Here is a 70,014-nt window from a genome sequence, read left to right as displayed (position 1 = left end):
ACAATGAATTCCTTCACTCTATCTTTTACCTCAACCGGGTCATCACACCACTGGTCACCGACCCTAAGACCGCTAATCCCGTTTTGCATCCTCCTCCACTTAATACTTGAGTGAAAGAACTTTGTATTCAAATCGGCCTGACTTAACCAGCTCATCCTTGCTTTTTGTTGTAAGATAGCTTCTTGTTTAACTCTAACTTGCCCTAAGTTGGCTAAGAGTTATTTCCTTTCTTCTCTTTCTTCCACACTCAACTCCCCCTCGTCATCTTTTCCATCCAGAACTTGGATTCTATTTTCCAACTCCTCTTTTTGTTTATTAACATCTCCAAATACAGATTTTTTTCCAACACCTTATGTCAAACTTTAATCTTTTCAATTTCTCCTTCAAAACATATAAACCATTTCCATTAATGATATAGCTTTCCCATTTAGTCCTTACCAGCTCCTTAAAACGAGTGTCTTTTTGCCATACATCAAGACACCTAAACGGTTTTGGACCCCAGTCAATATTTACGTCCTTCAAAATTAGAGCACAATGATCTGAAACCGATCTCCCTTCCGCGTACTTTTTACTTCTCGACCACTTCTTTAACCATTCAAGGGAAACTAGAATTCTATCTATTCTGCTTTTAACTGTCCCATTAGGTTTATACCAAGTAAACTTCTTACCACCAATGGAATATCAATCAGCCTAGAGTCTTCAATAAAATTATTAAAACTTCGTATTTCACTACTATAATTGACATTAGAGCTTTGACCTCTTCTCTCCCCTACAGACCTAATGGAATTAAAGTCCCCAGCTACGCACCACAATTTTATAGGGTGACTCTTTCTTACCTCACTTATCTCATCCCACAGACTTCTTTTTCTCTTAAGTTACCACCACAGTAAACATTGACTACCGTTATTTCTATTGGCGTTCCTATCTTCCATACTCCTTCAATGATTGAGAAAAATTTCTCGCTTCTATACCTTTTCATTTCAAAGCAATCTTTCTTCCACATAGTGATTATCCCTCCCCCGTTATTAACTGCCCCGATCTCAATCCACTCCACTTCATTTGACCCCCCAAATTTGATAACACCTCTCCTTACTAATTTTTTCACACTTTGTTTCTTGAAGACAGATATATCCAACTTGTTCTTTTCTAATGAGATTGCTGATATACTTCCTTTTTATCTTCCCCCCCAAACCCCTAATATTCATACTAATCAATTTCATCTTCTAACTAAATTATCCCACCCCTACTTAGAACCTCCTTCTCGTTATCCTTTCTTTCCAAACCTCTTAAACTGACCAAGACTTCTTCCTCATTTCCAAAACGAGAAAACCCTAGTTCCTTTCCTGCAATCCAAGTTCTATCTGCTTCTAATTTCTTGTTCTTTAACCAAACCAGATGATTGTAATTTTTAGCATCAAAATCAGTAATATCAATAACATTAGAAACTAACCTTACATCCGACTTACGAGACACTTTCGTGGTTTCGTCGAGACATGCGTACCCCACCTCTTGTGAATTGCTACTGCTACATTCCCCAACCTCCAACACCCTTTGTCCAACACCGGAAAGCGGTGTTGGATGGTGTTGAGAGCGGACAAGCGCAACACGGCTCGCAGTAAGGCTCTTCTGGTGACCTGCAACGACGTTCAAATGTCTACGGACCACCAAAGAGTAAGTTGTATCACTTCCGCATTCTGGAGGAGTTTTTGCCACCACCAAGCCTTCAACTTGAACCGCCGAAACAGGCGAAGCAGGCACAACAAGGCGACAGACCGAGGGGAGTGCTTCGTCACCTGCGGTGGCAAACACGTCCGGTCTTGCATCAACGTTAAAACTGGACCGTGAAGAGGCCTCATGCACGGAAATTCCGCTATCTCCGGTGAACATAAGCAGCGGGACAAAGGGACAAGCCAAAAATGACGTAACATCGCATGCGGCAACGTCGCGTGGACCAGCTTTGCGTGGGGCAGCTTCGGGTGCGGCGGTGGCATCCAACGCCACAGTTTGTGCGGCGAAATCTGAGCTTAGCTTATGGTTGTGGCAGTAGAAAATTCCGAAAGGCAGGAGGGTAGTCCACGCAATTCTTGATTGGCAGGCATCCTCCATTTGTTCCCTTGCTTGACCACTTGTAGTCCCTTCTCACTAATTGCATCACTTGCTCCCAAAAGAGTTATGCAACACAAAAGGAACTGGATAATTATGCATAAAAAGGTCTTAGCTTCTGGCACATCATTTTTTCGCATGATTCCTCCCTCCCTTACAGTGACACCTATCCAATGCCACCTACATGAGTCCTCACTATACCTTCTTCACCTGCCAGCAAAAGTGGATGTAAATATCTCCTTTATAATTGTTATGTCTCCTTAACATTTGTCTTAAATTAGGTTTGTTTTGAAAGTGATGGTTTCTTTCACTTCCGTGTTCTTATCAAAGTAGAATCTTATTTTTCCTCTCTATCTTACTTAACTGGGTTTTCTGATAAAAAAGGATGGCATACGAATTCTATGGCAAAGGTCGCAGGCCCCAACACTCCTCAAACAGTCACACAATGTTTTTCTTCTCTAACTTCCCAAACAATTATGGTGAATATGACATAATTAAGATCTTTTGTGGACTAGGTTGAAAGAAGTGTTTATCTCATGGAAATTAAACAGGTAGGGAAGAAGATTTGGGTTTGTAAAGTGTTTAACGTGGGTCGGTTTGAGAGAGAGTTAGACTAAATTCATATTGAAAATATGAAACTCTTTTTTCAATGTGTCGAGGTATAGAAGAGAAGAGAAAGCTGGCCTAAATAGAGAGGGTTATAAACAGTACAAAATGTAGCTGGGTTGAGGAAATCTGAAGTTGTGACGAAAGAAGTTGAATCTGCGAAGATGAAGGGGAAGGAGGTTTGGGTGGCACAGAAAGGGATGGAAGGAGGTGTGGAAGGAAAAGAAGGGGAAAAAGTCTTATGTTAATGAAGTAAGAGGTGTCCATTATTGAAACCCAACATCAAACTCTTTCATTGATGGTGAACAACGCGATTGGCCAGATGAACTCTGACCGACTACAACCAGTTGTGTGATGAAGTTGTTAAGGGGGATGAACATGATTAAAGTCAGATATATGGGAGATAATCTCGCTATAATCACCCCTACGAAAGGAGAAAGCATGGAGGATATTATCAAACTAAATAAAGAATGGTTCAAAATTGTGTTTGAGGTGGTTGACTCCTGGGCAGAAGCGTATGCAGCAGACCATAAAATCGTTTGCGTCAGATGTTACGATATTCCTATAACCTTATGGAATAAGGATTGTTTTGCTAAAGTGGTTGGAGAAGTTGCATCATTGGTAAAGGTTGATGAAACCACGGAGAAGTGGGAAAAGCTTGAGTATGCAAGAATCCAAGTTCGATTCTCTAAACATTGCAGCTCCAGAATGGCTAAGAGGATGCAGATTAATGGCCAGATTCTCAGTACATGTATCGAAGAGGACAAGCCAAGCGACTATGGAGGCCATTGTCAATGTCAGTGTAACCACGATGCGTCTTCAGATAGTGTTTCATCCTCTGAAACCTATGTCGAGGATACTTTTTGCCGCGGAAGTAGATGCGCTGCTGATAGTGGGTTTGGTCCAGGCGAGAAATAGCGGTCGGAGGTGGCAAGGGGGGGAGGATAGCGACGAAATAAAGAAACGACAAAGGATTTCCTAAAAGAGGTAACAATTGCGAAAACAAATGAGTGGTAGGGAAGAGAGACAGAAACTTTCACAAATAAGGTAAAGGTGAGTAAGAAGGAGGCTGTTATGCATGGGACAACTTTGTTAGTCAACTCTGCTTTTGTCACAGTAAATACAACATGCTATAGCCGCTCTGCCCAACTAGCTATGGATAACCTAGTTGATGCGGTGGAGGCTTTTAAAAATTGTGTGAGGCCCATTAAAGGAGTGGCCCTTTCGGAGCATGAAGAAGGCCTTAGTGGAGTGAGAGGATCTAGGCCAAGGTTGGGAGGTTTAGGTGGGGAACCCAGTCTGGGCCATGGTCACGACCTTAGTGTCACCCAAATGTCTCGCACGGGATGTGACGATAGCGGAGCGGAGGCGAAGGCGTCATCTAATGTAACGGAGACAAAGGTGGGAGGACATGATGGGGAACACAAAGAGAACCATGGTTAAGACATCTTCGTCACTCAGCATGCCAATCTGAAGGAAGATGCGAAAGGAGATGAAGTGGAGGTGACGACTAAGTTGGCGGAGATGGCGGAGAATTAAGTGTCGCTCTATACTCATGGAAGTTCATTACCATGTGAAGAGGGGCCACAATCCAACCTAGTCAACCATGGAGGCCAAGTAATTGAAGATGGAGGGGACAACGCTGTCTTGTTACCTATACCAATCTTACCCGGTGGCGGTGGAGCTGATAGAGGGAGGATTAAATATGCCACTTAGACATCAGAGAAGGCGAGGCCTTTGGGAATTGGGGGTGTCCAGTTGTAGGCCAAAAGGGAAGTCCAATTCTAAGTTTGTAGTTCGCTACATTTAGGAATCCTGAGAATGGAGCTGATTCAATTAGACTTTGGGATATTGGCAAACAAATGGGGTTACGTGCGACGGAGAGGAGGAAGAGATTCTTGAAGAGTTAAAACATTTGGAAGAAAGAGATTTTGATGTATTGAAGAGGCACGAGGAGGATAACAAAAGTGGTTTTTTATGATTGTCAGAAGCTTAAATATTAGAGGTCTTGGAGGGGTCACAAAATCAAGATACATTAGACATCTTGTTGTAAGTGTGGGAGTGGAGGTGATGTGCTTTCAAGAAACAAAAACGGTCACATGTTCTGACGCCAAGTGTTTCTCTCTATAGGGGATAGTAATGTTGGGTGGGTGCCTAATGAAGGTGTAAATGGTGCTAACATCATGCTCACTATGTGGTACAAAGACGTTTTCTGCTGTGATAGTCACCTGACGGGGAAAGGCTTCGTGGCTATTTTTGGTCACCATCTTAAAGCTAAAATGAAGTGCGTAGTTGTCAATGTGTATGCTCTGTGTATCTTGAGTGAAAAAGTTGCATTATGTGAGGAATTATCATCCATCAAAGTTGGCCACCAAAATATGATGTGGTGTTTTTGTGGGGATTTTAATGTCGTTAGAAGTGCAAATGAAAGGAAAGGTATCTATGAAAGGGGACCAATACGAGTGAAACCAAAAGATTTAATCTCTTTATCGAAAGGAACTTTTTGTTGGACTTACCAATTCTTACTAAGAAGTTTACGTGGTTTAAGTCAAATGGGTCAGTGAAGAGCAGACGGTTCTTGTCACTGAAGAATGGTTACACGTGTGGCCAATGTGCAAACAATATGTCCAACCTATAGTGATTTCAGATCATTATGCACTAGTGGTGAAGTCTATGATTAAGGATTGGGAGCCAAGGCCGTTCAGGACCATTAATGGGTGGAATTGGGAGAGTGAGTTCAAAAACTTGTTTAAAGATAAATAGAATTCTTATGCAGCGAGTGGGAATGGGTTGACGACCATCAAAGGAAAGTTTAAAATCCTCAAGGCGAACCTTAAGGCATGGAACCGTGATGTGTATGGGCTTTTTGGACACAAAAAAGAAGAATATTCTAAGGGGCATTGAGGAATTGGATATCCGAGATGACTGTAGCAAGCTCTCGGGAGGGGACAGGTTGAAGAGAATGGATCTTATTAGTCAATTGAGGATAATCAACAAAAAGTTAGACTCTTTATTCATGCAAAAGGCAAGAGCTAAAACATTACCACTCTGTGATTAGATGGAGAAGACTTAAGGAATGAAGTTAAAGGAGTTGAAGTGGGGGGTCAATGGTGTGAGGAACCAGATATTGTTCGTAGGGAAGCGAAGGCTTTGTTCGAAGCTAGATTTATGGGCACACATGATCTGGGGGTTAGACTTGGAAATGTGGAGTTTAAATCTCTATCCGTGGACGACAACCATAACCTGATCTCCAACTTTACTGGGGAAGAAGTAAAGGAAGCGGTTTGGTAGTGTGAAGGATCAAAGAGCCCTGAGTCAGATGGGTTTAACTTTAACTTCATCAAGAATAATTTAAGCACTCTTAAGCAATATGTTGTAGTAGTTATTCATCTTTTCCATGAATCGGGTTCTATTCCTAAAGGTGCAATGCTTCATTTATAGCTCTAGTACCTAAAGTGAACGACCCATCGCAGTTGGATCGATATAGACCTATCTCATTAGTAGGAGCCTTATATAAGATTATAGCAAAGGTTTTATCTTGTAGAATTAAGAATGTCTTGCCCTCAGTCATTGATGAGAATCAGTCAGTGTTCCTAAAGGAGAAAGAGATGCTAGATAGTGTTCTAGTGGCCAATGAAGTTGTAGAAGAGCTCAAAAGGTGTAGGAGGAGTGGGTTATGCTTGAAGGTGGATAATGAGAAGGCGTATCTGTTGGGCCATCTTCAACAATATCATGACTCGATAAGATAGGATTTCTTAGTTCATATGATGCTGAATATGGGGTTCAGTAGATGGATTCAGTGGATCAAAGGTTGTTTGGAATCTGCATCAGTCTTAGTCCTGGTGAACGGTAGTCCTACCGAATAATTTAAACCTATGCGTGGTTTAAGGCAAGGTGACCCGTTGACTATGTTCCTCTTTCTTATAGTAGCTGAAGGTTTAGCTGGATTAGTGAAACAAGCTCTAAAAGCAAAAATTCTTCAAGGTGTGAGGTTGGGAAGCTAGAAATAGAGACGTGTGTGCTACAATTTGTTGATGATACTCTTTTTCTATGCGACACTAATCATGACAATGTGGTTACAATTAAAGTTATCCTAAGGTGCTATAGCGTTCGGGTTGAAAATTAATTTTTAGAAATTTAAGTTGACAAGCTTAAATTTTGAAAGGAACGCTCTTGCATGTTATGTCAAATACTTAAATTGTACTCAAATGAAAGTACTCTTCAAGTACCTGGGGTTGGAAGTAGGCGAAAACCATAGAACGAAAATATTTTGGGAATCAATTTTGAACAAAATCAGTAAAAGGCTTAGTGCATGGAAGGGAAGATTTCTGTTAATGGCAAATAGGATTTGCCTCATAAAGTCTGTCTTTATTGCATTGCCTCTTTTTTATATGTCCTTTAAAATACCGGAATCGATTTGCAAAAGCATCATCAACATCCAAAGGAGATTTCTGTGGGGATGGGGGGAAAGCAAATAAATCAATGTCATGGGTAAGTTGAGAGAAAATGTGCTACCCCGAGAAGGAGGAAAGGTTGGGAATTAAAGACATTAGAAAGTTCAATGTGGCTCTTCTAACCAAATGGAAATGGAGGTTGTTGTCTGAAGAAAGAGGGAAGTGGAAAGAAATACTGATCTCTAAATATAGTATGGAATCAGGTCATAATCATCTACATCTAAAAGAAAAATCCTGGTGGTGGAGAGATTTATCTAAAGCCTGTGGTGAGGGAGTTAGCACTGGGTGGTTCCAAAAGGCTATAGGGTGGAAAATAGGGGAAGGGGACAAAGCCAGATTTTGGGAAGACTGATGAGCATATATTTATTCACACTCAATAGCCTTAATCATAGATTATTGGACTATAATAATAAATAAATCCATTGTTTTAATTAATATTCTTATAATTGGGTTTATTTGGGCCTTATATATTATTATTGTTAATTTTGTGTTTTTAGGGTAAATGATTTGAAGCATCTACCTTTGTGAATGGGCCAAATATGCAAAAGTCCAAGTTGTTTCTTTGAATCAAAACAGAAAATAAATTCTGAGGAGAAGAAAGAGAAAAAGCTACAAGATCTCAGAAACAAAATTGGAAGCAAATCTTCTGCAAAATAAAAAGAATTATGGAAAGTGGAAATTGTTTACAAAATCTAAACTGCAATATTTTCCCAAGATCCTTGGAGCAGAAAAGCCTATAAAAGACACAAGCATCAAAGGAGAGCTTCATAGGGTTTTCTTAGTTTCTTTTCTTATTTGTAATTCTTTTGCCTCCGCATGGAAAGCTAAAACCTTTTGGTTGATTCCTTTGTGATTCCCCATTGAGTTCTGAGGTTTTGATCAATAAAAGTTTCTATTTTTAATTCTCTATAGCAGTTGTTTTTATTGTCTAATATCTTGGAAAAACTAGTTTTTGTGAAAGGTTGTACTTGAACGCATGATTGAGAGTCTTCCTTATCTTAAAATTTGGTTTCTTAGTTAGTTCGTATTGCTCTAATTAATTTCTTGGGTAGGTCATGTCAACCTTAAAACTTTGTTTTTGAGACTGTTTTCAATATCTTTGGATCAAGGGAAGAAGGTGGGAGATATAGGTGGATGGCAAGAATCTGTATGGCAATGGAGGTTGAGATGGACACGTGAATTGTTGGTATGGGAGTCTAGTTAAGTACAAGAATTGACAACATGTATCTCACTGGTCAACTTGATTAGGGAGACAAACGACGTACAGGTGTGGGGGGTGACGAAGTAGGGGTCTTTACTGTGAAAGCGGCTTATGGGTGCCTGTCCAACCACATGACTGAGTACGTCCTTGGATGTTTTAAGATATTCTGGAAGATTAAGGCAATGCTCTATGTGATGGTTACTGAATGGAGGGTTCTGCTTGATAAAATCCCAAACAAGACTGAGGCTGATTAGGAGAGGGGTGATGATTACTAACTCCACATGTGCACTATGCCAAGGTGTGGTGTATCAGTCCAACATCTGTTTCTTGAATGCATTGTTGCTCACAGAGTGTGGTCCCTATGCTTCAGATGGATAGACATTTTGTTTGTATAACATAAAGACTTGATTTGTTACTTTGAAAGTTTTCACTTAATGCATGTGAATGCCAAACAAAATCTGATCTGAAAAGGAATTTGGGCGGCTGTATATGGACCAAAGAAATTGTGTTGTTTTTAATCAGGGAGTAGTTGACGCGGAAAAAATAAATTCTTTATATCAGGCAGGAGCAGATCCCCTTCCATCCTTGGGGGTGTTGTGTCTTTGGGTACATGGAGTAAGATGGTGGTACTCTCAAATGTGATGATGGAGGTGCAAAGGATCATGCTGCTTCTGATTTAGGTACAAAAGTAGTATTTGTTTAGTTTTCTGTTTAGATGTGTGAGCCTAGTATGGGGATTGCAACTCCAAGGTATCATGCAATGTCACGGAATGCACCAATTACCAGCTAAAATATTAGGTGGGAGCTTCGGTTTTTATGTTGCTACTGTCACGGTAAAAATGCAATTTATGCAGGGTTGGAATCTTATATCTGGTAAGTGGTTTGGTGGGAAACCTCAGGCTAAAGGAGGTGCAAGGGTACAAGATGGTATAAGGAGTAGGCTTGATGAAGATGGATTTGGCTGACACGAGAGTATGGTGCAAAGTTGCTGGTATTTGTGCAGTTTTTACTGCATAATATCTTTCTGCATAACGTCTGTTTGTAGTTAAGAGGAGCAGGTGCAATGTTAATGAAGATTATAGAGGTAGATGGATTGTCCTAAAGGATTCTTTGGTCGTGAAGATTGCAATGTCTTGCAGCTCCTTTCTGGTTAGCTGTTGTTGTTGTCTGAAGGAAGGCACGAGTCTGCTGGTGGTGACAGATGTGGGACGTATTCAGATGCCTCCCAGTCTTGCTGTGAAATCCACCAGTTTTCTTGTTCAAATTCGTAGAGTGCAGGTTTGTGTGAATGTTGGTCTTTTGGGTGAGGTAAGCTGTAGCATGCTGTAGGTGTTGGACTATGGTTGGGTGCAAGTCACGAAGATGCCCATGCAGCAGTTTAAGTAGTTTTGTGAGTACATGTTGAGTTGTGATGGTTTTCTATATGCAGCAAAACTACGGTCTTAGCAGGCACGCTTTTCAAAGTGATAGTCTTCTGTTTCGTTATGTTTGCACTTCTAGCTTTTTTTACACCTAGTTGTACAATATTTTGTAATGGTAATGATATTTTCAAACATGGCTCCACTTTACATCCATAACAAAATATTAATATATATAATAAAGAAAATGACAATGATATATGGACAATCCCAAATTTTTATACAACCACATTACAACTCTCAATACTATTATTTTAATATTTTTTTATATCATTTAATTACAAATTTACCCTTTATTTTATATATTTATTTCTAAACCCATCACATCAAGGGTTGTATACAACTTCAAGAATTGTCAGCCTATCATTTTTCTAAAAAAAATAAAACAAATAAAACAAATGTTTTTAATAAAAATATAAATAAAATGTAAAATGTTAAAATAATTTTTAAAATTAAAAATAATTAAAATATTAATATTTAGTAAGGTGTAAGATGCAACAATGGGTGTCAAATAATCATTTTCCTTGTGTAATACATCAAAGTTTACCTTTTGTAATACATCAAAGTTTAGGGGTTTAGGTTTGTTTTCGGCCTAAGCCTACACATGGTTAGGATCTCTTGGTTCTTAGACACATTTGTTTTTATCCTATTTGCTACATTCCATTCCATAATCCGTCACAATTCATATAATTTATTAAAGATTTTGTCCTATTTGCTACATTCCATATAATCCGTCACAATTCATATAATTTATTAAAGTAAGAAGAAATTTATTTTGATATTTTATTACTATCAGCTAACCATATCAAATTAGCTTCCTTTATATTTTGTTCCATCAGCTAACCATATCAAATTAGCACCTTCACACAGAAAGTCAACACAGAAAGTCAACACATAAAATACAAGCATGCCAACACATAAAACACAAGAATCATTTATCATTTATATGCTCGATTTGTTTATAGAAAACTTTTTCTTGACAACATACACTTCTCACCTATTTATAATAATATAATAATATTTTAAATTGAAAAGTTAAAATAAAAAGTATTAAATATTAATGTATTACTATGTAAGGTGCATATAGTGTTAATATATCATAACATCTTCTCACCTCTTCATAATAATATAATAATATTTTAAATTAAAAAGTTAAAATAAAAAGTATTAAATATTAATGTATTACTATGTAAGGTGCATAGATAGAGTGTTAATATATCATAACATCCTTTGTTTATTCATAGAAGAAGTGAGATGGAGCTCAGTTATTATAGTGTTACATGGTCCGATACATATTTCCATGCTCTCCATGAGCTCTTACACCATACATGCATTTTAATTCATACATATTCAGTACACAAATGCACCCTTTCTTCCCTTTTGCTGTTCCTGTTGGTGATGGTGTGCATCCACAAAGTACGATCCACTCTGCTTGATCATCAGCTTCATAACTTCGTCACCAGACCCAGAGAACGTAAGCCCCAACACGTCTTTACCGTGTTTTTTGAGTGTAGGGTCTCTTGGAGAATTTGGGAAATGTGTCTCAAGTGGTTGGGGTATTCTTCGGTCCTACATGGTGATGCTCAATTGCACTTTAAGATGTTTAAGCCTATAGGTGTGAAACATGTTATTGGGGGGGGGGGGGTATTTTGGTAGGCATAGTAAGTGAAATTTGGAACCATAGGAATTAGGAATTATGTTTCATCTCTCTTACTCTCATGTATTTTGATTAGCATTTTAATATTAAGTTCTTTGATTGAAATTGATGCCCGTATAAAAATCATTTATATCGATTCCTCGCATATAAAATCCTTAAGAATGTCCCCTAACTATCGATCCCTCGCATAATTATAAGAACAACTTAGAACGAAGGTCAGACGTTTAATAGCAATTAACATTTCAAGTCTATTCCTAGCACTCAAATATGTTAAGTATTGTTGTTTAGGTCTGAACCCTAAAAATACCTCCCGATCAGATTTAAGATTCTCAATTTGTCACAGAAAATTAAAAGTAAAACAACAATACCAATAATCAATCAAGAACTGAATATTAATATATAAAATATCACCTCAATACATAAGAGTTTGAGCAGATTACTCCCAATCCCAAAGGGTAGAATTAGCCACGCATACTTCTATCACCTTCCATTCTCCCAATTGGGTTACAATTCACTCTATGGTGTTTTCCTCTCAATCTGGCACCCTGAGGTTGAGCCTCTAGCTCTCTATTTATCCTAGATTTCTAGGGTTAGGTTGTTTATTGTGTCGCGCTAATGGGCTAAATGATAAAACATAAAAAAGGCTCAATCTTTCTTTGCATCTTTTTCCATTCTGGGACCTTCTATCTTTATCTTTTTAGCTCAAATAATTCATCTTTAATCCAAATCTCCAATCTTCCTTAGAAATTTGCAATTAACACCAAATTTGGGAATAAAATACTCTTATTCAAATAAAGATCATAAAAAATGTAAAAAGGTATAAATTCATAAATTAGGGATTATTTTATATGTAAATTAGCAATAAATCCTCATAAGTGCCTATATTTTAATATGAAATATTACTGAAATTAGACACTTATCAGTGGGATGTGTGTATAAAATTGTATCTAAAATTCTCTCCTCAAGGTTGAAAAGAGTGTTAGACAAAGTCATTGACCCTAGGCAGTCTACTTTTCTGGAAGGATGGGGTTTGTTGGATAATGTGTTAGTAGCTAATGAGATCCTTGAGGAGGTAAAGAGGAAAAAGAAAGAATGTGTGGTGTTTAAGGTGGACTACGAAAAGGCTTATGACTCAGTAAGTTGGGAGTTTATTTATTATATGCTAGGAAGATTGAGATTTTGTAGAAAGTGGATCGAATGGATAAAAAACTGCTTAGAATCTTCTACGATATCGGTGTTGGTAAACGGAAGTCCAACAACTGAGTTTAAACCAATGAAGGGCTTAAGACAAGGGCCCATTAGCACCATTCCTGTTTCTTATTGTGGCTGAAGGACTAGCAGGGGTAATTAGGCAGGCAGAAGAAAGAAGGTTAGTAGAGGGTATTGAGGTCGGGGAAGGGCGAGTAAAGGTGAGTATGCTGCAATATGCAAATGATACTTTATTTTTCTGTAAAGCCTCAATTCAAAGTATTTGGACTTTAAAAGTAATTCTGAAGTGTTTTGAACTTGCCTCTCGTCTTAAGGTTAATTATTCCAAGAGTAAGGTTGGGGGAGTGGGTGTGAACTCTAATCAGACATTGGTTTTTGCCTCTATTCTTAAATGTGATATTATGAAGGGCCCATTTAGTTATTTGGGGTAACGGTTGGCGGGAATCATAAGAGGGGTGCTTTTTGGGAAGGGGTGCTCATTAAGCTACGAAGTAGGTTGAGCTCTTGGAAAGGAAAATCCCTCTCTATGGCTGGCATACTATGTCTTATTAAATCAATGCTTACTTCTTTACCATTATTTTATGTATCCTTATTTCGTATGTCGGATAATGTGGTGAAGGAAGTGAAAATGATACCAAAGAGGTTTTTGTGGTATTGGGGCTCAGAGAATAGGAAAATTGCTTGGGTAGCGTGGGATAAGGTGTGTGAGTCGAAAGACAAAGGAGGGTTAGGGGTTATTGATATTAGAAAATTTAACTTGGTCCTATTCGGGAAATGGATCTGGAGACTTAAATCTGAAAAGGGAGGTGTTTGGAAGGATATTCTAGATTCTAAGTATGGTGGGTGGAGGGGGCTAAGATCCCAAATTCAAATAAGTAGGGAATCGCTATGGTGGAGGGACATTAGAAAAAATTGGAATTTAGAGGAGTGGGATAATGAATTTGAAGACAGAGGTTGGTGGGAAATAGGGGATGGAAAAGAAATTAGGTTCTGGGAGGATAAATGGGTGGACAATGTTTCTTTAAAACATAAATTCCCTAGACTTTTCTCGTTATCTTTGGATACTGGTCATCACAAGTTGGGACTTGGAATAATAATAATTGGTTGTGGAAGTTGAGCTGGAGAAGAAATCTTTTGGTGTGGGAATCTAGTCTGGCTGATCTTTTATTGCAGGAATTGGAGAACAAGAGGTTAACAAGAGAAGGTGAAAGTACGACTGATAAATGGCTTTGGGGGATACAGGTTGGACAAATTTTTGTGTGAAGGTTGCCTATAATATTCTCTTGGGGGAGGAGTCTATAGTGGTTGGGGACCCATTTGTGGAGTTCTGGAAGTTAAAGATTTTACCATCGTCACAAGTTACGGCTTGGAGGATGTTATGTAATGTGATAGCTACTAAGGACAATCTCTTTAGACGTGGCATACTTATGGTGTGTGCTCGATGTCCCTTATGTGGTGTGGAGGAAGAGACGGTAAGGCATCTATTTTTTGAGTGTAGGGTCTCTTGGAGAATTTGGGGAATGTGTCTCAAGTGGTTGGGGTATTCTTCGGTCCTACATGGTGATGCTCAATTGCACTTTAAGATGTTTAAGCCTATAGGTGTGAAACATGTTATTGGTAGGTGTTGGAGGGGGGGGTATTTTGGTAGGCATAGTAAGTGAAATTTGGAACCATAGGAATTAGGAACGGGCGCGTAGACCTAGTGGAGGTTTTCTCCTTGACACAAAGGAAAACTTGGTCTTGGATCACGACAATGGAAAGTGTGGTCAATTTTTCCTACTCAGACTGGTGTTTGGAACATCAATGTTAGATGAGGTATTTTAAAGATTAATATTTGGTGTTTCTTGTGTAGTCTTATCCAGGTTTCGAAGGTATTGTGTGTTTGTGCAGATTGTCTTGGTCACCTCTATTTGGCAGGGTCGGACTGAAGTTGCTGTTCTGGACTGCGGTAAAGGAAGTGTTTTTTATGTATGCTTATCGGTTTGGTGTTGGACTCTTTATGGTGTTTGAGCTGTAGCAAACAGATATGTGGCGTTTTTTGTTACTGTTGTGTCTAGATTGGGAAGCTGTTATGTGTTTTTTGCAGGTCTTCTCTGGGTTATGTACCCTCCTCGTAGGATCTGTTTGTTGATGTTAGCACTTGGTTATTTGGTACAATTCAGCCTGCTACAAAGATATGGCTTAGTTGTTGGATGTTGAGTCTTGTATTGGTTTGTCGAGTTTGACATTTGGTTATGGTACTCCAGCCTGATGGCAAAGACCTCATTAGGTGATTGGATGTATGTCCTTGTTTGAAAGTGTGACCTCTTTGGTGGGTTGATATAACTGTGCTTGCTGGGTTTCTATATCTTGTACTGGAATTTTATCTTCATCTGTAGTGCAATGTTGTTGGATCCTTAGTTGGTAGGGTGCTAGGAAACTTGTTTTTGGGGTTTTGTATAAGGGTTGAAACATCCCTGAAGTGTCTCATTTTATTTTATTTATTCTTTGCTGATAAAAAAATAAAATAAAAGAAGCTAAGCACACGGTCAACCATTGCTCTACTGCTAAAAGGGTTATGTGTAGTGTTTTACTGCATAAATTATGCAGCAAACAAGACAACTCAAATTAAAAAATTTCCTTTGCTTGTTTTTTTGTTGTCTCTGACTTGACTTTCTTGTGGAAGTTGGTTGTATAAGGATTGGGACACCATTGTCCTTCTTAATTTAATTTTATTCTTTGCTGATAAAAAAAAAAAAATTTCATATAGTGTTAAATAATAATTTGTTAAATAACCAAAAAGTCAAATATGTTTACTCTCGTTTAAATAATTGAGATTCGTTCCAGCAAGGCTAAACGATTGTATAGATTTATGACAATATTTACTTTTTTATAGATAAATGTTATATTATAATAAATTTATATACATATATTATATGTTATTTATTATTATTTTAAATCCTTCAATATTTTATCAAACCAACTCATAATTTTTTTTTTTATCTGTAAGAAGCAATAAAATTAAATAGACCCACTTTAAGGATGATCCAACCTTTATACAGAGTAAGAGAGTTCAAATAGTACCTTTTCATATACATATCAACTAAAATATTAGAAATATCATGGATCAAACCTTATAAAGACATTAAATAAGTGGATAAGTATAATATATAAATGGATACAAACTTCTCTCTTTATAATTGTTATGTCTCCTTAACATCCTAATATAATACATAAGTGGGTAATATATAATATATAAATGGAGACAAACTTCTTCCATTATAATTGTTATGTCTTCTTAACACTTATGTCTCGTTCACAATGCTAAAGTTAGAATTGTTTAGAAAGTCTTATAGTACACATTTGTTTTTGTACTATTTGAAGCATTCCATAAGCCGTCACGATTCAGATGATTTATAATAATAAGAGGAAATTTATCATAGAACAATAAGGTGCATAGATAGAGTGTTAATATATCATAACATCCTTTGTTTATTCATAGAAGAAGTGAGATGGAGCTCAGTTATTATACTGTTACATGGTCGGATACAATATTCCATGCTCTCCATGAGCTCTTACACCTACATGCATTTTAGTTCATACTTATTCAGTACACAAATGCACCCTTTCTTCCCTTTTGCTGTTCCTGTTGGTGATGGTGTGCATCCACAAAGTACGATCCACTCTGTTTGTTGATCAGCTTCATAACTTCGTCACCAGACCCAGAGAACGTAAGCCCCAACACGTCTTTACCGTCCAGAGCTCTACCGATGCTGCTTATGACATTGTCCGTCTTACCTTCATATTTACAATCACAATCACGCATTACCAATTATAAATAAAAAATTCCATCAACAACCCTATATTCAAATTCATGGTCATATATAATAAATATATATACCTGCAAGGAGGTTCCTATTGTTGTTATTAGCATTGATACCGAAACCAGTGAAATTCACGTTGGAGGTAGCCTTGATGGCAACTGGATATGCTGCTGGGATTACAAATACATCGTCTTTAGAAAGCTCAGCTCTGTAGCTCTCATATTCCAAGGTTTCCTTATTTCCTTTTGGGCCAACAAGTTCAACATGTGCTTCTCCTTCATTAACCACTAGTATAACAATGGCCTTAGAATAGTAGTGTGGCACAAAAAGAGCTCCCTAAATTTGTTAACAAAAAAAACCATTATTTAATTATAGTCTCAATACTAAGATTTTCTAACCAAGACGACAGTGAATAATAGAACTCAATTGCTGAGTTTGTCTATATGGTTTTTCTTTGTATTTACCTCTTCCATCTCTATAGAACTGATTAACACATTCAAGGAGTTATCGGTCCTCTCAGTCAGGTTTCCAAATTCGTTTCCAATTGTGTTATCTTGTTTGGAAAGGGATTTCCTTGAACTAGATTTTGCATGTTTGCTCAGTTCCTTAATCTGTTCAGAATCAATGTTCACAATCACTCCCTCTTGCTGTCCCTCCTCTTCAAACAGAACCCTGTTGATCTCCTCGAATTTGCTCTATAAAAATCATGCAAACATATATAATGATATCATTCAACAAATTCAACAAGTGTGACATTTAGACAAAGTACTAGCTAAATGGCAACGCAAATATGTAGTTAGATGCTGTTTTCTTTCTTACATTGAAGGAGGCCTCTAGAATATGCTTGCTGAACTCTTGCAAGTAGGATTGTTGGGCTTCTGTGCTAGATAGGAAAAATTCCTACAGGACAAACATTTATCATCACATTTGGAGAGAAATTGCAAGTTAAAATAACAAAAAATTAGTTCGGTATTACAAAAGGCAGTACATGAATCTGAGGGTTGTTAACGGGCATGGCGAGTTGGATTATTCTGAGATCCTCTTTGGGATCAGGGTTAACCAAATAGAAAATGGTTCCTGCAGGGATTTTCTGGTGATCAGAGAATATCGGGTTATCGCTCGTAAGGAAGAAGTACTCTCTGCGATCATCAGGTTTCACCAAGACGAGTATGGCGCTCCCTGAAATTATAAAAAACTCATTACCATTATTTCTGCAAGAAGAAACAAGTGATACCAGTAGCAATTACTTACCACTACGGACAACTAGGAGTAACTCAGCATCAGCCTGCTGAGGAAGAAGGAGGGTTTCGGGTTTGGACCTGAACTCCACAAGACGGTAGTCTTCAAGATTCTGAAGTCGTTTGGATTGTTGGTCGAACCTCTGGAGGACACGAATGTGACCATATTGGTTTTTGAATAGAGTGTTCCAGGAGTTGTCAGAGTTGAAGTAGAAGGGGTTATCTTGGCTCTCTTCCTCCTCCCGGAGTGAAGTGGCAAATGAGGCAGAAAGTGATGCCAGGAAAAGAATTCCCAGCAACAGGAGTGGAACCCTTGCTCTCATCATAGTAGAGTAGTATTGAATATGAGTTGGGTTGGGGTATTATAGTAGTAGAGTAGTAGTACTCTGGATGGATGGATGATGAAAGAAGTGAGTGATATTAGAGGTATTTATAGGTATTATATAAGAGAGAAGGTGGTTGGAACATGCATGGAGATTTGGGCATGGGATGACACGCATATGCAGGTTGACGTGTGTTGAAGTGAAGAAATTGAGGTGGCGGAAGAGAATGAATATATACAGGTGGTTGTGGTGATGATGAAGAAAAAGGCAATGTGTTTGTGTGTGGGTTGAGATGGGTGAGCCATTTAAAGTGCATGTTAAGCACGTGTTGCTTTGCATGGCATTTAGACATACATGGACGCGGCGATCTTGATCAGCCAGTGACTAATTTGAGTTGGTTGTGTGATTGCGTTTTGTCTCTCTGTTTTGTCTTTTTTCTTTGTTCTTTGTCTTTTTCTTGCGCAAGCATCCATGCATGAACCAAAAGACCACAGAGTGCCATGGCAACCCACAGTAATTCTAGTTACGGACTTACATACCAAGAAAAGGTAAAAGCAATAAGAAATATATGAAAATTAGTCCACCATAAATCTTATAGTTTATGGTTTAGGGTAACACTCTAACACTCTACTACATTACTTATATTTACTTTAAACTATCTATAAAACAATTTAAACATAGTAGAATAATAAATCAATAGTCACAAATTCAACAATTAAACTTAAAATTAAAAAAGTAATATTTTAATTATATCTAATTAATTTTTTAGAAGTAATATTGAGTATTTGATATATGAAATCTTGAATATAGTAACTATTATTAAAATTACTTTAGAAGATGTGTCTCGCATGTAAAAGCAGATCTTCAGTTACTTCCGTAGTGTCAAATGGGAATTATAGAATTTTGCATAACATGACTTGCTTCAGAAATACCACAAATCATTGTTTGGTGAAATTTTCATTGTATAAAAAAAATACAATGATAATTGGATTTTTTTATTCAAAGAAAAAAATGGCTAGTTGTGTCACTGGGTGTTGCTTTAAGATCAGTCGAATAAAAAAATTATGGAGTTAAATTTTATTACTTTTGAAACAACTTATTATTATGAGATTTACGTGGTTGAAAAATATTTGATAAATATATTTTTAAAATATAAAATGGGAAATCCTTCTTAAGGTAAAGAATTTGTTTATATTGTATATTAAACATTTATATGAAGAAGAATAAGAATAAATCATTATGCTTTCTACCAACACTAAAATTAAGTAAATTATATATTTCAATATGAAAATGTTAGACTACATTAAAGATAGACGGGACTTTATAAAATTTTATGCGGTTATGAAAACGTTTAACAAATAATAAAGTTCATAACGATTTTCACATTTCTTATAAATAATATGTAGCAGAAATTTGATTAAATAATATATATAAATGTAAATGGGGTTGGGTATGTAAAAAATTTATAACAACATTAAAATCATGAAATAGAAACCAATTTTTTAGATACCAAAATAATTAGTTGCAATAATAACTAAATTAGATAACATTTTAAAAAAAATATTAGTTTCTAAATTAGTTTATATTATTATTAAATAGTTTCTAAATTGGTATCTAATTAGCAACCTATGTTTTTGCTACTAAATTTAGAAACTAAATAATTGGTAGTTAAAACCTTGGTTGCTAATTAGATACCAATTTAGAAACTATTTAATAATAATAGAAACTAATTTAGAAACCAAATTTTATTTTAGTTTTTAAAATGATCTCTAATTTAATTATTATTGTAACTAATTATTTTGGTTTCTAAAAATTGATTTCTATTTCATGATTTTCTTGTAGTGTCTTCTGATTAAAATTTATATTTTGGTTATCAAAACAACTTTTATTCTTGACTTCGTGACTAATATATATTTAGTCTCGTTTATTTTAAGAAATTTACTTGATTATAAATAGTAATATTAAATAAGACTTTCGTATAGAGAAATTTTTATTTTCATGCTTTATTGTTTTTATTTGTAATTTTTTAGATTTCATTCTCACTATTTATTCATGATTTCTAGATATGATTTTTAACTTATTAGTTTATGTTGTCCTATATCCTATATATCATGACATCAAATAAGGTAGTTAAATAAGGTTTTTATAACCCACTTTCTCCCCACCTCATGCCCCCACCCCATCCAACACAAACACTCACTTCCCATTTTCAGAAAATGTTTCCCTGGGTCTCTGCAGGAAGTGTAATGTAGGTCACCACATATTCCTATTAGGGTCAACACATATTGTCACTCTCTAAGTTGAGTGAATTTTTGTGCTCACTTCACTTTGTCCTACTCTCATGGCCTCTAAAGAACTCATTTAACTCACTTTCTCTCCACCTCATGCTCGTCCCTAACCAAGAGGAACACTCACTTGACAGAAAAAGTTTCTTTGGGTCTCTGCAGGAAGTGTAATGTGGGTCACCACATATTCCTACTAGGGCACCACATACTGTCACCCTCAAAGTTCAATGAATTTTTGTGATCACTTCACACTACTCTACACTCATTGCCTCTAAAGACCTCATTTAAACCACTTTCTCCCCACCTCATGCCCCACCCCAACCAACACGAACACTCACTTCCCATTTCTAGAAAAAAATTTCCCTAGGTTTGTGTAGGAAGTGTAATGTGAGTCACCACATATTCCTACTAGGGTCACCACATACTGTCAATCTCTAAGTTGAGTGAATTTTTGTGCTCACTTTACATTGTCCTACTCTCATGGGCTCTAAAGAACTCATTTAACCTACTTTCTCCCCACCCCATGCCCCTCCAACCAAGAGGAACACTCACTTGACATTTCCATGAAAAGTTTCCCTAGATCTGTGCAAGAAGTGTAACTAGGGTCACCACATACCGTCACTCTAAAAGTTGAGTGAATTTTGTGGTTAGTTCACACTGGCCTACTGTCATGGCCTATAAAGACCTCCTTTAACCCATTTTCTCCCTACCTCGTGCCCTCTAGAACCAACACAAACACTCACTTGACAGTTCCAGAAAAAGTTTCCTTGGGTCTGTGGAGGAAGTCTAATATGGGTCACCACATATTCTTACTAGGGTCACCACATACTGACACCCTCTAAGTTCAGTGAATTTTGTGCTTACTTAACACTGTCCTACACTCTTGGCCTCTAAAAACCTTATTTAACTCACTTTTTCCCTACATCATGCCCCACTCCAACCATAATAGCTTCGGAAAATGTCTTTTTTGGATAAAAAAATACTTAAAAAGCATACATAGTTACACAAACAAACTAAGTAAACGCAAATATATACTTTTACCAATATATTCCACACAAAAACAAGTCATGCTCCATAAAAAAAAAACAAATAGTAACTCAGACAACTATGACCACATCATATTTAAACACAGACTTTGGCTCATACAAGGGTCAACACATGGCAAATAACACGGCTCATCCAATACAAAACACAAACCATGAATGTTTCACTTAATAAAGAAATGAATATAAAATGTATTACCTTTGATCACCAATTCCTAAACCCACAGTGGAAGAGAAGATGGAGGAGAAACCTTGAGAAGAAGGTGAAAGAGGACGACACTTGCAGTACGACAAGAACATGAAGAAGAATGAAAGAGAATGCGCACAACACTTACAGCAACCCACCGGAGAATGAAGAAGAACAAAAACAAAACAAACAAAAATGAAGGGGAAGAGCACCACAAGAGGAATAGAAACGTGAAGAAGAAAAGTTTTTTTCTATTGACAAAGAATGAAGTAAATTAAAGGGAACACTTCAAGGATTGCCCGACCCTCATAAAAAAACCACCAAAAATCTAGCATAATGAGCATGTAACAATAAAATACAAGTCAGAAAAAAGTTGCATGTTTCTTAGTTGAAGTGGTGCCCCAATTTCTTAGCCCTAATTTTTTCATTTACGCTAAAACAAAATGCTAAATCTATTCAATGCGAGAATGGTGGAGCAAGTGGATTATGGTTGTTTATATATGGGGACTCTTGTTTATTAGTTCAAGCCAATGCGAACCAACCCAAAATCCAGTATTTTCTTCAGCTTCAATTGGACACACGTCTACCAGCAATTTATCCCGTAGCAAAATGTGCATGCAAGTTAATTACGAAGGTCTTCTGTTGTATAACTATAAATACCCGTAACATAACTCCGTATTCTCATCACCCAAAGCTAGTGAAAATTTTTAACGATTGCTACATATACTACTGATTGGGAACATGGTTTCCTTTGTTAATGTTGTTAGGAATTGTTTTCCTAGCATCAGTTTCTGAAGCCACTAGCGCAGAAATGCTAATCAAATACGGCTATTTTACATTTACAAATGCGGCTATAGAGTCGTATTTGATCAGCACGCAGTCGTAAATCAGAGAAATACAAATGCGGCTATAGAGCCGCATTTGTAAATGCGATTTACGAATGCGGTTATTTGAAATAGTCGCATTTGTATATTCTTCTGAATGAGCTGGGGTTTTAGGGGTTTTAGATTTACGAATGTGGTTTTGGTAAATAGCCGCATTCGTAAATCACATTTACAAATGCGGTTATTTACCAAAGCCGCATTTGTAAATCTTGCTTTTTGATTTACAAATGCGGCTTTGGTAAATAACCGCATTTGTAAATAGTGTTTTTTTTAAAGTTCAATTCGTATTGTCCCTAAACCATATAAATTAACCTGCATAATGATCAAACCCAGCCAGAAAAATACAGAAATATAGAGATAAATTGAGAGAATCAAAATGTACATTTACAATAGTAATCAAACATAATAAAACCTACACTATTGATTAACTATGGTAGAGTTATAAAAATTTATGAAATATGTGGACCAAGAATCTCTGACATATGAAATGCCTTCTGAATTCATTGGTGCTTCGTCCGTGAATAACTGCATTGCAAAATATAGTTGACTGATAAGTGTCTAATTTCAGTAATATTTCATATTAAAATATAGGCACTTATGAGGATTTATTGCTAATTTACATATAAAATAATCCCTAATTTATGAATTTATACCTTTTTACATTTTTTATGATCTTTATTTGAATAAGAGTATTTTATTCCCAAATTTGGTGTTAATTGCAGATTTCTGAGGAAGATTGGAGATTTGGATTAAAGATGAATGATTTGAGCCAAAAAGATAAAGATAGAAGGTCCCAGAATGAAAGAGAAAAAGAAAGAAAGAAAGATTGGGCCTTTTTATGTTTTATCATTTAGCCCATTAGCGCGACACAATAAACAACCTAACCCTAGAAAACTAGGATAAATAGAGAGCTAGAGGCTCAACCTCAGGGTGCCAGATTGAGAGGAAAACACCATAGAGTGAATTGTAACCCAATTGGGAGAATGGAAGGTGATAGAAGTATGCGTGGCTAATTCTACCCTTTGGGATTGGGAGTAATCTGCTCAAACTCTTATGTATTGAGGTGATATTTTATATATTAATATTCAGTTCTTGATTGATTATTGGTATTGTTGTTTTACTTTTAATTCTCCGTGACAAATTGAGAATCTTAAATCTGACCGGGAGGTATTTTTAGGGTTTGGACCTAAACAACAATACTTAACATATTTGAGTGCTAGGAATAGACTTGAAATGTTAATTGCTATTAAACGTCTGAGCTTCGTTCTAAGTTGTTCTTATAAGTATGCGAGGGATCGATAGTTAGGGAACATTCTTAAGGATTTTATATGCGAGGAATCGATATAAATGATTTTTATACGGGCATCAATTTCAATTAAAGAACTTAATATTAACATGCTAATCAAAATACATGAGAGTGAGAGGGATGAAACTTAATCCCAATTTTTCCAATTGAAGCAACTAATTCTTTGTTTGTTTTCTTATTAATCAGTGCCAACATAATCACTTCAAACTCTTTTTTATTGTTCTGTTGTTATATTTAGCGAATATTTTACTCGATAATTCACTGTTCTTTGTGGGATCGATATCCGTCCTTAGGGACAATTATTACTTCTGACAAACGCGGTGCACTTGCCGTAAAAAGTCATCATTGACATAAATTAGTTTTTAGATATATATATATATATATATATATATATATATGTTTAAGAATTATAAAAATGATTTAACATATCATGTTATTACCTCTTTCCAACCAGTTTTAACACCTAGTCTTATAATGGTAATCATCCATTGCATAATGTAATAGCCACACTCACAGCTTCCTGGTTGTTTATTACACTATAATTCAATAAAAAGTAATATGTTAGTATATTGATAAACAATGATAATAGAGAAAGAAAAAAATTACAAACCTTTATTCTTATGTAGTTCAAATTATTTGAACTGGATCAACCTTTTAGGATGTTATATCCACGCCATGAACTGGTTAATACAAAAAACCTCGTTAGTAGATGGTTAATTAGTAACATATACAAAGTTAAGTTTATAATGTACTTATGTATCAATGATATCCTTAAATTTTGTGGGAATCTTCTTGTGTAGGGAACAGAACCACACAGCAGTCTTATCAACCATTGATAAGACAAGTAACTGCCAATGATGCCTATATCATCCATGAAAAGAGTTCGTAAATATTTAAAACATGAAATAGTAATAATTGATGACATATAATTAAACTTACTCATTAATATAAGGGCATGAATAAATTTGTTTTCCCTCTTTTTCCAGGGTGTTAGTGATGTATGCTTGAGTCTCAGATGACTTTGGTCCAACGGGATTAGTATATGCAAGATCTAAGAATCCATACACATTTTCCTTCCCCTCAGTGATACAAACTCTATGCAAAAACCTACAAGTTTTTAGTTAAAGAATAATCAATAATAATTTAACATAAAGTAAATTGAATAATAGGTAAAGATACTTACATCATAAAAAATTGAATTATACTTATATTGAGCTCCTGATTCCCAGATATAAATTCTGATAAATCTGTGTTGTACATCATCAGTGGCAGTTCAGTGTTTATTTGAAAAAATGTATCATCCCACGGAACTGGAAAAGGTTCATTGCCAATCTGACTAGCAATGAGACCTAATGAAGTTATAGGATCGTCAACTAGAACCTCACGCTTCTTCTCCGGACTTGGTGGTCGAAAAGGTTTCTACAAGATAAAGAACATTTGTATTAAATTATATGTAATATATAAATATAAATAAAAAATAATATAATGAAATGAAATTATTACATGAGGTTCGGGCATAAATCGAATGAGGTCTCTGGGCCAGGCAACGAATGTCTGAAATGCATCGGCCATAGTGGTTACCTCATCTGAAGGTAGTGGAACACGAGCATCAGGAAATCGTACTTTTTCAACTGTTACCTTCGCCACATCAGGGGAGAGAGGAACGTTATGTAAGGTGGTGGCGTCTTGATAGACTTTTCCAAGGGCCACCACCCGAGGAAGTTTGTCGCCCACTACCAGTAGCTCACAATCCTTCGTCTGCCCATTGATATCATCCCCTGATGTTGGAGGAGCCGCACAACTCCCATTTGTGCTCTTGGGAGTGGGACTAACAAGGGGTTCAATCGGCTTAGCACAAAGTTGGTGCGATAGAAACTCTTGTCGCATTCGATCATTCTCCTTTTTCATCTCTAGCCACATCAAATTAGTCTCCTTTCTCATCTCCTCCATTAATTCTTCACGTATCTTAGTCTTCATTTGAGTTTCGTTCTCTTTGGAAGAGGAAGATGACTGTCGTTCTAAAACTCCAAAATATAGTTTAATTTCGACCCCTTGTCAAGTTGCACGAACACGACCACAGTGCTCAGGTCGTCCAATTGCTTCAACCAGGATATCGTGACGACCTTCAGCAACAAATTTACCGTCGGATTCTAAGGAATCCTGCAAGAGTACACAAAAATCATATTTTAAAGCATTAATATAATTAATGCTTTAAAATAAATGAAAATAACAAAAATAACTTACAATTTTTTCGATGATAACCCCGGATTGCTCAGAACTTGGTGCACCCGACTTTTTAATTTGGGCCCTCTTCCATTTTACATGGCGAAAAGGTGGTGATGGAGGAGAAGTGACCCCTGTTTCCACATTCTCAAACAACGTCCCCTGTTTAGATTGCTCCTTTTCCATCATCAGTGCTTGCTCAAGTTTTCGATACCCCGAATGAGACATAACGTGCGGGGTAACATTCTTCAAAGCTATCTCTTGAGCTTTCTTCCGACGATCCTGTCATAATTGAAATAAACAAACTGAAGTAAATAAGATAAACTTATTAATGTTATATAAACAAACAAAAAAAGTTAAGTTACTTCACTTACCATCCAAGCCTCATTTTGACGGCTTTCTTTAAAAAGACGTCATGTCTCTTCATCAATATGTTTGTACTTTAAACATGGATTTTCGTCTTTAAGGTCGCCAAAAACGTATCTCGAAGTCAGTCTTGACTTAAAGGTACGAAATTTGAGCCCAATATTGGATTTAATCTTTGATCGAAGCGGTTCCACATCAGGAATTTCAAAGTTTGCCTGCAAAATAACATCAGCAAATTAAAATTAATCAATGAATATTAAAAAACATTATGTCAAAATGTAAAGCTTACCAGAACATCCTCCCAGATCATGTTCTGGTCGACCTCTGACACCTCATCCCATGAATTAATCAGAATGGAGAGCCTCTCACGAGAAACAACTCCAAGATAGCTCATAAACTCATCTGCTTTAGGACCAAAAGCCACTCCAGTGTTGACGTCAATGTCAACACATGTCTTCTCACCAGCAGCACGTTTCAATGCGAGACGCTTCAATCTAGTAGGTCCTCTGCTGTCTCGTCCGGATCGAGGTCTGAGTGGGGTCTGATCGTCATCCATGTCTCTGTTAAAAAAATTAGGTAACAAACATTAGTTAATCTGCATCGAATTAAAATCTTATAAAAATAATACATAAAAATCTAAATCTAAAATGCTTATTTACAGGTTGCATGGGGGTTGAAAGTTCATATGTAAATTCCTTCACTGTGGTCTTTACGGGTTGCATGTACATCATCAAGTACATCGTCATCTTTATTAATTATCATTGGTGTGAATGAACGGGGGTCACCATTTTCAATATCATCTATGGCCTCCCCTTGTTTTTTGCCGTGTAAAACGACATACCAATGTTCTGACGTAGGATCTTTCACGTAGAAAACTTGAGATGCTTGTTGAACCATTATAAATGGCTCATCTCGATACCCTATCTTTCGAAAGTCCACTAGTGTGAATCCTGAATCATCAATTTTAACCCCACTTTTATTGTCAACCCATTTACACTTGAAAACTGGAATGGAAAACTTAGTGTAGTCAACCTCCCATATCTCTTCTATAAACCCATAGTATGCCATTGATCCAAGTACTGGATTTGTATCTTTCAAAGTCGAAAACTGCATTGATTCGGCTTCAAGAGTAACACCAGAATTTTGAACTGTACTCTTTTCATCCATGGACTTCATGTAAAATATACAATTATTTACTTCATACGTTGTACATGAGATGACATCAAACTTCAATCCAGCAGCCAACCAGGTCAAGGTCTCCGATGCCGTTGAATCCTTGAACACCTCGTCTTTAAACTAAGGCATGAAAGTTCTATTATGTTCCATCAAGACCCATTTCTCTGTTTGTCTTGGGTTATTTGCCTTCACAATGGTTTTATGAGCTTCTATGTAAGGTATAACTTCATCTGTGTTATTCAATATGTACAAATGTGCTTGCAAGACTTCTGATCGAGATTTGCTTACAATATTCACACCACGTAAACATTTACTTGTAGAACGCCTGTGGTGCCATGAATTAGCTAGAACACCTATTGGATTTGCTTTTTTCATGTACTCTGAACAAAATTCAATACTTTCTTCAGCTATGTACTTTTCAATCATTGAAGCCTCTGGACGATAATGATTTTTCACATAACCTTTCAAAATTTTCATATACCGCTCAACAGGATACATCCATCTTAAGTACACTGGTCCACACAATCTAACCTCTCTTACCAGATGCACCACTAGATGAACCATGATGTCAAAAAAAGACGGAGGAAAAAACATCTCCAATTCACACAAGATAACAACAATTTCATTTTGAAGTTCATCTAGTTTTGAGGGATCAATGACTTTACAACAGATGGAAGAGAAGAATGAGCACAAACGGGTTATGGTATGTCTAACATTTTTTGGTAAGATCCCACAGATAGCTACATGCAACAACTGTTGCATCAAGATGTGACAATCATGAGACTTCAACCCAATTAACTTCAAATCTTGCATTGACACTAGGCTCTTCACATTTGAGGAATGTCCTTGTGGCACTTTCACACCCTTAGACATTGACAAAAACTAATCTTTTCATCTTTTGACATTGTGTAACAGGCTGGGGGCAAATATGTACGCTTACCCATTTCTATGGGTGCCAACTCGCCGCGTATGTTCATCTCAATCAAATCTAAACGAGCATTTAGACCATCCTTCGTCTTCCCGTTAATGTTAAGAAGTGTACCAATTAAGCTATCACACGCATTCTTCTCAACATGCATTACATCTATACAATGTCTGACTTCTAACCTCGACCAGTACGGAAGATCAAAGAAGATTGATTTCTTCTTCCAAATATTTGTCACAGATGACTTTTTTTTTTACTTACCGAAGGTGTGGTCTATGTTATTTACCTTTTCGTAAACCTCAACACCGGTTAATGGAGTTGGTGGACCACTACCCTCTTGGTGTCCATTAAAGGCTTTTTTCAACCTCCGGTAAGGATGATGACTTCTAAGAAACCTCCGATGCCGAAGATATATTGTTTTCCTTCCATGTTTCAATTGTTGAGAAGCAATGTCTTCTTCGCATATTGGACATGCTTTATGACCCTTAACACTATAACCTGATAAGTTACCATATGCCGGAAAGTCATTGATGGTGCAAAATAACATGGCATGAAGCTTGAAAGTTTCATTAGCAAATTCGTCAAATACTTCAACATCGTGGTCCCACATTAACTTCAAATCTTCAATTAGAGGACTTAGATATACATCAATATCATTCCCTGGCAGTTTCGAACCAGATATCATCATAGACAACATCATGTATTTTCGCTTCATGCACAATCCAGGAGGTAAGTTGTAAATAACTAGTAAAACAGGCCATGAACTGTGATTTGTACTCATATTACCAAACGGATTCATTCCGTCTGTAGCTAAACCAAGTCAGATATTTCTTGATTCTTTACCAAACTCTGAAAACTCATCATCAAATTTCTTCCACTGAATAGAATCAGCTGGATGTCGGTACATGCCATCACATTTCCTCTCATCTACATGCCATCTAAGATTCTTAGCATCGTTTGGGTTTGCAAACAAACGCTTCATCCTTGGAATGATGGGAAGATACCACATAACCTTCATTGGGGGTCCATGCTTTTCTATATCTTCAATAGTATCATCATCTTTTTGTTTCAACTTATAACGTGATAACCCACACCTCGGACAACTTTTCAACAATTCAAAAAAATTTCTGGTATAATATACAATCATTAGGACATGCATGTATCTTTTTATACTCCATACCCATTGGACAAAGAATCTTTTTGGCCTCATAATTACGATTAGGTAGCGTATTTCCCTCTGGAAGCATATCCTTCAACAACTAAAGCAATTCCGTGAAGCTTTTATCAGTCCATCCATTTATTGCCTTCAAATTCATCAATCTTAACACCGCCGACAGCCGTGTGAAGTTAGTTGATCCAGGATACAATGGAGTCTCTGCATCGCTTGACATACTTTCATATCCATGCGCTTTTGCAAAAGACTCAACTCCTACATCACGAATCATGTCTTCCAATCGATCATCATCTACATCATCGTGTACTACTTCATCCATGGTGGACCCCACGTATTCTTCAGTTACGGAAACACGTTGTAAATTTAATAATTCACCATGCCATGTCCAAGTTGTATAAGATCGAAGAAAACCATCACATAGCAGGTGCTCCCTCATTATATTAACATCCAGTATCATTCCATTCAAACAATTAACGCACGGACACCTGATCTTTGCTCCATCATGACCACTATTAATCGCGTTACGTTGTGCAAATTGTATAAATTCTTCTTCTCCTCTCTCGTACTCCTCACTTATACGAACAGAATTCATCCAATTTCTATCCATATTATATATTCTGGAATAATTAGAATTTTTATATCAGTGTTCTATTTCACGTGTTTGCCGAGGGTTGAACACCCTCGGACTCAATACCAGAACGTATTATTGCTAAATATAAGTAACAACTAACTACTAAATAATATAAATTTTAATATAAATTACATAATACATAAAAAAAACATACAAATTCAAATTATAAATTATAATAATATAAATTTTGAAAAATACAAATTATAATACATAAAAACATACAAATTCGAAATATAATAAATACTAAATAATATAAAATTTAAAATACACAATAAATTATAATACATAAAACAAAATCCAAAAAATGCAAAAAAAAAATGTAAAAACCAACCTTGTGGTACGTTGTTGGTGAAGAGTGGAAGGGGAGAAAGAGGAAACACGGCAGCGGCGGCGAGTGCGGCGGTGGAAGCAGCGAGCCAATGGAACAATATACACCTTCAAAATGCAGAGCGAAACCCATTAAAAACGAAAGCACAATGGAAAGCAAAAGCCATTAATGGAGTTCAATGCAGTTGTGAGGGGCAATGGAAACCAATTACGTACCTTCGAAAATGCAAACTTCACAAACGAGAGAAAACGAAGAAGAGATGAGCGCAAACGGAGAATGAACGAAACTATTAAGCGCGTAAAATTTTTAGGGTAAAAACAATTTACAAATGCGACTAAACGTAAAAACCGCATTTGTAAATCAAGCTTTTTGATTTACAAATGCGGCTATTTTAATAACCGCATTTGTAAATCAAGCGCTTCGATTTACAAATGCGGCTATTACTTTTAGTCGCATTTGTAAATCAAAAAGCTTGATTTACAAATGTGGTTATTCAAATAGCCGCATTTGTAAATCAAATTAATTTAAAAAATGTCACCGCAGTTTTTACGAATGCGTTTAAGCGCTGAGCCGCATTAAATAAGAAAATAAGGAGCACTCTTTTCTTATTTTTGTACAGCTTTAACGGAGAAGCCGAGTCTGAATCACGGTTTCTGAATTGTTACTGCAAGTATGTGATTGAAGAAGGGTGCGGTTGCATTTGTCTCTATTTTATGAAAAATCAACTTAATAGTACATGTTTTACCATTTTCTTTTGTCAAATAAACTTTGAAAAATTTACTCTTAACATTATTCTTAAGAATTACATATATTCCATAAATTTTTTATATAACAAAATATCATATTATAATAAATATAATAATTTTTTTAAAATGTTAAATGAATGTAAATGTATGTAAGAATTATGTGTCCCCACTCCACGTTTCAATGGCATTCGTTTGCAATTTACCAAGTTTTGATGACAGTAGTCTGTTCTTATCACTTGTGTATACCGGATCTCTCCTCCGTTGTCACCGTCACTTCCTTTTCTTTATCCACCAGCCGTTCAAGATCACCGAATCCATGTAGATCCAAAAGGACTGCACTCAAATGCCATGCACAACAACACGTACTTACCAAGGTGTCCAACACCTTGTCAAAAGACTAGTGCTTACCACTCTTATATTCTTTATTCTTTAAGACGGTGATGGTTTTAACACCACAATCCATAAAAATATAAAAAAAATAGAAAATAATTTGAGAATTATATATAATTCTTAGATATAAATATATATATAAGAAAAATATATTTATAATTATATGATATGAATTAAAATAATAGTATTAGGAGTTGTAATTATAAAAATTATGGATTAGTATCATTATCTTAAAAAATATTAATCATATTTAATTTATTTCTTAATTTAAAATATTATTATATTATTATAGTATAGTGTTAAGTATATGTTTTTACTGAAAAAATTTCCTATTCTTAATACGAATATACCATCATTGTTTATAAGATCAAGCCAATGCGAACCAACCCCAAAACGTGTATTTTCTTCTGCTTCAATTGGACACACGTCAACCAGCAATCGATCCCGTAGCAAAATGTGCATGCAAGTTAATTACGAAGGTCTTCTGTTGTATAACTATAAATACCCGTAACATAACTCCGTCTTATCATCACCCAAAGCCAGTGAAATTTTTTAACGATTGCTACATATACCACTGAATGGGATCACGGTTTCCTTTGTTAATGTTGTTAGGAATTGTTTTCCTAGCATCAGTTTCTGAATCTTTAACGGAGAAGCCGAGTCGGCGTAAATGTGTGAAGATATGCGAGAGCGAGAAAGATCTGTCCAGGGGGCAAACATGCCAGCTTCGTTGCAAGCACGTTTCTGAGCCTGGGGGGAAAGAAGAAGAAGAAAGAGAGATTCCTGAGCCACATCTATCACACGAAGAGAGGGTGCGTCGAGAGAGAGGACACCAGGAGGGTGAGAAGAAGAAGAAGGAAGTGGAAAAAGAAGAGCGTGAAAAACCTCGTCCATTTCCACCTCCACACCCGACAGAGCATGAACGTGAAGAAGAACAGTGGACAGGACGGCATCGTCGTGGAGATCCGGAAGAGAGGGAGAGGGTGAGGCAGAGGGAGAGGGAGGAGGAGGAAATAAGAGAGAGGGAGAGGAAGAAGAAGAAGGGAGAGAAACACTGGAGACGTGAGAAGAAGGAGAAATGGGAAGAGATAGAAGAAGATCCAGGTTTCCCAAACTCAGACTCACAAACACAGAACAACCCTTTTCACTTCAGCTCGAATAGATTCCGCACTCTTTTCAAGAACAAACACGGTCACATCCGTGTCCTTCAGAGGTTTGACCAACGCAGCTCCACAAAACTTCAGAACCTTCAAGACTACCGTGTTGTGGAGTTCAAGTCCAGACCGCACACCCTTCTTCTCCCTCACCGTGCTGATGCTGATTTCCTCCTCGTTGTCCTTAGTGGTGAGTAATTACTTAATACTACTCATTAAACTTCATCACTTGCTTCTTGTATAATCAATTTTCTAATTACAGGGAGAGCCTTAATTAACTTCGTGGAACCGGAGGACAGGGACTGCTACTACCTTGACCCTGGTTATGCCCAAATAATTCCTGCAGGAACCACTTTCTACTTGGTTAACCCTGAGAGAAACAAAAATCTCAGAGTAATTAAACTCGCCATACCCGTTAACAAACCTGGCAAATTTGATGAGGTATTGTCTTTTCTTTATAAACTAATCAATCAATTCTTCTTTTAATCTGTTTCCAAATGAGAATATCAATATTTGCTCTTTCTCTCTAGAATTTCTTCCTATCTAGAACCCAAGACCAACAGTTCTACTTGCAAGGGTTCAGCGGTATTTTAGAGGCCTCCTTCGATGACGTAATCAAGACATCATCTAATTGAATTCCCATTTTCTGGTTTTGTCTAAATGTCATACTATATAAATATTACCATATATTTGCTGAATTTTATAGAGTAAATTCGAGGAGATAAACAAGGTCCTGTTTGGAGAGGAGAGGCCGCAAGAGGGAGTGATTGTGGAACTGTCAAATGAAAAGATTCGGAAACTGAGTAGAAGTGCCGAATCTAGTTCAAGGAAAATCAATTCCTTCGAATATAAACCTTTTGACTTGAGAAGTTCCAGCCCAATCTATTCCAACAAGTTTGGCGCGTTTTATGAGATCACCCCAGACAAAAATCCCCATCTTCGGAAGTTAAATATCCTCCTCAATTATGTGGATATCAACAAGGTATAAGCGCAAAAACCTTATTGACTAACAGAATTGGACTAGTTGAGTTCTGGTGAGAATGATTTATTTTGTGTGTTTTCTTGGTTAATAAATTTAGGGAGGTCTTCTTCTGCCACACTACAATTCAAAGGCTATAGTCATACTGGTGGTTAGTGAAGGAGAAGCAAACATTGAACTTCTTGGCCTAAGAGAACAACAACAAGAGGAACGTAGGGAAGTGCAGAAGTATAGAGCTGAGTTATCTGAAGATGATGTATTTATAATCCCAGCAGCTTATCCAGTTGCCATCAACGCAACCTCCAATCTGAATTTCATTGCTTTCGGTATCAATGCTGAGAACAACCAGAGGAACTTCCTTGCAGGTATATGTACTATATATCACCACCATCAAATTGAATATACTGCTCTTGTTTGTTTTATGGCATACGAAACCTTTTATTTAGAATTGTAATTGGTAGTGGTGATGAGGTTGTTTATTTACAATAATGCTAAATTGAAAATTTGAAGGTGAGAAAGAGAATGTGATAAGCGAGATACCTAGACAAGTGTTGGAGGTGAATGTTGAGAAGCTAATAAAGAAGCAGAGAGAATCATACTTTGTGGATGCGCAGCCTCAACAACAACAAAAGGAGAATACTGGGAGAAACGGAAGAAAGGTTCCTTTGTCTTCAATTTTGGGCGCTCTCTACTAAATATTCTATGCCGCAAGAGTTCATACACCGTTGGACGAAAGTATCCGGCTATGTAACTATAATAACTTGAGCACCACCTTTGTATTAAGAATAAATAAATTTAGCATATGATTGTCTCAAGAAGCTGCTCACCGGATTCCTGAAGCAGCGAGAGCTGTGAATTCAATGGATGACAAATTTACATTTTGGGGATTTCATCTGTCGAGAGAAATTGCAAGTGATAAGTATCGATTACATAATACATAGGAAAACATAGGGTTTTCAAGTAAAAAAAATTATATAACTTGTGGAAGGAAGAAATATAAAGAAAAGTGTAAAAGAAATATTATATATAGTTCAGGGTTTGGCTATAAATATGAAAGAAAAGTGTAAAAAATAATCAATAAATGTATAACATCATACAACATAGCATTTCAATCATACAACATGTGCATTTCAATGTAATTTGCTTCCCTCTTATATAAGGGTTGTCCTCATTGTTTTCTTCATTAAATACAACAATACCAATTTAAAAAATTACTAATAATAAAAATTATTAATAATTTAAAAAATTTATTAATTATAAAAATTATTTTAAATATCAATTAAATTTTTAAAAATTAATTTATAAATTTTATTAATAATTAAAACTACAAAAAATTATTTTTGTAGACATTGATTTTTGTAAACATTAAAAAATAGTATCTAATTTAATTATTATAATAATTTTTATTTGTTTTCTAAAATTAATTTTTATTCAATAATTTTAATTTTATATTTAATAATTTTGGTTTTTATAGTTTTTAAAATAGTACCTTATTTAATTATTATTTTTTTAAAATTAGTTTTTATTTAATAATTTTTTAGTAGTTACTTAAAGTTTATTAAGTAATTTTTTATTAAGTAATTTTAAAAAAATTATGGTGTTTTAAAAAAAATATTTTGATTAGTTGTTTTTCTTTTTAAAAACCTTTCTTTCTTTCAATACTTGTTAAATATTTATAAAATTCATTCAAATTTTCAAAGTACTTTTGTTCATATTAATTGCATTTAGTTTCTTTTGTGATTTTGTTTAAATAATTTATTGTATTTCACGAAATTTTTAAATCTCAATTTTATTGTTGAATCAAATAATTTGTAGGTCACATTATTATTATCTACTCAACTTTATTAATTCATTTACTTTATCGTTTTCATATGAGAATAAATTTTTAATCTCAAAAAAATTTGAGTATTCAATCATGTAAACTTTTAGTTTAGTACTAACAAAAAAATTATTTATCCTCTTTATTCTATGTGATCTTTAGTTTTCTTTTATTTGAAGAACATTTTTTCTCTCTTAATAATTTGATTTGTTTGATATGTATCAAGTTTATTGAAATCTATAAGATATTTTTTCCCTTATCACAATCTTAAGTACATCTACTTTGTTTGTGACGATTTATTTGAAATGGTATATTGCATCTCCGAAAAATGTAACCCTTAATTTCATCAAATAAATTAATTTCTAAAATACATATTTAATTATTTTTATTTTTTCATTACAGAAAAATCAAATTTATTGGTAAGTAAATTCAGTGAATCTATAGATAAATTTACCATGAATTTATATTCATGGATATTATTAGTGATATTAATAATATTATTATTTTCATTAATAATATTTTTGTTAATTTATTAATAATAATGTTAATAAAAATATGAATATTAATAAAAAATGTTAACATTTATTATTATTATTTATTAATAATAATATTATGAATATTATTAAAAATATTAATAATATAAATAATAATAATAATAATAATAATAAGTTAGAGAAAATTTTGAGATTTCTTTTAGAAAAATGACAAAATTTTATAAGTAAAATCTGATAGGTGAAATTCTAATATATATAACACTAAAGAAAATCATGAAATAGAAACCAATTTTAAATACAAAAAATAATTAGTTGTTATATTAACTAAATTAAAGACCGTTTTAGAGATTTTTTATTTTTAAATTAATTTCTATTATTGTTAAATGGTTTCTAAATTAGTATCTCACTCAAAACTAAGATTTTTCTACCAAATTTAGAATCTAAATTATTGGTTGTTAAAACTGCTAGATACAAAACTAGAAATCATTTAACAATAGAAACTAATTTAGAAATTAAGATCTCTAATTTAATTACTATTACAACTAATTATTTTGGTCTTTAAAAATTTAGTTTTGATGATTTTTATTCTTTTTAAATCATTCTTATTAAACTTTAAAAAAAACGTGTATTATAATATTTGAATATTTTTGTATAAATACATATATAGAAAAAGAAAATAAATAAAAAAATATGATTTTGCTTTATAAGGTAATTAAAATTAATTTATGTGCCTTGATCTTTTAAAATTAAATAAAAAAGTTGCTGTTTAAAAAAATTATAATTTGATTCTTGTGTTAACTAAACGATTAACTTTATCTTCTTATTTTGTTTTAAGTTCTTTAAAAAAAAATATCGAATAGGATCACAATCTTTACAGTATATTTAACAAAACTAGTTGATAGTGGCTAAAGTAACTTATGAAATAGGTATAAGTACTATCTATTTGAAAATGTGAAATATAAATATACACATATTTATAAGATATATTATATATAAATTTTATCTAAAAATACGTTTGACAAGTTTATAATTTTTTAAATTATTTTTTAACTCTTAAAATTTTTATTTGTGCAGAACATTGTATTTTTTTTAATTTCAATTATTATATTTTTCATATGAGATAATTAAAAATTAATCTTATATTAAATTTTATAAGATTTGATAAATTTTTAAATTGAGTAAAAGTAATGTTAAAATATATTTATATTTTTTGTAGTATTAATTAGTGTATTGATGACAAAATAAATAGTCAAACATAAATTAATATTAAAAAATAAAATAAAATTATCGTTATCAATTTTTTGAAGTATAATATTAAATTAATAAAAGAAATACTATAACATAATATAATAATCAAAATAAATAGTATAACATAAAAAAAAAATATAATAAATAAGTAACAGTCCTTATTTAAAAGAATAATAAATAAATTTAATGAATATTTGAGAAATAAACTAGGAAATATAAAATTCTAGAACGTGGAAATTAGCATTTTAAAAAGGAAGAATATTATTATGATGACTTTACACATTAAAAAGAAAAAAAAGGGTTTTAATGAAGATTATTTAACGGAATTAATATATTTTTAGGAATTAATCTAAAACCTCAGTAAAATAACATAAATTTTTATAATCTTGAAATAGTTGTTGTTCTTGTTGGTGGTGATTGTGATTGTGGTAGGTAGAGACTATTGAGACATAAAATTAACTAACTGATGTTGGTAGGATTAAGAATGTAGTTACAGTTTTTTTTTGTTGGTAAACCAACCTGACTTTACATTGGATGAGAATCTATAATCTGATAACTCCCATCTACACCAACAATCACCCATAATATCAAAATTCAAATACATACATTATAAAGAAAATCTAAAATTACATACCAATTATAACATATTAATAAAAATTGATATGTAAAATAAACATTATATATAAATATTTATATATGAATTTTAATTTATATATAAGATATTTAAAATTTAATTTAAAAATAAAAATTATTATATATGAATATAATTCATATATAAGATATTTAAAAATTTAATTAAAAAAATAATTACATACAGATATAATACATATATAATTTATTTTAAATTTAATTAAAAAATAATAAAAAATATTACATACGAATATTATTCGTATATAACGTATTACAAATTTAATTAAAAAAAACTATTACATACGAATTAAATTTATATATAACTTATTTTAAATTTAATTAAAAAATAATAAAAAATGTTGCATGTTAATATAATTCGCACGTAATGTAAATTAAAGAAATTTGTTACATACGGATAAAATTCATACATAATTTATTTCAAATTTAATTAAAATATAACTAAAATGTTACATACAAATTATATTTATGTATAATTTATTAAAAATTTAAGTAAAAAAAAAATCGTATGTAATTTATTTCAAATTTAATTAAAAAATAATAAATAATAATAATATTAACCATACTTAATAATATTAACAATATCTAATAATATTATTTTTTATCTTTAAAATTAATTTTTATTTAATAATTTTCTTGTAATAAAATACTATTTAAACTGGTTTTTCAAAGTTACTAAAAAGCATTTGTTTGTAAAATGCTCTTAATCACATTGAATAAATTTTTAGCTAGTAAAAAAACTGGAAACTAGTTAGAAAAATCTTATCAATCATAGTTTATGCTTTAGTTCATTTTTTAAAGTATTTTTTAAATTAACAATTAAGTTGTTAGTTGGTTAAATGTTTAAAAATTAACTACTAACTAAGAATGTATTTATTAACATAAAATTTCTTGTTAAAACTAGATATGTTAACTTAGCTGATAAATATATGATGAAAAAATAGTCAGTAAAACCTTTAGCTACATACTAAAATCTAACTCTTGCAAACACATTCTGTGAACTGCATTTTATAAATCATGGTTTGGCTCGTCCTCTGCTTCCAATTGAGTATTCATTTCATTCTTAGCAGATGATGGAGGTGGGTTCAATAGATAGTTGTTGTAGTCTTCTTCTGTTGGTACAGGATAATGTTTTACTTCATTATCTTCTACTAAGCTGTCTGCGAAGTACAAAGATATTTCAATTCAATTAATAATTTTCTTTTTATGAAGAAAACACACAGGCACAATGAGCATAATTAGTGAAAAATATTAAACTAAAGAAAATAACAATATATTATCTGTCATTTTGTTTTGAAGCTTATCGTGCCAAAGTTTTTAAAGGATGGCAATTTAAAAACACAAAAGAGTGAGTGGAAAATATGATGGTTAAGATTTTTATTGGTTGGCTTGCATTATGCTCAAAAAGGGAAAAGAAATACAAAAACAAATAATAAAAAAGAAATAGCGTGAAAATGAAAATCATTTCATGAAAATAAATAGTCAAACATGGTTGACATATTAAATATGTTACAGGATGCCATGTAAGAAAACTTGACAAATTATTAAAGATTACAGTGGAATTAATTCTCACCTAATGGATAAAAAAATCCATGCCAAGACAAAAAAAGAGTTACATAATATTTGCAAGAGTGAAATATGGCAATCCTAACTTTTTCCTTCCCTTAAGTGTGTATAAAAAAATTAGAACATGCATGTGTGAGTTTTAGGAATCATGATGATGTTTAAATGATTATATTTTTGACAATAATGCCAAATGTTTAAGATAAAGACACACTAAACCTCTTGAACATTGCGTAGTCATAAAACCATAAAATGAAGCCGAAACTGCATTTGTTAACTTCCAAAAACCAGGTATTATAGTATTTTTCTTATTAGAATAATATGGTATGGGGAGAGAGATACGATGTCCATAGAAATTAAATTACCACATAACGTTGGGTTTCTGCACCGGCCATGGCACCACCACTTGCAGAAAGATGCGGGGTAAATGCAAGCTTCATGGCAATAATTGTAGCACCCTGTGTGTTTTTCTTCTAAGGTCTCTGCTTTAACACATGCAACGACTACATGGCACACCAATAACAATGCAACGTATTTGTCTCTCATCTCACCTTATTTCTTTGTTTTCTATTACTTTTATTTGGCAATGGTGGTTTGTTAGTAATTCCTCCTTCCCCAGTTCCATGACCCTAGTTTTCAAAGAATGACGGGCACAAATATAGCTCGATAAATGACTGCTGAACCACAAATAATGTAATGGTTCATTGCTAAATTTGGGATCTTGCTATTAAGTGTCGTAATGATAATACAAAGAAACTATATATTTACCAATAGTCTAGCATAAAAATAGGTTTGGCTCTCTCGTCTTTCTTTATCCAGAGTGCTCTACAAAATAATTTCAATAGTGGAAACAACGATTTCGAAAACTCAAAGCAATAACTGTTTGAAAACATAAAGTTGTCACCAACGTTGTTAAAAAAAATGGTAAATGTGTTAAAATTGGAGAATAGTCTTCAGAAAAAATAAAAATTTGAACTAAAGATTAATTAAAAAATTAACACTTTATGACTTTAACTAAAAATTTATAACTAATTAATTAACTAAACAAAAACTATTAATAAATTAAAATAATATTTTTATCCATAAAATAAATAAATAAATATGAGAGTATTTACTCCAACCTATATTCAAAATCATTCAAAATAAAGAATGGTTCAAAATTGTGTTTGAGGTGGTTGACTCTTGGGCAGAAGCGTACGCAGCAGACCATAAAATCGTTTGCGTCAGATGTTACATATTCTTATGACCCTATGGAATAAGGATTGTTTCTCTAAAGTGCTTGGAGAAGTTGCATCATTGGTAAAGGTTGATGAATCCACGGAGTAGTGGGAAAAGCTTGAATATGCAAGAATCCAAGTTCGACTCCCTAAACATTGCAGCGCCAGAATGGCTAAGAGGATGCAGATTAATGGTCAGATTCTCAGCACATGTATCGAAGAAGACAAGCCAAGCGACTATGGAGGCCATTGTCAATGTCAGTGTAACCATGATGCGTCCTCAGATAGTGTTTCATCCTCCGAAACCTATGTCGAGGATACTTTTTGCCGCGAAAATAGATGCGGTGCTGAGAGTGGGTTTGATGCAGGGGAGAACTGGCGGTCGGAGGTGGCAAGGGAGGGAGGAGAGCGACAAAACAAAGAAACGACAAAGAATTTCCTAGAAGAGGTAACAGTTGCGAAAACAAAGGAGTGGTAGGGAAGAGAGACAAAAACTTTCACAAATAAGGTAAAGGTGAGTAAGAAGGAGGTTGTTATGCATGGGACAACTTTGTTAGTCAACTCTGCTTTTGTCACAGTAAATACAACATGCTATAGCCGCTCTGCCCAACTAGCCATGGATAACCTAGTTGATGCGGTGGAGGTTTGACGATAGCGGAGCGGAGGCGAAGGCGTCATCTAATGTAGCGGAGACAAAGGTGGGAGGACATGATGGGGAACACAAAAAGAACCATGGTCAAGACATCTTCGTCACTCAGCATACCAATCTGGAGGCAGATGCGAAAGGAGATGAAGTGGAGGTGACGACTAAGTTGGCAGAGAATCAAGTGTCGCTCTATACTCATGGAAGTTCATTACCGTGTGAAAAGGGGCCACAATCCAACCTAGTCAACCATGGAGGCCGAGTAATTGAACATGGAGGGGACAACGTTGTCTTGTTACCTATACCAATCTTACCCGGTGGCAGTGGAGCTGATAGGGGGAGGATTAAATATGCCACTTAGACATCAGAGAAGGCGAGGCCTTTGGGAATTGGGGGTGTCCAGTTCTAGGCCAGAAGGGAAGTCCAATTCTAAGTTTGTGGTTCGCTACATTTAGGAAACAACTCATCATCCAGTAAGAGTTCAAACTTTGTCGCGTTATCTGATGGAGATATTAACAATTGTAATAATAGATTCTGGAATCCTGAGAATGGAGCTGATTCAATTAGACTTTGGGATCTTGGCAAACAAATTGGGGGTTATGTGCGGCGGAGAGGAGGAAGAGATTCTTGAAGAGTTAGAACGTTTGGAAGAAAGAGATTTTGATGTATTGAAGAGGCAGGAGGAGGGTAACAAAAGTGGTTTTTTATGATTGTCACAAGCTTAAATATTAGAGGTCTTGGAGGGGTCACAAAATCAAGATACATTAGACATCTTGTTGTAAGTGTGGGAGTGGAGGTGATGTGCTTACAAGAAAAAAAACGGTCACATGTTCTGAGGTGTTTCTCTCTATAGGGGATAGTAATGTTGGGTGGGTGCCTAATGATGGTGTAAATGGTGCTCACAACCTGCTCACTATGTGGTACAAAGACGCTTTCTATTGTGATAGTCACCTGACGGGGAAAGACTTCGTGGCTATTTTTGGTCACCATCTTAAAGCTAAAATGAAGTGCGTAGTGTTCAATGTGTATGCTCTCTGTATCTTGAGTGAAAAAGTTGCATTATGTGAGGAATTATCATCCAACAAAGTTGGCCAACAAAATATGATGTGGTGTTTTTGTGGAGATTTTAATGTCGTTAGAAGTGCAAATGAAAGGAAAGGTGTCTGTGAAAGGGGAGCAATACGAGTGAAACCAAGAGATTTAATCTCTTTATCGAGAGGAACTTTTTGTTGGACTTACCAATTCTTACTAAGAAGTTTACGTGGTTTAAGTCAAATGGGTCAGTGAAGAGCAGACAGTTCTTGTTACTGAAGAATGGTTACACGTGTGGCCAATGTGCAAACAATATGTCCAACCTAGAGTAATTTCGGATCATTGTGCACTAGTGGTGAAGTCTATGATTAAGGATTGGGAGCCAAGGCCGTTCAGAACTATTGATGCGTGGAATTGGGAGAGTAGGTTCAAAGACTTGTTTAAAGATAAATAGAATTCTTATGCAACGAGTGGGAATGGGTTGACGACCATCAAAGGAAAATTTAAACTCCTCAAGGCTAACCTTAAGGCATGGAACCGTGATGTGTATGGGCTTTTGGACACAAAAAAAGAAGAATATTCTAAGGGGCATTGAGGAATTGGATATCTGAGATGACTGTAGCAAGCTCTCGGGAGGGGACAGGTTGAAGAGAATGGATCTTATTAGTCAATTGAGGATAATCAACAAAAAGTTAGACTCTTTATTCAGGCAAAAGGCAAGAGCTAAATGGCTTAAATATGAGGATTCTAGTTCAAAATATTACCACTCTATGATTAGATGGAGAAGACTTAAGGAATGAAGTTAAAGGAGTTGAAGTGAGGGGTCAATGGTGTGAGGAACCAAATATTGTTCGTAGGGAAGCGAAGGCTTTGTTCGAAGCTAAATTTATGGCCACACATGACCTGGGGGTTAGACTTGGAAATGTGGAGTTTAAATCTCTATCCGTGGAGGACAACCATAAGTTGAGGAAGAAGTAAAGGAAGGGGTTTGGTAGTGTAAAGGATCAAAAAGCCCTGAGTCGAATGGGTTTAACTTTAACTTCATCAAGAATAATTTAAGCACTCTTAAGCAATATGTTGTAGTAGCTATTCATCTTTTCCATGAATTGGGTTCTATTCCTAAAGGGTGCAATGCTTCATTTATAGCTCTAGTACCTAAAGTGAACGACCCAGCACAATTGGATCAATATAGACCTATCTCATTAGTGGGAGCCTTATATAAGATTATAACAAAGGTTTTATCTTGTAGAATTAAGAATGTCTTGCCCTCAGTCATTGATGAGAATCAGTCAGTGTTCCTAAAGGAGAAAGAGATGCTAGATAGTGTTCTAGTGGCCAATGAGGTTGTAGAAAAGCTCAAAAGGTGTAGGAGGAGTGGGTTATGCTTGAAGGTGGATTATGAGAAGGCGTATGACTCGATAAGATGAGATTTCTTAGTTCATATGATGCTGAATATGGGGTTCCCCAGTAGATGGATTCAGTGGATCAAAGGTTGTTTGGAATTTGCATCAGTCTCAGTCCTGGTGAACAGTAGTCCTACCGAATAATTTAAACCTATGCGTGGTTTAAGGCAAGGTGACCCGTTGACTATGTTCCTCTTTCTTATAGTAGCTGAAGGTTTAGCTGGATTAGTGAAACAACCTCTAAAAGCAAAAATTCTTCAAGGTGTGAAGGTTGGGAAGCTAGAAATAGATACGTGTGTGCTACAATTTGTTGATGATACTCTTTTCCTATGCGACAGTAATCATGACAATGTGGTTACAATTAAGGTTATCCTAAGGTGCTATAGCGTCCGGGTTGAAAATTAATTTTCAGAAATTTAAGTTGACAAGCTTAAATTTTGAAAGGAACGCTCTTGCATGTTATGCCAAATACTTAAATTGTACTCAAATGAAAGTACTCTTCAAGTACCTGGGGTTGGAAGTAGGCGAAAACCATAAAACGAAAATATTTTGGGAATCAATTTTGAACAAAATCAGTAAAAGGCTTAGTGTATGGAAGGGAAGATTTCTGTCAATGGCAAATAGGATTTGCCTCATAAAGTCTGTCTTTATTGCATTGCCTACTTTTTTATATGTCCTTCTTTAAAATACCGGAATCGATTTGCAAAAGCATCATCAACATCCAAAGGAGATTCATGTGGGGATGGGAGAAAGCAAATAAACCAATGTCATGGGTAAGTTGAGAGAAAATGTGCTACCCTAAGAAGGAGGAAGGGTTGAGAATTAAAGACATTAGAAAGTTCAATGTGGCTCTTCTAACCAAATGGAAATGGAGGTTGTTGTCTGAAGAAAGAGGGAAGTGGAAAGAAATATAGATCTCTAAATATAGTACGAAATCAGGTCATAATCATCTACATCTGAAAGAAAAATCCTGGTGGTGGAGAGATTTATCTAAAGTCTATGGTGAGGGAGTTAGCACTGGGTTGTTCCAAAAGGCTATAGGGTGGAAAATAGGAGAACGGGACAAAGCCAGATTTTGGGAAGACACTTGGGTAGGTCATGTCAAACTTAAAACTTTGTTTTCGAGACTGTTTTCAATATCTTTGGATCAAGGGAAGAAGGTGGGAGATGTAGGTGGATGGCAAGAATTGTATGACAATGGAGGTTGAGATGGACACGTGAATTGTTGGTATGGGAGTCTAGTCAAGTACAAGAATTAACAACATGTATCTCACGGGTCAACTTGATTAGGGAGACGAAAGACGTAGAGGTGTGGGGGTGACGAAGTAGGGGTCTTTACTGTGAAAGCGGCTTATGGGTGCCTGTCCAACCACATGATTGAGTACGTCCTTGGATGTTTTAAGATACTCTGAAAGATTAAGGCAATGTTCTATGTGATGGTTACTGCATGGAGGATTTTGCTTGATAAATCCCCAACAAGACTGAGCCTTATTAGTAGAGGGGTGATGATTACTAACTCCACATGTGCGCTATGCCAAGGTGTGGTGCATCAGCCCAACATCTGTTTCTTGAATGCATCGTTGCTCACAGAGTGTGGTTCCTATGCTTCAGATGGATAAGCATTTTATTTGTACAACATAAAGACTTGATTTATCACTTTGAAAGTTTTCACTTAATGCATATGAATGTCAAATAAAATCTGATCTGGAAAGAAATTTGGGCGACTGTGGTAAGATGTATATGACCAAAGAAATTGTGTTATTTTTAATCAGGGAGTAGTTGACGCGGAAAAAATTCTTTATATGTCTATTCTCAAAATCTAGTTGTGGTTGAAACATAGGTCAAGCTCCTTTGAATACACGTTCTCTCGGATTGGTATTTAAATCTTGTCCTGTGCATGAAAAGTTATAGATAATGGGAAAACTGGGCAGAGGTATATCATCAGGGAGGAGCAGATCCCCTTCCATCTTGTGGGTGTTGTTGTGTCTTTGGGTACATGGAGTAAGATGGCGGTACTCTCAAATGTGATGATGGAGGTGCAGAGGATCATGCTGCTTCTGATTTGGGTGCAAAAGTAGTATTTGTTTAGTTTTCTGTTTAGATGTGTGAGCCTAGTATGGGGATTGCAACTCCAAGGTATCATGCAATGTCACGGAATGCACCAATTACCAGCTAAAGTATTTAGGTGGGAGCTTCGGTTTTTATGCTGGTACTGTCACGGTAAAAATGCAATTTATGCAGGGTTGGAATCTTATATCTGGTAGGTGGTTTGGTGGGAAACCTCAGGCTAAAGGAGGTGCAAGGGTACAAGATGGTATGAGGAGTAGGCTTGATGAAGATGGATTTGGCTGACACGAGAGGATGGTGCAAAGTTGCTGGTATTTGTGCAGTTTTTACTGCATAATATCTTGCTGCATAACGTCATTTTGCAGTTAAGAGGAGCGGGTGCAATGTTAATGAAGATTATAGAGGTAGATGGATTGTCCTAAAGGATTCTTTGGTCGTGAAGATTGCAATGTCTTGCAGCTCCTTTCTGGTTAGCTGTTGTTGTCTGAAGGAAGGCACCAGTCTGCTGGTGGTGACAGAGGTGGGACGTAATCAGATGCCTCCCAGTCTTGCTGTGAAATCCACCAGTTTTCTTGTTCAAATTCGTAGAGTGCAGGTTTGTGTCAATGCTGGTCTTTTGGGTGAGGTGAAGCTGTAGCATGCGGTAGGTGTTGGACTATGGTTCGGTGCAAGTCACGAAGATGCCATGCAGCAGTTTAAGTAGTTTTGTGAGTACCTATTGAGTTGTGATGGTTTTTTATCTGAAGCAAAATTACGGTCTTAGCAGGCACCCCTTTTCAAAGTGAAAGTCTTCTGTTTCCTTGTGGTTTGCTTTTTTATAGCTAGTTGTACAATATTTTGTAACGGGTAATGATATTTTCAAACAATATTGCTTCACTTTATATCTATAATAAAATATTAATATTTATAATAAAAAAAACAAATGTTTTTAGTGAAAATAATGTAAAATATTAAAATAATTTTTAAAATTAAAAATAATTAAAATATTAAAATTTAGTAGGGTGTAAGGTGCATGGTGTTAAATAATCATTTTTTTTTTATAATAAATCAAAGTTTAAGAGTTTAGGTTTGTTTTTGGCCTAAGCCTATATATTAAATAATCATTTTTTTTTTATAATAAATCAAAGTTTAAGAGTTTAGGTTTGTTTTTGGCCTAAGCCTATATATGGTTAGCCTATACATGGTTAGGATCTCTTGGTTCTTACAAACATTTGTTTTGTCCTATTTGCTACATTCCATTCCATAATCCGTCACAATTCATGTAATTTATTAAAGATTTTGTCCTATACATTCCATATAATCCGTCACAATTCATATAATTTATTAAAGTAAGAAGAAATTTATTTTGATATTTTGTTACTATCAGCTAACCATATCAAATTAGCTTCCTTTAATATTTTGTTCCCATCAGCTAACCATATCAAATTAGCTTCACAGAAAGCCAACACATAAAACACAATTGTTACCACCAGCTAACCATATCACATTACCTTCACACAGAAAGTCAACACATAAAATACAAGCATGCCAACACATAAAACACAAGCATCATTTATAATAATATTTTAAATTAAAAAGTTAAAATAAAAAGTATTAAATATTAATATATTACTATGTAAGGTACATATAGTGTTAATATATCATAACATCCTTTGTTTATTTCTCTTTATAATAATATAAATATTTTAAACTAAAAAGTTAATAATATAATAATATTTTAAACTAAAAAGTTAAAATAAAAAGTATTAAATATTAATGTATTACTATGTAAGGTGCATATAGTGTTAATATATCATAACATCCTTTGTTTATTCATAGAAGAAGTGAGATGGAGCTCAGTTATTATAGTGTTACATGGTCCGATACATATTTCCATGCTCTCCATGAGCTCTTACACCATACATGCATTTTAGTTCATACTTATTCAGTACACAAATGCACCCTTTCTTCCCTTTTGCTGTTCCTGTTGGTGACTTCCCTTTTGCTGTTCCTGTTGGTGATGGTGTCCATCCACAAAGTACGATCCACTCTGCTTGTTGATCAGCTTCATAACTTCTTCACCAGACCCAGAGAACGTAAGCCCCAACACGTCTTTACCGTCCAGAGCTCTACCGATGCTGCTTATGACATTGTCCGTCTTACCTTCATATTTTCAATCACAATCACGCATTACCAATTATAAATAAAAAATCCCATCAACAACCCTATATTCAAATTCATGGTCATATATAATAAATATATATACCTGCAAGGAGGTTCCTATTGTTGTTATTAGCATTGATACCGAAACCAGTGAAATTCACGTTGGAGGTAGCCTTGATGGCAACTGGATATGCTGCTGGGATTACAAATACATCGTCTTTAGAAAGCTCAGCTCTGTAGCTCTCAAATTCCAAGGTTTCCTTATTTCCTTTTGGGCCAACAAGTTCAACATGTGCTTCTCCTTCATTAACCACTAGTATAACAATGGCCTTAGAATAGTAGTGTGGCACAAAAAGAGCTCCCTAAATTTGTTAACAAAAAAAACCATTATTTAATTATATTCTCAATACTAAGATTTTCTAACCAAGACGACAGTGAATAATAGAACTCAATTGCTAAGTTTGTCTATATGTTTTTTCTTTGTATTTACCTCTTTCATCTCTATAGAACTGATTAACACATTCAAGGAGTTATCGGTCCTCTCAGTCAGGTTTCCAAATTCGTTTCCAATTGTGTTATCTTGTTTGGAATGGGATTTCCTTGAACTAGATTTTGCATGTTTGCTCAGTTCCTCAATCTGTTCAGAATCAATGTTCACAATCACTCCCTCTTGCTGTCCCTCCTCTTGCTGTCCCTCCTCTTCAAACAGAACCCTGTTGATCTCCTCGAATTTGCTCTATAAAAATCATGCAAACATATATAATGATATCATTCAAAAAATTCAACAAGTGTGACATTTAGACAAAGTACTAGCTAAATGGCAACGCAAATATGTAGTTAGATGCTGTTTTCTTTCTTACATTGAAGGAGGCCTCTAGAATATGCTTGCTGAACTCTTGCAAGTAGGATTGTTGGGCTTCTGTGCTAGATAGGAAAAAGTCCTGCAGGACAAACATTTATCATCACATTTGGAGAGAAATTGCAAGTTAAAATAACAAAAAATTAGTTCAGTATTACAAAAGGCAGTACATGAATCTGAGGGTTGTTAACGGGCATGGCGAGTTGGATTATTCTGAGATCCTCTTTGGGATCAGGGTTAACCAAATAGAAAATGGTTCCTGCAGGGATTTTCTGGTGATCAGAGAATATCGGGTTATCGCTAGTAAGGAAGAAGTACTCTCTGCGATCATCAGGTTTCACCAAGACGAGTATGGCGCTCCCTGAAATTATAAAAAACTCATTACCATTATTTCTTCTGCAAGAAGAAACAAGTGATACCAGTAGCAATTACTTACCACTACGGACAACTAGGAGTAACTCAGCATCAGCCTGCTGAGGAAGAAGGAGGGTTTCAGGTTTGGACCTGAACTCCACAAGACGGTAGTCTTCAAGATTCTGAAGTCGTTTGGATTGTTGGTCGAACCTCTGGAGGACACGAATGTGACCATATTGGTTTTTGAATAGAGTGTTCCAGGAGTTGTCAGAGTTGAAGTAGAAGGGGTTATCTTGGCTCTCTTCCTCCTCCCGGAGTGAAGTGGCAAATGAGGCAGAAAGTGATGCCAGGAAAAGAATTCCCAGCAACAGGAGTGGAACCCTTGCTCTCATCATAGTAGAGTAGTATTGAATATGAGTTGGGTTGGGGTATTATAGTAGTAGAGTAGTAGTACTCTGGATGGATGGATGATGAAAGAAGTGAGTGATATTAGGGGTATTTATAGGTATTATATAAGAGAGAAGGTGGTTGGAACATGCATGGAGATTTGGGCATGGGATGACACGCATATGCAGGTTGACGTGTGTTGAAGTGAAGAAATTGAGGTGGCGGAAGAGAATGAATATATACAGGTGGTTGTGGTGATGATGAAGAAAAAGGCAATGTGTTTGTGTGTGGGTTGAGATGGTGAGCCATTTAAAGTGCATGTTAAGCACGTGTTGCTGTGCATGGCATTTAGACATACATGGACGCGGCGATCTCTCTGTTTTGTCTTTTTTCTTTGTCTTTTTCTTGCGTAAGCATCCATGCATGAACCAAACGACTACAGAGTGCCATGACAACCTGAACCAAATTTGTGTGATTGAAGAAGGGTGCGGTTGCATTTGTCTCTATTTTACGAAAAATCAACTTAATAGTATATGTTTTACCATTTTTTTTGTCAAATAAATTTTGAAAAATTTACTCTTAACATTATTCTTAAGAATTACATATATTCCATAAAATTTTAATAGAACAAAATATCCTATTATAATAAAACAATATAATAATTTTTTTAAGATGTTAAATGATTTTTTTTTAAGATGTTAAATGAATGTAATTGTATGTAAGAATTATGTCCCATGTGGGTTTTGAATGGCATTCGTTTGCAATTTTCCAAGTTTTGATGACAGTAATTTGTTCTTATCACTTGTGTATAGCGGATCTCTCCTCCGTTATCACCTTCACTTCCTTTTCTTTATCAACCAGCTGTTCAAGATCACAGAATCCATGTATATCCAAAAGACGTACTTACCAAAGTGTCCAACACCTCGTTAAAAGACTAGTCGACTCAGCTTACCACTCTTATATTCTTTCTTCTTTAGGACGGTGATGGTTTTCACACCACAATCAATAAAAAAAAAATCTATTTCACAAATCAATAAAATAATATTTTAATCATATTTAATTTATTTTTTAATTAAAAATATTATTATATTATTATAATATAGTGCTAAGTATATATGAATTTTTTCCTATTCTTTAATATGAATATAATGCTATTGTAATGAGATCTTCATCATTATTTATACAAAAATGATGGTTTAACAATCGGTCCTGCACTTGTTCACCATATAATCGCCTATGTGACAATCAAAATTATTTTATTGCAGTTGTGAGTTACGTGTTGAATAGATTTAACATTTTATTTTAGGGTCAGAATGTGAAGAAATTAGAGCTAAGAAATTGGGGCACCTCTTCACTTTTCTTCTTCACGTCCCTATTTCTTTTTTCCTGTGTTCTTACCATTCATTTTTTGTTCGTTCCGTTTTTGTTCCCTTTAATTCTCCATGGGTTATTGCAAGTGTGTGCGCATTCTTCTTTATTCTTCTTCATTTTTCTTCATGTTCTTGTTTGTGTCGTTCTCTTCCATCTTCTTCTCAAGGTTTCTCCTCCACCTTCTCTCTCACTGTGGGGTTAGGGATTGGTGACCAAAGGTAATACATTTTCTATTCATTTCTTTATTAAGTGAAACATTCATATTGTGCTTTGTATTGGGTGATCTGTGTTATTTGTCATGTGTTGACCCTTGTATGAGTTAAAGTCTGTGTTTAAATGTGATTTGGTTATAGTTATCTGAGTTTACTATTTAGTTTTTTATGGAGCATGACTTGTTTTTTTTTTTGGAATATATTGTTAAAAATATATATTTGCATTTACTTAGTTTGTGTAACTATGTATGCTTTTTTAGTATTTTTTTTTTCTCCAAAAAAAATACATTTTCTGAAGCTATTTTGGTTGGGTGGGGCATGATGTAGAGAGAAAGTGAGTTACATAAGGTTTTTATAGGCCAAGAGTGTAGGGCACTGTTAAGGAAGCAAAAAATTCATTGAACTTAAAGGGTGACAGTATATGGTGACCATAGTAGGAATATATGGTGACCCACATTAGACTTCCTGCACATACCCAGGGAAATTTTTTCTGAAATGTCAAGTGAGTGTCCGTGTTGGTTTTGGAGGGCATGAGGTGGGGAGAAAGTGGGTTAAATGAGGTCTTTATAGGGCCATGATAGTAGGCTAGTGTGAACTAACCATAAAATTCACTCAAGTTATAGAGTGGCGGTAAGTGGTGATCCTAGTAGGAATATGTGGTGATCAACATTACACTTCCTGCACAGACCAAGGGAATCTTTTCATGGAAATGTCAAGTGAGTGTTCATCTTGGTTGGGGAGGGGCATGAGGTGGGGAGAAAGTGGGGAGAAAGTGGGTTAAATGAGTTCTTTAGAGACCATGAGAGTAGGACAATGTGAAGTGAACACAAAAATTCACTTAACTTAGAGAGTGACAGTATGTAGTGACCCTAGTATGAATATATGGTGACCCACATTACACTTCCTACAGAGATCCAGGAAAAATTTTATGAAAATGGGAAGTGAGTGTTCGTGTTGGTTGGGATAGGCATGAGGTGGGGAGAAAGTGGGTTAAATGAGTTCTTTAGAGGCCATGAGAGTAGGACAGTGTGAAGTGAGCACAAAAATTCACTCAATTTAGAGGGAGACAGTATGTGGTGACCCTAGTAAGAATATGTTGTGACCCACATTACACCTCATCCTCCACTACAAACCTCTCTCACGCTTTCATATTCTATGAATACAAATATTACAATGTAAAAAGTTTATCAAAGAAGAGAAATAATTCTCATGTGTAAAAAGTTTATTCGGTTGGACGTCTTGTGTGGGTTGAGTGTTGGTTGTTTGTGAAGTTGGGTTAGGTGTTATGTATACACTATAAGAAAATCATGAAATAGAGACCATTTTTTAGAGACCAAAATAATTAGTTGCAATAATAACTAAATTAGAGACCATTTTAGAAACTAAAAACAATTTTGGTTTCTAAATTAGTTTCTATTATTGTTAAATATTTTCTAAATTGGTATATAATTAGCAACCAACATTTTAACTACCAATTATTTAGTTTCTAAATTTGGTAGCAAAAACATTGATTGCTAATTAGATACCAATTTAGAAACTATTTAACAATAATAGAAACTAATTTAGAAACCAAATTTTTTTTTAGTTTCTAAAATTGTCTCTAATTTAGTTACTATTGTAACTAATTATTTTGGTCTCTAAAAATTGGTTTCTATTTCATGATTTTCTTGTAGTGATAGGTGTTCTTTGTTTTGTTTGTTTGGGTTGTCAGCTATGATGATTTAAGTTGAGGCATTGTATCTAAGTGCTTTGGTTTCTTTTTTTAGGTAGTGATTTTTCTTTCTCTATTGGAGGTGGATTGCTAGGAGAGGTGTGCTTTATTTTCATGATTTGTATAAGAATTTGGTCATCCCTGAAGTGGTTCTATTTATTCATTCTTTCTTGCTGATAAAAAAAACTCTTAATTACTCAGTTTAGCTACTTTTCCTATATGATATATTTGATATAAAGAGTTTGACAACAAGTAGTGCTATGTCCATTCTTTAACACCCATCTAGAGTCGTTGATAGAGGTTCAGGGATATGTAACTACATCCACATAATGGTCCTCCTACCTCTCCTATTAGATTGTTACTTTCCAACTCTAGTGACTTTGCTATATTTCTCTTTTTCTGTACTTCCTAGGCTTTTAATCCCAAAATCTCAAAAAGAGACTTTTTAGTGACTTTTACCACATATAATAAGGGTTGGCAATGCAGATCACCATAAATCGTGTAGGCCGACCCATGGACTGTTATAAAAATTGAAGACAGACTCACTATTTTAACTTGTTGATCCGCTTAGGTCTATTTCACATAATTTGTAATGTGTGAGTTAAGGACACAAGCCTGCATAATAATAAAAAGGGTGTTTCTTCTCGAATTCTTAAATTTTTTTCCTACACCTCATCAATCTCAGAAATCAAATTTCGAAAGCCAAAATAGTTTTTCTAGATTCTAGAACGTAAAATAGTTGTTCTGGAAAGGTTATTTAAAAAAAAATCTCTTATAAATTTTCATTTCTAGAATTGACTTTTATGTTAAGGAAATTAAATTTTGAAATTGATGAGGTGCAGAGGTAAATTGTTATTAAGATTAAGGAAAAATCCAAGTTTTTTAAGTACAAGAGGAGATGCGCAACTTTTGTTGCTTTATAAAGTTTGTTGTGTTCCTTGGCATATTATTTCTTACAGATAAACCCTAAAATTATTTCTATCCAATGCTATTAGGCTAGACAATAATTTATATATTCTCTTACTAATTGAGTTAGACTCTTAATCAAATAATTGTTTCAAGATTTGGTATCAAGTCAAAGAAATTTTGCTTTGAAAATCATGTCAAATGTTTGAATTTATGATTTTAGAAATACTTTCTTCTACTAGCATCCTGTGAAATTCAAAGGTAATTGTACAACCAATGTTTTTTATGGGAGGACACAAACTAATGACAAAGTGGTCACTACAAACATGAAATCATACACATTGCATTTTTTATACAATAAATAGACAAATAGATTAGAACTTCCAATATCTTACGCTAAATTTAGAGCATTGAAGAAAGGCACAACTTATGCCATTGTTTGTTGCTAAAAAGAAGAAATGGTTCTAGTTTTTTTTTTCTTTGACCAAATTAGGTTTACAAAATAGATATTTTCTCAGTTCGACACGTGACAAATTGATTAATCATACTACAAACTGAAGTTGGACGACGAAAGGTGGAAGAAAGCAAGCTTTTTAAATTAATAACTAGTTCATTTCCATATTCTTCTCTTAAAGATATGATACTCTAACTAACAAGAATCCCAAATTTTAGGAATAGACATTGACTCTTTTTGTGGTTCATAAACCATTTACACAATTATATATATTCATCTATTTTCCAAAACTAAGGTAAGGGAAGGAGGAAAATAAAACCATCAACAACAGGAAAAAATAACTAAAATGGCAAACAAGTACGCTGCATTGTTGTTGGTGGTGTGCCTCATAGCTGCTACAATAGTTGATGCTCAAGAATCCCTAACTCCATGCTTGGACCATTGTGTCTCAGATTTCTGCGGAGAACACCCCTCAAACTTTTGCACGATCCTTTGTAATTTTGGTTGTACACTCAGGAATGGCAAAGAGTAAGTTAATTTATTTACATATCTATATATGTGCGATTATTGTTTTGTATGTTATGTGGAATATTGGAATAACAAAGTTTAATAAAGTCTCAATTGTTTTAATCAATCAACAATATTGAATATAAAGAAATTCATTTCTTCTTCATTTTTGGGTTTAGATTTCACTATCAACAAAAATTTTAAGGAAAATAAGACATTATATTATCCGTGACACTTTTTTTTTCCACTTCATTGGAATTATTTAAAAAGTTGCGATTATATCTTAAACGAAGATAGCAATACTACCTAGCGGGTTGATAATGTGATTCCTTTTATTTCTTTATTTATTATCAGTTTATTTTAGTGTATATTATATACAAGATAACAGTTTATTTTACATAATTAAAAAAAAAACTATTATCATTTAAAATAGTTATTGTAGTATATAGACGTGAAGAAGATTGATTATGTTTATGTGTATGTGAATTTTATAAATATTTATTATCCTTGAGTTTGTGATTTTAAACTGTACCATGCAACAAATATGATAGTAGCACATGCAGAAGCACCAGAATCATCTTGGGCAGAAGCACCACAATTCTCAAGGAAGGTTCAAGCACAGTTGGAGAAAGATTATAAAGCAGAAATGCAAAGTTTTCATTAAGGTATCAAAGCTTTGAAGCATAGGTTGGAAAAAATATCAATGAGGCTTTCTCATTAACAAGAGAACATGATATTGTTATTCATGTCCTTATCCTCCTTTCCTCCAATTATTAACTATCATTAAATTAAATATTATCCATCTTCATCTCACTTTCTTTTTTTCTTTTTCGACCAATTTCACTTATGTTAACTAACCATAAGTGTCAAAACCACCAATTTACTTAAAAAAGCATGATCAATGTTAGTAAAATATTTGAGTTACATGTTATAATAACATAAACAACTAGTTATACGGTTAGTTAGTTATAGAAGAAAATATAAAATGTTACAAAGCATAACTAACTATGACCAAATTATATGTCTATTATATATTATATTAAATGCTACAAAGCATAAACAATTAGCAACAAAGCATAACTTAAATGATATATATTAAACAAGCATCCAAAAATTTTAAAGTTCATGTCTTTCCATTTACTAAATAACATGAGGTTTGAGATATGGATGACAGTGCGGGTCAACCCACCTCATACTTGATCTGTCCTACATAAAATATGCCTATTAATTTTATTGGTCCGCCCAGCATGCGAGTTAGTCCACGGTCCTACGGGCCAATCCACATAAGATTTTTTAAAAAAAAAGATTAATACAAAATAATTTTTTAATAATTTTTGTTTATTAAGTTAATTTTTTTCTTATTTAGATGCATTAGGTAAATGGTCTCATAGTGTTATTTTCACGACAAGTGTAATAAGATATGGGTAAAAAAATTATAATAATATTTTGATTTTCAGTAAAATTTGAATTTCTATCGTACTAATAAATTAACTAATAAAATACTTCATTAAATATATATAAAAAAAAATTAAGGTAATACATGTAGATACATGATTACTATTATAATGAAAAATCATATAAATATATATATAATACTATATTTAAATTTTATTATAAAAAAAGACTAAGGTCTCATTACTACCTTTAGTATTTAATGAATATTGAAACCTAAACCATCTATGCATTTTAGAAAGACAAAAAAAATATTAAATATTTAAAAAAATATTACCAGAATATGGGTTACATAAAAAATTATGAAGATGCATAAAAAAAATTTAATTTTTAAAATAAGCAGATTATGCGGGTCAGCCTGCCCTGCACTTGGTTCGTACAGGCTACAAGTTATGTCGACGAATCAACAGGTTGAAATAAGTAGATTGTGGATCGGATTACCCCAATTTGTCATTCCTAATTTGACATCAATCTCAAGACAAATCATAAGATTTTCATTTTTAAATTTACTCCTTTTTTTTCAATAATAAAAAATATATAAATAAATAAATAAAATATTTAAAATACTCCAATTTATTATGAGTAATAAAAAAATATAAATAAATAAATAGAACATTTGAGTAGTCCAATTTATATATAAAAATATAATTTTTATACGAAGAAAACCTGCTCTGTTCCTTAACTAAGCATCTATCCAACCAATTTGTCATGAAAAATTCTCCAGTATAATTTATTTGACTATTCTCCTTTAAAGCTATTTCGAGGGGTGTTCAACCCCACATCATCCATCTACTGGAAAATCACCATAAGTCAGGACAGTAACCACGGACAAAAGAGATGGAATATAACACGTGTTACAATTCAAATGGAGTCACTGTTCGTCCAAAAAGAACTTTCCTTCACACTTCAAACAGATTCTCCACAATGTTGGAAGATTTCATAGCCTGTAAGCCTCAATCCTCAGATACTGATATATGGTGATCATTGTACTCTGTTTCCTACAATCTCTGCTGCAGCACAGAGACGGTACCTCCTCTATTTTTTTAGCCATTGATTCCATTTATAAACCTTACACGATCATCGTCTAAACTTAGTAAAACTTATTCACATGCTTTTTAAGGTTGCATATGAGATATTCAAAATATAATTTAAATATTTAAATCAAGTTTATACACAGATAAGTTTCCATTTAAAAGATAAAACTTAATCATTCGACTTTTTTTTATAGTATCATTTGGAACAACTCTCTCAACTCAATATACGTATTTTATGGTTACTAATACCTTTCATCCTAAAAAGAAAGACTTATAAAGTTTATATATAACACCTTCATTGTTAAAAGTATCATCTGAACTTATATTTATTTTTCTATATTAATTTATGTTATTATTGTTATTTTTTTATTTACTTGTGTGTAAAAAATTTTATAATAACGCATATTAAAAGATGAATATGAGAAAATATTATTGAGAAATAAACTATAAGTCTAACTCACTTCATAAAATTAGCTTATAAACTAAGGTACGTACCACTTATATATTATCAAATGTCATAATCTTTAATTGATGTGGGAACACACCTCCTTAGGTTGATAGTGAGAGCTCGTACGTGGAATAATATATTTATGGGTGGTCCGATAGCGTGTGACCTAATAAGTCTAACAAACTTTTGTTAAGATAAGATTTAAATGACTCCGATACCATATTGAGAAGTGAACTTTTAAGTTTAACTCAACTTCAAGATTTACACTTAGTTATAAACTATGAAATGTCCTAATCTTTAATTAATGCCTAATAAATATAAATATTTGCATTGCAAAAATGAATCCTACACATTACAAAAATGAAGCTCTGAACATAAATGCTAACACATTCGAAAAGGCTGTTGAAATAAATATAACTTTTTATTGAATTTTTTATAAAAAAAAAATTATAATATTTATAATATTATTTATTCACTAAAATGTCCAAGGAGTCAAATTAAAACAATATAATTTTAAAAAAATAAAAGAATTTATAACATCACAGTCACATGGCCATGTTCACTAAAAAAAATAGTTAAAAATGGAAAAAAAAACACTAATGGAGAAACATGATTGTACTCTTAAAAAAATGTGAAATTCAAATTATACTATTGAAAATACTAAATTATATAATTAAGGTTACAAAAAATGAAATTAATTATAGCATGTCCATCCGTATTTTTCTCTTCTACTCAATTTTCACAATGATAGAAATTTAACATACATACACACATAAATAATTTTGGATGAGTCGAAATTGAAAAAAAAAATTTAATTAATCTCTTTTTTCTTATAAAAACTGTTTGTTAACATTAATTCAAAATAAAGCAGATTAAAAATATTGATTCATTAAATAACGACCCGATAGCAGGTGATCTCATAAGCCTAATAAACATTCGCTAGAATAGACTCAAAAATGGCTCTCATACCATATTACAAAGTGAAATTTAAGCCTAACTCAACCTCATAAAATTGGCTCATGGGGTGAGGTTTGCACCAAATTATATACAACGAATTATCCTCATCTCTAGTCGATGTGGGATCTCCATCATATTTACTTACTTTTTTAAGATTATGAACCTTAAAGAAATAAACGACTGAATGTTAAAATGTTCATATTCTCGTATAACAAAATGAATTCAAAAGTGTTTATTTTTATTTTTTAATTAGATCAGGAACGTTCAAGAAATAAATTAAATAAAAATAAAAAATGATAGTATTTTCTGGGGCTTGCACCTCCTAAAAGTAACGAAGTTTGAAAATCGTTGAAAATAACATAGGTTTGAAAACTGCTGAGAATAACGAGGGTTTCAAAATCACCGAAAAATAGTTATTTTTCAGTCGTAGAAACTGTCGGTAATCCGTTAGCAATGTTGGATCTTCCAAGGGAAAATCAAACCTCGGGTAATGTACTTAACGAGGGTTAAAACTGACGGAAACGCCAAATATAATCCCGTTAAAAATAATTTTTTTTGTAGTGAAATACTACTATAAAATAAGTATATACTTGCAACAAAATTAAGTAATTAAGATTTATGACTACCAACTGGAGATATTTGGAAGAGGGACAAATGAGAAATTTATTATGTGAAGTGAGCATATAATAGCATAAGGGTGGAGATAATCAATTTTTCAATTTAATAAGTGTGCTTCTTATCGAACAGGTGAAAGTATATTTAAAGCACAATTATATCAATTATAATAAATGGCAATTAAAACAGTTATGGAGACTCTCTGATAATCAGGGTCACATCCTATCAAATATGGGTAATGTCCCAAGAAATCAGCTAGCTAATACATATTAGATTCAGCCCATCGTTTAGATGGTCAATGACTCAATACTATAAATAAACACTATGTAATAAGAGACGTTTTTAATCAATTCTCACTATATACTTTCTCTATACAAAATACTTACTTGATCGTCAAAATACATTTTTCATGTCAACACCGATCAAGTGCTAAGGAATTGAGGAGAATGAGTTTTAACGTCTAAAAGAGAAGTATTAAAGAGCAAAGAAGCAATCGACACCGCGATTATAGATCAATCACATATAGTCTAAACTCACTTTATTTATACAAATACAATAAAAATTGTCTCTAGATGTATTTTTATATCAGACAGCAACGATATTTGCTGGTTTTACCTTTTTTTTTTTTCATAATCACAATTTGAATTAGTGACAGATAATGATGCAGGATAATGGCTATATGCATATGTAATACAACATATTAATTTTTTTATTTAAACGAATTAAAATACCGTTAATGTTTCCATTTTATTAATTTTTTTACTCATTAAAATAATAACCAACAAGAGTTATTTGTTAACAAATAATATTTTTCTCAACTAACACAAGTGGCCATAGTAGTCACATAGATGACACATTGTTCTTATGCTAGGTGTCTCTACATACTCGAATTCTCGCGTTTTATGTGTGTTAGTGTTACCAAAAACAGCTAGAGTTTGATTTTTCAGGATCTGAATTTCCTTTTGCTATTGTGATTTTTTTTAAGAAAAAAAAATGTATTTTTATTAAAATTATTTATTTATTTTAAAAACTAAAAATATAAGAAAAAAATTAAGAATTCAGTTTTTATAGTTTTATGTTTAATTAAAATCTTTATAACAAGAATAATAATTTATATATATATAGAATTTAGTAAAACATAAATTTAAGAAAAATAGAAAAATAAAATAATACTTTTTTGCTAAACATCAAACTTGTTTTAGTTTAAATCGATTTCAGTTTTTAATTTTTTTTAAATAAGGACATTTAATATCAATATTATTAAGATTAAGTATGACATAGCTGTTAGATTTCTAACAATTACATAAGGTTTCATGAATTACATGTAAGATAAAATATTAAGAGAGAAACCAAATAATTGAATTACAATGTATAACCCTAATTAACAAACCTAAAATTTAAAAAAAAACAACTCTAAAGTGAAAGTTGAGAATATAGTTTATTAGCATGAAAAATTTTGCTAAATATAAAATTAAAATGTTAGATTAGCTAAGTTTTTAAAAGCATAATGAAGAGAAGACGCTAGAAAATGCTAAAAGAATCTATTTTGAAAAGGGAAGCTTATGAGGAAGACATTGAAAACGAAGTTAAAAAGCTTGGGATTATATTTACATCTCAATCTTGGGACTTGGTGGAGGATGTGCAGCCTCATAAGCCTTGAAATTTTCTTCTGTTGGTATAGGGTACTTTTTTGATACATCACCGTCCACGCTGTCTTCTATATTTTTTATAGCGTTTTCTTCTGTATTTTTTTTTTCAGCAAACAACAAAATTAAATTAATTATGAGTCAATTGGGTTATATCACTATTAAAAAAAAAAGAAATAGGTGTTGTAATATTTTGCCTTTAGAAAATGTAAGAATATTCACTTACCCCATAATATTGGGTTTTGGCAGCGGGCACCGCACCACCATTTGCAGAATTTGGAGGGGAACATGCAAGCACGGTTACAATAATTGTTGCAGTCATCTCGTCTTTCTTCTAAGGTCATTGCCTCAACACATACACCCACCACAACCCACACCAACACCAATGCAACGTGTTTCTTCATTTTTTTCCTTTCTTTTTCAAATCTCTTACTGTGCTTTTTTCTTCCCTTCTTCCCTTTCCTGGTTTTGGAGGTATATATAGCTAGATACATTACTCCTCAACCACAGACAATTCATGGTTTCTTGCTATAATTTGGGATTCTTGCAACCATGTGTCCTAATTTTAATGCAAAAAAATTCCAAATTAACTATTTATTCATATATGAAAAAAATTACAATAAAAGAGTACAAACCCATGTAAAAACAAGAAACCAAATATCTTGTAAAGTGCAATATAGAATATTAGCTTCATATCTTCCAAGTTTCAAATTAACATATTGAACACAAAATAAACGGATAAAAAATGTTATTGAGACTATGCATTCCCTTTCTTAAAAATAGATAATAAAAAGAAAAGAAAAATAAATAATAAAATGAAAAAAAAATGCGGTGAGCGTGGATCGAACACGCGACCTTCAGATCTTCAGTCTGACGCTCTCCCAACTGAGCTATCCCCGCTGATATTTCTCTTTATTTGCACAGTTACTGTAGTCACCAAAGATGTTCACACAATATGTAAATTAAGTTTAGTAAATATGACTTAGTAAAAGTATAACTATTTATAAAGTTATATATATATATATATATTTATTTTTATTTATTTATTTATTTTTTTTTAAAAAAAAAACTCAAATAAAATGTAATCATTTATTCTATTAATCTTAACATTTTATAATATGCACACGTTAAGTAGAGGGACACAATTGAATAACACTAATTTCATAGCAAATTTATTTTAATAACTTTTTTTATTTTTTTATAATAAAAAATAATAGATGTGAACCACTTTAAGGATGATCTAACCCGTATACATAAAAATAACTCTAAGTCTCACTCATCAAAAAGACGCTCCCACAGGCAACTATAGAGAAAAAAAAACACACCTGACTGGATCCAGAAAAACCACCTAAAAACATACACTTAAAAACGAATATCAAAAGACCATCATCATACAAACCAGGTATTCAAGACATCAATAAAAAAAGAAAAAAATAGCAGAATATGTTTATTCTAGAATAGAAATATGGTAATATACAAGAGAGCATAATCCTATAAATTTAGAGATAATAATTAATCTATATAAATTTAAATATAGTTTTAATTTTGATTAAACTTAAAATTAGAGTAAGCATTATTTGTTGCATTACATGTAAAGTACTAATAATGTTTGTATATATGTTATTGAGGCAGTGATTTGGAGTAGCATATGGTTTAAAAAATGATTTTTTAAGTGATTTTAAAGTTAATTATTCAACCTATAAGCAGTAATAAAAAAAATTTAGGTATTTTACATATTATTTAATTTCACTATTTTAATTAATTTGTATGTTCTAAAATAGGTTTCTATCACGAGTCAATTAATGAAGGTTATATGATATATTATTTTTCACAAAACTATCACTATAGTAGATTTCATCACTCGTAATATGATTAATTTAATATATATTTTATATTATAATTTTAATGTTATTAATTATGATTATTTTTCTATATATTAGGTGATGAAGAAAGTGTTTATAAAAAAATATAAAATAATCAAGAATATAATTAAATAATGTTATTTAATGTTTCATTATCTAATTTGATGACTTAATACAAATGTATAATGTTAAAATAATTTAGGGTTTAGAGTTTTAAAATAGTTTAGTTGTAGTATTTGTTGTTTAAATTATTTTAAAATTGTATCCATTTCTGAATGTCATAAATGTCAAAATTTAAAAAATATTTGTCTTTTGTTTTATTTATTTATTTCATATTTTATGTGCATTAGAAAAAAAAATACTAAAAAAAGGGAATTAACGAGGGTTTGAAATCCCAATAAAATATATTGAAAAATTAATTATTAACATTAATTCCAGAAAAGTAACAATGGTACAAAAGTGACGAAGTTGAATCATTTTAACATTTATATATATATATATATATATATATTAACTTACAACACTATTATTATTCTTCATAATTTCAAATTTTATTCTCAACAATAAATTTACGTACTCGTAGAAATAACTTGAATTAAACTTATATCATGTTCTTTAAAATATATTTCTACCACAAGTCATTTAAACGGAGGTTTTATGATGCCATTTTTTTTACAAAATTATTACAGTGAATTGTCTCGTGATTTATTGTGTTTGATGCACTATTCATAATATTTAAATTATGGTTAAATTAATATATATTTTATATTATAATTTCACTATTATTAATTATAATTATTTTTTATATATTAGATATATTACTAAACAAATATTTTTTTAAAACAAATAACTATAATAAGAATCATAATTGAATAATGTTATTTAATTTTTTATTAGGTTTAATTTTATAATTCAATACGAGTGATATTATAATATTACAATAGTTTTAAGTTGTAGAATTTTTTTTTACATTATTTTACTTTTGAGATTGTAGACTGTGTTGCTTTTATGAATCAATTGTAAATATTAAAATTTAAAAAAAAATTATCTTTTACCTTTTCATTTATTTCAAAATTTGTACGTATTAAAAGCAAAACAGTGTAGGCAATTTTAGTAGTAGAATGTAAAGTATAAGAAAGAGATGGTGGAAAAGGAAAGATGAGAATAATATGTAAAAGAATATGATAGTATTTTATGATGATTATGGGAAGAAGGGAGGGAAGGAGGAAAAGTGAAGTAAAATAGAATGGAGAAATTGATGAGAAAGCTTTGTGAGTAAATATGGCAATGTTCTTCATGGAAAAACCTTCATTTAGATATTGCTGGGGCTCTTAGGCGAGAGGGCGGTGACTCGTAAGTAATCTTCCTTAGTTGCGACGGGATACTTTACTTCATCTTCTAGGCTATATATGACAAAGGCATAAGCACTTTTTAGTATATAATTATATACAATGGACAAAAATTAGTTAATTAATAAGAGAAAAGAGAATGAAGTTACCCATATTGATTGGGTATTTGCAGGCTGCAGAACACCACCCATTACAGAATGATGTGGGGAAAAAGCAACCATGCCAGCAGTTACTGAAGCAATCCTTTTGCAAATCGGTGTATTCCTCCGCCTCAACAGCAACACCTACAGCCACAACAAGGCACACCAACAACAACACAATGTATTTGTTTCCCATTGTGTTGTTATTGGTTTTTTTTTTTCTCATTCCCTGTCTTTCTCTTCCACCTTCACAGCTATATATACCTCCTTAAGTGCCTCCTTCACCACAAATAATCCCACACTTTGACTCCTACAATTTTAGATTCTCCTACCAATTCCCCCTCCTAACCAAACAAATTATCATTTAATTAATTATATTCTTATATTCAGATAAATTAAAATATAGGATTTGCTATTCTTTCGTCTTTTTTTTTTATCCATTACTATATCTGATTGTTTTGTCACAAATGTCACACTCCTCCTCGGCATATAGTGTTTGTTTCCAAAGACCCGAAACACCTATTATACTAAACATTTTACATAACTAAGACACGGATCCATTGTGTTACAAACTATGTAGCACAGACACTAATACGATACGAACACGGATATATAAATACGTAAAATCTTTAAAATGTAGGATATGGGAACACGGATCTATTTATTATACAATTATGAATTATATAAATTGACAATAAAGATTTATGTGCACAAGTATGTTCCAGATTATTTTTTGAGCAGAAATATGTTTTTCATGACTAATTCACAAGAATTTGTTTTTTATTTTTATAATCATAATAACAATTTATACAATAAAGTTTGAATTTTTAGAAAATTAATGTATTTTTTCTTTTTAAAGTTGTGTTAGAACCGTACTAAAATTGTCATAAATCTAACAAATACTTTTTGAATTAGACACTTCACGGATACGTGTCCTACAAGTGTTATACGAGTGTCGGTGTCCGATACAAGTATAGGATACCGACACGCCATTTAAGAGTAGTGTCCAAGCTTCATAGCTTGTCAGATCCCCGAGACTAAAATCTTCATTCATATTATTACCTTAACAAAATTCTACCATCTCTACTGCATATGCTTCTTTGTTGTAAATTACCCAAATAGTTGCAAGCCACATCACTTTCCACTTCAAAACTTTTGTCCTTTCACAAATATTCTCACATCTTTGATTGCATGGCAGCCTAATTCCTCACTCTAAGCATGAAGTAATGTAAAAAAGTATGTGAAGTATACATATGTAAAAAAAGTTATCTAAAAAAAAAAAATTTGATTTGCAAGATTCCATTCATAATTATTTATTATTGACTAGTAACCACTCACTAAAAAAAAAAAGTTTATTATCGTGGATAAAAAACGGACTCTAACTATGAAAAAACCTACGCAAAAGGGTCATTATCGTGGGCATAACGTTAATAGGAATTTCGAAGTTAATGTACTCGACGTACAAATATTGACAGGTATTTTTTGCGTAGGTCAAGCGTGGGCTTAGCCTACAAGGTGTTTAAAAATTTATAAAAAACTGTGGATTTTACCTGCGACTTGCCCACACAAAATTATATTAGCGGGGGCATAGCTTTCAAGTTGTCCACACATTTTTAAAGTAGTTTCTGTTGGCCACAAATAAGCGTAGGCTAAGCCTTCATGTTGCCCACAAATTAACGTGGGTTTAACCTTCAAAATATATTTTATATTATTTATTTGAAGAAGTGTAAGCTTAGCCTACAACACACAAAGAAAGTACTTTTGACTGTTACCAACTTTCAATGTGTTAAAGTTTTTTTTTTCATAACCTATTAAATTGAAAAAATTAAAATATCACAAAATAACTTATTAAAATATCATGTTATCAAATTTGTCATTAAATTAGTGTCATTTGATTATGTTCTTTTATATAGAGTGACCCATAAAAAGTTCGAGTTACCCATAAAAAAGTCTGAGTGTTATATATGTATAATTTTGTAAATAATTTCATTTTACCAAGTCATATTTACAAAACTTAATTGACATATTGTATAACCTTCTTTTGTAAAATCTTAGGTAACTACAGTAAAAATATATATATATGCGGGGATAGCTCAGTTGGGAGAGCGTCAGACTGAAGATCTGAAGGTCGCGTGTTCGATCCACGCTCACCGCATTTTCTTTTACTAAATTTTCTAATTATTTTAAAAACGTAGTTTTTTCATGTTTTTAATTTTAATAAATATATTTATATTTTTTATTATGTTTTTACAATTTTTATTATTACGTGTTTATTGTTTTTAATTTTTATAAATATATTTATATTTTTTTGTTATTATGTGTTTATTGTTTTAATTTCTTCTTATGTATTTATTGTTTAGTTTTTTACTTTATGTGTTTACTGTTTTTAATTTTTATAAATATATATATATATAATATTTTTTTTTTCATTTTACATATTTTATTATTATGTGTTTACTGTTATTTTTTTTATTTTATGTGGTTATTGTTTTTAATTTTTATAAATATATTTATATTTTTTTATATTTTTTATTATTATGTGTTTATTATTTAGTTTTATTTTATGTGTTTATTATTATTTTTACTTTTTAAATATATTTATATTTTTTTTATTATCTCTTTACTGTTTTTAATTTTTTTATTATGTGTTTATTGTTTTTATTTTATTTTATGTGTTTAATGTTTTTAATTTTTATAAATATATTTATATATTTCTTTTACTATGTGTTTACTGTTTTTTCATTTATTATTATTATTATTATATGTTTATTTTTATTTTTTTCATTTTATGTGTTTTTGTTTTTTTAATTTTTATATAAATATATTTTTAATTTTTATTATTTTTAATTTCATGCCACGAACTTCAATGCTTACCTGTACCGCATGTTCAATCAACTGACCGTCCACGGGTAATACTCCATTTGCGTCCTCTCAGCCATCTGGTGACACATCGTCATCTAGGAAATCAAAGAGGAAAGACCCCATGATGGATGTAATTTAGATTTAGTTCACTATGTTGAATACGAACCTACAACATTGTGTCACCTCCATCAATTGTGGTAAAGATGTCACTTATGATGTCGTATTTATTGCTCGTGTACAAGTCACGTCATCACAAGAAATTGTTGCAAAAATCAAATGACAAAATGACTATTATGGTGAACACATACAAAATTACTATCATAAGAGTTCGTATCAATACTTATTGTCGAATATTTGATCCATGGTACTTGATCTAAATATTCAGGATGAAGTAGTCATGGACCAATGTTACGACTTTCTCTGTGAAAATCAAACTATAGCAATGCGAGTATTCGGTATGCCAAAAGAGTGAAAGATAGCAAAATTGTTTAACATCATGACTACACACCCGATAACTCTCTTCCAATCGCATACCTCCCTTTCCTTCCAGCCGCAAAACTGCTCTGATTGTAGTGTTTTAGAGAGCAATTCCATCATTTGAGCGTGCGTGAGAGAGTTAGCAAGAAGATTCATTATATTCGACATTCCCCGTGTGTAGATAATTGTTTTTTGAGTTTTGTACTCTATTTTTTGCATCACATTGATTTTTTTATTTAGGTTTCGTGGCTTCAAAAAAATAAATAAACAAACAAAAATATAGTCACCATGAGTCACCATAAACAATCACCACTACTTGAAAATGAAGAATAATGCATACACTCTCCATCATACACAAAAAGGGTATTGTTAAAATTAAAAATAAATGGAGATGCAGAGAGAATGTATGGAGATGGTGAAAAAATTTGCCTTAAAATAATTACAAAATGCATTTTATTTGTGTTGGTATACGTATTGTCGTTTTAATTGTTTTTTTTTTATGTAATATACTTTTAGAATGGACTTGACCATACTCTATGCTTTTAAAATAATTAGAAAATTTAACTAATGCAATGATTTTTTTGTTTATTATTTATTAACCGTGTTTTTAGAATGGGTTGACCCACACTATTTTTTAAAATATTTAAAAATTTATTTTATAATTTCAACACCTTTTTTGTCAAACTTTTATTCAAATGAAATGTAAGTATTTATCTTTAAATCTAATTTAATTATGTTAAAAAATATGTAAAATACTTAGAGATTGATGTACCTTAATTTAAATAAAGGTTTTCTTTTTCCACCGTTAACATTTTGTACAAGAGATATAATGTTGACAAATATAAATATTTATATGTTAGTAGAATTTGATATAAACATGTAGCCCTATAAAATTTGTGAATAGATTTATGTAAAGTGCACTATAGAATATTAGGTTGATATTTTCGAAGTTTCAACTTAATATATGGGTCACAAATTAAAGGGATAAAAATTGTTATTGAGATGCATTGCCTTTATTATAAAAAAGGAAGGAGAGAATAATGACATTTTAGTAAGACACCAAAAATAAGTAAAAAAAAAGTTTATAATCAGATGTTAGGGAAAAAAAAATGCGGTGAGCGTGGATCGAACACGCGACCTTCAGATCTTCAGTCTGACGCTCTCCCAACTGAGCTATCCCCGCACATATACTTTTTTCTGTAGTTGCCGACATTTTCACTAGAGAACGTTACACAATATGTGAATTAAGTTTTGTAAATATGACTTGGTAAAATATAATTATTTAAAAAATTATACATATATAAATTTTATTTTAAAAATAAAATAATGAAATCATTTATTTTATTAATCGTAAATGTTTACAATATCAAAAAATTTTATGGGTAATTCTATATAAAGAACATAATCAAATGACACTAATTTAATGACAAATTTGATAACATGATATTTTAATAAGTTCTTTTGTGATATTTAAATTTTATCAATTCAATAGGTTATGAAAAAGAAATTGAAAGTTGGTAACAGTCAAAAGTGGTGGTTACTGGTCAGTAATAAATAATTATGAATGGAATCCTGCAAATCAATTTTTTGTAAGATTTAACTACTTATTTAATCTTTTTATTTCACATAACTTTTTTACATATATATACTTCACATACTTTTTTACATTACTCCATGCTTAGAGTGAGGAATTAGGCTGCCATGCAAGCAAAGATATGAGAATATTTGTGAAAGGACAAAAGTTTTGAAATGGAAAGTGATATGGCTTGCAACTATTTGGGTAATTTACAACAAAGAAGCATGATGCAGTAGAGATGATAGAATTTTGTTAAGGCAATAATATGAATGAAGATTTTAGTCTCTGAGAATGGACTCTTATAAGACACCGGAACCGTATCGTAGTTATGTAAATTGTTTACTATAATAGGTATTTGGGGTCTTTGGAAACAAACACTACAGGCCGAGGAGGAGTGTGACATTTGTGAATGGATAAAAAAAGACGAAAGAATAGAAAATCCTATATTTTAATTTATCTGAATATAACAATATAATTAGTTAAATGATAATTTGTTTGGTTAGGAGGGGGAATTGGTAGGAGAATCTAAAATTGTAGGAGTCAAAGTGTGAGATTATTTGTGGTGAAGGAGGCACTTAAGGAGGTATATATAGCAATGAAGGTGGAAGAGAAAGACAGGGAAGGAGGAAAAGGAAACCAATAACAACAAAATGGGAAAGAAATACATTGTGTTGTTGTTGGTGTGCCTTATTGTGGTTGCAGGTGTTGGTGTTGAGGCGGAGGAATACACCGATTTGCAAAAAGATTGCT

At 33.1% G+C, this 70,014-nt stretch overlaps 3 protein-coding genes, 1 long non-coding RNA gene and 3 other non-coding genes across 8 annotated transcripts in view; 3 read left to right on the top strand and 4 right to left on the bottom strand.

The window, feature by feature from the left end:
- Positions 1-16,101: 16,101 nt before the first annotated feature.
- On the bottom strand, positions 16,102-18,092 carry LOC137827796 (phaseolin, beta-type). Its single transcript, XM_068634117.2, has 6 exons — positions 17,703-18,092; positions 17,440-17,630; positions 17,271-17,351; positions 16,916-17,146; positions 16,529-16,787; positions 16,102-16,425 (listed from the first exon to the last, which is right to left on the bottom strand). Exons 1-6 carry the CDS (start codon positions 18,013-18,015, stop codon positions 16,235-16,237), a joined length of 1,266 nt encoding a protein of 421 aa, XP_068490218.1. The 5' UTR covers positions 18,016-18,092; the 3' UTR covers positions 16,102-16,234.
- Positions 18,093-32,071: 13,979 nt separating this feature from the next.
- On the top strand, positions 32,072-34,694 carry LOC137827794 (beta-conglycinin beta subunit 1-like). Of its 2 annotated transcripts, XM_068634115.2 has the most exons (6): positions 32,072-33,020; positions 33,093-33,271; positions 33,361-33,441; positions 33,537-33,812; positions 33,910-34,174; positions 34,320-34,694. In XM_068634115.2, exons 1-6 carry the CDS (start codon positions 32,255-32,257, stop codon positions 34,502-34,504), a joined length of 1,752 nt encoding a protein of 583 aa, XP_068490216.2. In that variant the 5' UTR covers positions 32,072-32,254; the 3' UTR covers positions 34,505-34,694. The 2 variants fall into 2 exon arrangements, with proteins under 2 accessions (XP_068490216.2, XP_090160731.1); XM_090304605.1 differs by lacking the exon at positions 33,361-33,441.
- Positions 34,695-47,733: 13,039 nt separating this feature from the next.
- On the bottom strand, positions 47,734-49,968 carry LOC137827810 (phaseolin, alpha-type). The gene is made up of 6 exons (XM_068634145.2): positions 49,381-49,968; positions 49,115-49,305; positions 48,946-49,026; positions 48,576-48,821; positions 48,189-48,447; positions 47,734-48,085 (listed from the first exon to the last, which is right to left on the bottom strand). The coding sequence occupies exons 1-6, from the start codon at positions 49,691-49,693 to the stop codon at positions 47,868-47,870; spliced, it is 1,308 nt and encodes a 435-aa protein (XP_068490246.1). The 5' UTR covers positions 49,694-49,968; the 3' UTR covers positions 47,734-47,867.
- Positions 49,969-61,825: 11,857 nt separating this feature from the next.
- On the bottom strand, positions 61,826-61,898 carry TRNAF-GAA (transfer RNA phenylalanine (anticodon GAA)). Its single transcript has one exon. It is a non-coding gene; the product is annotated as a tRNA-Phe (tRNA).
- Positions 61,899-66,431: 4,533 nt separating this feature from the next.
- On the top strand, positions 66,432-66,504 carry TRNAF-GAA (transfer RNA phenylalanine (anticodon GAA)). Its single transcript has one exon. It is a non-coding gene; the product is annotated as a tRNA-Phe (tRNA).
- Positions 66,505-68,798: 2,294 nt separating this feature from the next.
- TRNAF-GAA (transfer RNA phenylalanine (anticodon GAA)) lies at positions 68,799-68,871 on the bottom strand. Its single transcript has one exon. It is a non-coding gene; the product is annotated as a tRNA-Phe (tRNA).
- A 1,015-nt stretch (positions 68,872-69,886) lies between these two features.
- LOC137829610 (uncharacterized) overlaps positions 69,887-70,014 on the top strand; it is a 552-nt gene continuing 424 nt past the window's right edge. Inside the window, exon 1 of the long non-coding RNA XR_011084043.2 lies at positions 69,887-70,014. This exon is cut by the window's right edge and continues 87 nt beyond it. This is a non-coding gene — a long non-coding RNA (uncharacterized LOC137829610).

The sequence above is a fragment of the Phaseolus vulgaris genome, chromosome 7 (genome assembly GCF_051622355.1).
Source record: "Phaseolus vulgaris cultivar YP4 chromosome 7, ASM5162235v1, whole genome shotgun sequence".
Lineage (NCBI taxonomy): Eukaryota > Viridiplantae > Streptophyta > Magnoliopsida > Fabales > Fabaceae > Phaseolus > Phaseolus vulgaris.
Note: the sequence above shows the minus strand (reverse complement) of the source record. Positions and strands in the feature narration are given on the sequence as shown.

Bases quoted from the DNA above. Each gene is read 5' to 3' on its own strand.
- LOC137827796 (XM_068634117.2), bottom strand. From the start codon at position 18,015: ATGATGAGAGCAAGGGTTCCACTCCTGTTGCTGGGAATTCTTTTCCTG. The intron at 17,631-17,702 runs GTAAGTAATTGC...TTATAATTTCAG, and splicing joins ACTCCTAGTTGTCCGTAGTG to GGAGCGCCATACTCGTCTTG. The intron at 17,352-17,439 runs GTACTGCCTTTT...TTTGTCCTGTAG, and splicing joins TTAACAACCCTCAGATTCAT to GAATTTTTCCTATCTAGCAC.
- LOC137827794 (XM_068634115.2), top strand. From the start codon at position 32,255: ATGGGATCACGGTTTCCTTTGTTAATGTTGTTAGGAATTGTTTTCCTA. The intron at 33,272-33,360 runs GTATTGTCTTTT...CTTTCTCTCTAG, and splicing joins AACCTGGCAAATTTGATGAG to AATTTCTTCCTATCTAGAAC. The intron at 33,442-33,536 runs GTAATCAAGACA...TGAATTTTATAG, and splicing joins TAGAGGCCTCCTTCGATGAC to AGTAAATTCGAGGAGATAAA.
- LOC137827810 (XM_068634145.2), bottom strand. From the start codon at position 49,693: ATGATGAGAGCAAGGGTTCCACTCCTGTTGCTGGGAATTCTTTTCCTG. The intron at 48,448-48,575 runs GTAAATACAAAG...TAACAAATTTAG, and splicing joins GTTCTATAGAGATGAAAGAG to GGAGCTCTTTTTGTGCCACA. The intron at 48,086-48,188 runs GTATATATATTT...GAAAATATGAAG, and splicing joins CAATAGGAACCTCCTTGCAG to GTAAGACGGACAATGTCATA.